Source organism: Lygodium microphyllum, chromosome 17 (genome assembly GCF_053477565.2).
Source record: "Lygodium microphyllum isolate KBCC chromosome 17, Lygodium_microphyllum_v1.1.10, whole genome shotgun sequence".
Taxonomy (NCBI): Eukaryota; Viridiplantae; Streptophyta; class Polypodiopsida; order Schizaeales; family Lygodiaceae; genus Lygodium; species Lygodium microphyllum.
In genome coordinates, this window is record NC_141151.1 from 142,997,812 (window position 1) to 143,069,900 (window position 72,089).

At 40.5% G+C, this 72,089-nt stretch overlaps 4 protein-coding genes and 1 pseudogene across 4 annotated transcripts; all 5 read left to right on the forward strand.

Moving 5' to 3' along the window:
* Positions 1–17,605: 17,605 nt before the first annotated feature.
* LOC148022429 (uncharacterized) lies at positions 17,606–18,244 on the forward strand. The gene is made up of 2 exons (XM_087696744.1): positions 17,606–17,791; positions 17,879–18,244. Exons 1-2 carry the CDS (start codon positions 17,606–17,608, stop codon positions 18,242–18,244), a joined length of 552 nt encoding a protein of 183 aa, XP_087552870.1.
* A 602-nt stretch (positions 18,245–18,846) lies between these two features.
* On the forward strand, positions 18,847–19,896 carry LOC148022430 (uncharacterized). Its single transcript, XM_087696865.1, has 4 exons — positions 18,847–19,072; positions 19,168–19,399; positions 19,480–19,592; positions 19,892–19,896. Exons 1-4 carry the CDS (start codon positions 18,847–18,849, stop codon positions 19,894–19,896), a joined length of 576 nt encoding a protein of 191 aa, XP_087552991.1.
* A 117-nt stretch (positions 19,897–20,013) lies between these two features.
* Positions 20,014–20,843, forward strand: LOC148022431 (uncharacterized; annotated as a pseudogene).
* A 21,370-nt stretch (positions 20,844–42,213) lies between these two features.
* Positions 42,214–42,756, forward strand: LOC148022432 (pentatricopeptide repeat-containing protein At4g16470-like). Its single transcript, XM_087696867.1, has one exon. It carries the CDS (start codon positions 42,214–42,216, stop codon positions 42,754–42,756), a length of 543 nt encoding a protein of 180 aa, XP_087552993.1.
* An 8,865-nt stretch (positions 42,757–51,621) lies between these two features.
* LOC148022433 (pentatricopeptide repeat-containing protein At4g18520, chloroplastic-like) lies at positions 51,622–52,644 on the forward strand. Its single transcript, XM_087696868.1, has 3 exons — positions 51,622–51,771; positions 52,168–52,306; positions 52,391–52,644. Exons 1-3 carry the CDS (start codon positions 51,622–51,624, stop codon positions 52,642–52,644), a joined length of 543 nt encoding a protein of 180 aa, XP_087552994.1.
* The last annotated feature ends 19,445 nt before the right edge of the window (positions 52,645–72,089 follow it).

Genomic DNA, 72,089 nt, shown 5'->3' on the forward strand with positions numbered 1-72,089 from the left:
GCACACATGATAGGAATATATAGAGGGGACCTGGGGCGCTATATATAGATAGACTATATATAGCTAACATGGTATTATGCGACGTGCCTTGAGGCAAGGCGGGAGCGGCTGTTTCACAGGTCCTTTTACGCCTCTGCAAAGGAATCATTGTCCTCGTGTCATGAGGCATAAAACATCTCTCCATTGCACAAAGCAAGCCATGAGGCATAAAACATTTTAACAATCTCTTGCTCTTCCACGATTTAAACCATGAGGCATAAAACATCTGAACAATCAGATGGTGTGGGTAGAGAAAGCCTTTTAATAGCTTGACAAGCAATATGCAACACCATAACTTATAACAAAAGATGAAAAACTATTACCTCAGCTTGAAAACAATTACCATGATCGAAAGTGGCACGACCCATCAACGAAATTGACAAAATATCATGTAACAGAGGTTTGCTAATGAGCAAAGAAATAAAACAATAAAGAAAACTTATCTTTGTGATGTTGTAGAACCTCACTCTGATACCATGTTGGAAACTACAAGGAAGGCAAGAGACGAAAGGAAGAGAGGAGAGAAGAGAGATATGAGACACCAGAAGTGGAACCCCAGAAGTGTGTCAACTGAGCACACATGATAGGAATATATAGAGGGGACCTCGGGCACTATATATAGATAGACTATATATAGCTAACATGTCCTCGCCTACATGGAGGCAAAGGAGAGGATCAAGGTTGGTGACTAAGTCAAGATGATTATGGCTTCAAGTCTAAGAATGCCATCATCCTTGCCCTCAAGGATATTCCTTTCTCCATCAACAAAAACTTGGCTGATTGTGTCCATCGCTACCCAATTGTTCATGCCATCTCCTGTCTCAAGTGCTAGCTTTTCTTCATTACTATCACTATCATATCCACAAATATTATCATAGCAATGATATCTTTATACCATGATAAGATTGTGTATCCTAATGATTTCTTGTACTATGCTCCAAATTGGTTCAATGCTTACTACCTTATGGACCTTGCGACCCTATGACACTATAGACCTAAGAGACTCCAACCAACAAAATAAATGGGGGGCGGTAGCTGCCCGGTCATTTGTGTGCACATAGATGATAGGGGGTTGCTACAGATTGTTGGAAATAAAAGGGGGGTGATAGCCCCCCATCATCTGCATGCATGCGGATGATGGGGGGGGGGGGGCGGGGGGCTAAATCCCCTATTTTATTTTGTTGGTTGGAGGCTCTTAGGTCCATAGAGTCACATGGTCACAATGCATGAGGACGATGGGGGGGCTACCAGCCCCCTTTTTTTCTATAGGTTAAGACTTTTAGGCCTATGAGAGGAATCATCTTCCCCTTGCATCATCATCAAACCTCATGCTATTTAAGTCAAAGACCTTGAATTGATTAATGCATAAATCCTTGCATCAACATCAAACCTTGCATTAGATGCCACATCCACTTCCCCTCTTATCAAGATTTACAACATTTCAATATTCTTATTGAGATCCAACAACACATGTAGACCCTAGGCCCTCTTGTTATTAATAAATTGGATGGTGTTATATCATTGTGAAGAGAGATGCGACTACTTCACTTTGTTATCTATCATATGATTCTCCCTTTGATGCTATGTTTTCCATCTATATCATGCAAGATAACAAAAATAATTAGTCACTTGATCTTTTATATACTTTAAGAATGTAGTCTATAGCATACAAAAATGGTATACTTTAAGAATGTACCCCACATAATTTGGAGCCATGAAGAAGAAACCGATGTGATTGCCCATCCTAGCAAGTGTTGTAGCTAGCTAGAATTAGGGTTTTCTAGCATGTGGGTGTGTAAGTCACCTCCACTCACATTGTTGGCTTGTTTGTTAGAGGAACATGTGCATTAAACAACTAAGATCTCCATGATAAATGGCATCGATTAATGCTATATAGTATACAAATTAGTGTCAAAATGTGTCCACTATCAAATGGGCAACCAACTAGAAGCTAGTTCTACCGCTAAAATGCCCCATGGTTTACACAGGAACATGCTATATCCTAGAGGTCACTGTTATGTAGTTGAGATATCTATCCTTTATAGCACATATTAGTTTTATGTAACACTCGACATGGATAGAAATTTGGGAGACATTCTATACCATTATTAGTGCCCCATGTTTGCAAAGGGCTCTACTAAATGCTAGAGATCATTGCTTTATAGATAATACATCAATGCTACATAGCAAAGGTCAACACTATACACTACAAGATATAGGCCTCATATCGACGTTCAAAGCCATAAAAATTTTCATAAATAAATTTTCTCCCATCATCGCTAAAAACTTTGATATTAGGGACACCATAGAACAATCATTATTATCATCGATAAAAAAAATCGCTATCTGTGTCACTATCAGTGTTGCATATGCAACGTTGATAGAGATACAAATAGCAATGCATATAGCGATGATTTGTGATGCTAACTGTGACCCTAATAGCGACGCGTGCAACAAATTTGCAGTGCTAATAGCGAACGTTATAGGGAAAAAAATTGTGGTAGGGCAGCACTATGTGCTTTATTTGGGCCATAAAAAAAAGAGTGACAGTAAAGTGTACAATGCTCGTCTCCATGAAGAAAAGGTGTACTTGAATCCATAAGATTGATACGTAAAATAAATACAAGATCGCATAATGAAAGCGACAGTACAATCATGGCAAGATAAAAAGGATGATAATAAGATAGTGCATAAAAAATCCCTACATAAGTCACATAACCAAAAAAGAAGAGGATGTGTGCTACACGAATCTAAGGGTGAGCTATAGATCCTCGCTATCCAAAGCCTCGTCCCATCACAAAGGAGCATCGAATGGACTTTGCAAGAAAAGAAACAACTACACATCAGTCCACCATACAACAATGCATTTTAATTAACATTAGTAACTTTGGATAAGAAAGATGAGTGATTTACTGGGTTGCCCGCATCCATACAATTGGTCGATCAATGTAGTGAGACCGTATATCGAGTCTCTAGGCCAATGGGATCGCGGTTTGTAATGGAGTGCTACAAAGAAAACAAAATACAACTCATAGAAACACGATTGTCAGTATAAGGGATATTGCAAAAAAATAAGCAAGCAGAACAAAAGAAAAAATTACAATGTCCTCCAGATAAGTCATCTGGCTGCCACTCCCAAGATGATGGACCCCTCTTGCTTCCAATTGTGCCGTCACCACCTCGTGTTGCTGTCTCCAATGTCTTAGAAAATCTGTAGCCTCCTCCTTGAGTCGGCACCAGCAACTTTCTCATATGAGCCATCGCCCTCCTTCCCTCATCATTCATGATGATGGCTCCTGTCCTATCATGTACAAGGTATCCATACCCATCTGGGGTATACCTAAGATGTGTGCTCTCCCACATGTGCCCATGCTCTTGAGCATATCCAAGAGACCATTGTACATCTCGTATACATAAAGGGGTAGTATCTCTTGGAGTAGCACCCATAGGGGTGCCACCTGCATACGACCGAGTAAAAGCTTCACTGACTCGAGTAGATGTCCCTGTTAGCCATTGGCTTCAAACTAGATTTACCCTTAGAATGGTGTATTACCTTAGTTATTACTATTTCCTATGTGAAGCAGCCTTTATATGTCTTATGAAGTTCACTGCCTCATATGCTTAGTGTATCTATGCATTCATATGGTTAGTTCTGAGTTTTTATGATTTCTGGGTGTGAGATTAGGTATTTGCTTCATGAAGTATTCTCTATTCTTTTATGTATTGTGCATAGAAAGGGAAGCAACACTTTGGCGATCCTGCCATTGCCTTCTTGGAACCTCTGTGTCAAAACATTATTCAAAATGATGAAGGTTAAGCCGAGATGTTCGAAGTTGCTGCATGAAGCAATAGTTTTCTGCCTGAAGCAGAAGTTTTCTGCATGAAGAAGAAGAACCAGAATCAAGATAAATCAACTCTTTTTATGTGGTTTTGTATTTCCAGATGGTGAACCATAGTTGAAATACTTTTCTTTGATGATATATATCTGAAAATCTAATTGCTTCTTGGGGCAGTGGTATATTGCTTCAAGCAGCATGATGTAGATTAAAGGTTTAACTTTGCATTTCTGCATATATGTCAAAGAATTACCCATACCAATCAAATGTTATTCTAACCCAAAGCAAATCCAGAGAATTACGGGAGTTATTAGCAGGACAACAGAGGGAGTTATTGCAGAATGATAGCCGGGAAGCAAGAGGAATCGACACCCTGGATGAGGAGGAGTTTCCATCTTTTGGAGAGGAGTTCCAGGACGTTGGTACCTCTGCTGGTACCGTTACTGTGTATGATTCCCTTGCGTCGTCCCCACCAACTCTCCCTCAAGCTCTCCTGATGAAGCAAAAGGAGTACCTAACTTGCAAGATTTTTCAACTCCTCCGAATCGTGCAGCACAGCGATTACATAATTTGGTGTTAGGAAGTGCAGTCCTGTTGAGCAAAAAAGTGGGTACTGCTAAGAAGTCTTTAACTTTTGATCCCTTGCCCCCATTAAAGAAGAAGAAGTTCCAAACTATGAATCCCAATCCACCACTTAACCCTAAGGTTAGGGCATCTAAATTCTCAAGGACAAAGAAAGAAGACCCGGATTGTCATGTCGCTCAGTTTGAGACAAGGTAGGTGGCCAATGGCTTCAACAATGTGTTTGGGGATCAAGTCAAATTACAGCAGTTTGCGACAACTTTCAAGGGTAAGGCTATGGATTGTTATAGTACTTATGATGTTGGATACTTTACCACATATGATGACCTTGAAACCGCTTTCTTAACTAGGTTTAGAAAGCATAAGTTAGCTACTGATGTGTTGAAAAGTTTGAAGCAGATCAAGCAGAAGATAATGTTAGTGCAGCATTATGCTCAGAAATTTAAAAATCTATTAAACAGGTTGAATCAGGAAGATAGATCTTCTATGGAGTTACAATACTCTTATTTTGTTAAGGATTTGGACAAAGCTATTGCAGCAGCAATTGCTAATGCAAAAATTGGAAACAATAATAGTATAGATCAGCTGGTTGAAGCAGCCCAGCGGTGTCAAAGAGTTTACTATTCATGATATAAATCACGGGATTCTTATGAACACAGAAGAGTTTCACTGGAAGCTATATGAGATATTTGAATACAAAATTCAGGCATTGTAAACCAATAACCACCTTAGTTATACAAGTTCTTTTGTATTTAGCATATAAATTTTCAGTTATACCATGTATATTTATGAAAAAAAAGTCTATGAGAACCTACAACTTGGATATCTAGAAGTAATTGACAGTCTGCAGGATAAATCACATTAATTCAGGTACAAAAATATGGTCAGAACCCAAGAGTGATGCCAAAAACTGTCAAAAGTCAACTAGGTCCACATGGGACCAGAAGTAACTGACTTAAGTGACCAGCAGGTGACCTAGGCTGGTCAAAAAGTGACCAGGGATTGAGCAGGGAGCAGCCCACGTTTTTCGGTGCAAAATGCGGGCTGCATTGTCTGAAGCAAACTGGAGAGAGTTGAAGCTATGGTGCATGAAATGGACCATGCAAATTGAAGATTAACATGCCCAACTACTGAAGATGTAAACATGGTGAGAGCTCCACTTCTCTGCCTCTTTGATCTGACAAAAATGCATGCTGAAACAGTCTATAAAAGAGGAAAATCTGAGAGAAGAGTATTCAGCGTGCTCTTATGCACGACTTCTTTCATCTTGTTTACCTTATTCTTGGTCCAATGAAGCCCGACTTGTACCCAAGTACTTGAGTGACTTTGGGGCAAGCAAAGGGTGAGGATATTGAAGACTTATGGACTGTTATGGGCTGTAATAACCAGCCATAAACAGGGCAGCCCACTGTTATGAACCATTTTTATGAGCAAACATGGGTTTTTTATGGTTGTAATGGAGGGAAATGACCTCTTTTCTTCAGGACATTGTTCATAGATGATCAAAAGTGCTTCTTCTTGAATTTATGCACTCATTTTGAACTTGATTACGGGCTGGAATTTTGTTTTTTGAATTTTCTTTGGCCCAAATCTTGGATGCATTTGAATCTATCAACAATATACTTGTTCCAAAGGGTTGAAATCCATCTATGTACATGAAATAAATGCCATTAGAGCTTGCATTTGACATTCATAAAATCCTAAACTCTTCTTTTGCACTAAAAGCCCCAGTGGTAGACCTTCAACTCTTAACGCGACGATAGTGGTGAACCCGACGTGAAGGTCCACTGTGCGAAATAAGAAGTCCAATGGGAGAATCATCAAGTTCAGGAGGAGATGCTTTGCAACAGTTGGTTCGTCTAATGCAAGAGAGCCAACAACAATAGCTGCAATTTCAGCAACAGTTGCAATTGCAACAACAACGGAGATAAGAAGAAGAGTGGATTGATGCTGCTGCCATTAAGGCCTTAGAAGCAGTTGGGCATGAGCTCAAGCAATTTAATGGGTAGAATGTGTCCTCTTTTATCCGCCTCTACACTGACAAGATGGTCTTCTTTGGAGTTCCTCAACATGCCTGGAGTCGTTACTTTGCCCGCCTGGCTGTGCATGGTCTCCAGGACCGAATTCATGGTCTTTCCCAAAAAGATGCTGGATGGACTGTGTTCAAGAAGGCTCTTCGAGAAGATTTTTTCCTTGAAGATTCTAGCCTTATGACAAAGAAAATCTTCACCGAATGGGTCGAAAGGCCCAATAAGGGTCTAACTGCTACTGCTCTTCATCAAGAGTTTGAAAGCAAATTTTCCCAACTAGATCTCGATGACCAACAAGGTATGGAAAGTCAAAAGATTGAATTATTTTTAAAAGCTGCAGATTCTTCTCTTCAAGAGGAATTGACTGACCGACTTGAAGACCCTGACTTTGAGTCAGGATTGAAGACTGCTTGGAGTGATGTCACTGAAGCAATTAATATGATTGCTCAAAGAGAGTGATTGCGCCTAAGATGGGGTTCAACCCCTGTAACAACTGATTCTATGAAGGAGCCTGTTCCAGTTTCTCGACCTCCTGTCTCTATGGCCGAGAAATCAAGAAATTCTGCTGCTCCTTCTCCAAAGAAGGATGTCATGGATGAGTTAATTAAAAGCATGTGGGATCTTCATCTTAATTTAACATAAATAAATTCTAAAGTAGAAAGGCTTGATGTTAAAGTAGAAGAAAGGGGACGTTCAACCGCCCAAAGACCTGCACGAGAAGGCTTCAAAAGACGCTGCATTTGGTGTGATAGCCTTCAGCATGACAAGAGGGAGTGCGGTGCATTCCGTGAAGTTAAAGCACAAAAATTAGTCTTTTGGAAGGATGGTAAAATTCATGCAACCAAAACCGGGCTTACTCTTGAGCCAAACTTTGGCAACGGTGGCATGAAGAAAAGATTGGAGGATTTGGCAACAAGAATGGCCTATGCAGCTGTTGATGCTGCAACTTATGGGTTGCAAATTGAGCCAACTAATGAAATTGTTAAAACATGTAAAATTAATACAAAATCTAAAGTGTGGACACAGGCCTTGGAACGCATGGAGCAAGGCAAGGCAACTAAGGATGATTTAAACACTGCCAGCCAATGTATTCGAGGAAGAACCGGATGGTCCGAGCCTGTGGATTCATTTTTAGCTTTTGCACGGTTATCTAAAATTAATAATAAAGAAGCCATGATAGAAGAAAAGAGAAGAAGATGTTGCCGGTCCTTCCTCTTCAGGACCAACTAAACGCATAACAAGAAGCAAACTAGACCAACAGAAGGCTACTGAAAATCCGCCACCACCAGAATTTGACATGGAGAAGCCCCTCAAGCAAAGAAAACGAAAGGAAAAAGAAAAAGAAAACATCCTAGTTACAAGTTGCATTCTGACATAGAGACCGCAACGGATCTTAAACAGATCCTAGAAGAAAGGATTCTTGGAAGCAGAATTGAATTTACATTAGGTGAAATTCTCGGTATTGCCAAACGAGGATTTCATGATGTAATAATTGATGTAATTAAACGAAAAAGACAATATGTTGGTGAGGAAAATGAAGAATCTGTACATGCTTTTTTGCAAGTACTTCATGTGTATTTGCAAGATGAAGAGAAGCTGAAAACCCAAGGGATTCGATTGGAGGAAATCAAAGAATTGATTGCAGCCATAGAAGCCAAAGAAGAAGACATTTATGAAGCAGAAGATGAAGAAGCCATAATGGTGGAAACTTCTCAATCTAAAGTGCAGCCCATGCATAAGAAAGAGACTCTTCTTCACAACATGCAAGAAGAAAGTAAAACTCACTTTATTCCAAGTAGTCACTATTCCTGTACCCATTGGGCAAGGGCGACTACTAAAACTGTTGTTAAAATCGGTGAGAAAGAAACTCCATGCATTGCCCTTATAGACCATGGTTCAAAAATTAATGTTATGTCAAGAAGTCTCTATGAGAATGGTGGATGGCCCATTGATGTGGACCCAAGGTGGCACATGAAGGCAGCCAATAACACTTCTAGCGATCTTTATGCAGCATGTCCTTATGTACAAGTTACTATTGGTAATGTAAAAGACGAATTTCATTTCTTTGTTCAAGATTCCTGCAGTTATCCAATCATTCTTGGACAACCATTTATTTCCGAGTCTCATTTAGAGAAAAAGGCTCTTGATGATGGTTCATCATATTCTCGGATAAGAAGCAAGGATGATGATAAAGCTATTCAATTCCTAACTGTATGTGTTAATCACCATCGGAATAGGGATCGATTAAGAGATCATCTTGTTTCTCCTAATGCCCGAGAATTTAAGGGTTTTCGGGTAGCGCTGCTATAAGTGGAGGCTATGGCAGTGCATCATGTCACAAAAAATTACCTCCACATATGAAGGAGGCAGGGCCAAAAGCTGATTTGCAGGTTTTTTCAGCCAATGGTGTGGGCTGTTATAAACAGTCTTCAGCCATGAACAGGGATGAAAGAAAGTATTTGAGTCATATGGAGCAAGAGCTGAAGCAAATTGATGTTTTACCTAAAGATAAAGAAATTTCAGGACTATTTTATGGGATGAATTATAATGATACAATGGCTGAAATTTATATAGCCATTCATGTAGAAAATCAAGGTGAAAATCAGTCCATACAGGTATGTACATTGGATATGTATGACATAATTCAAGAATTTGCAGATTATGAAGCTTTTGGACAGCCAAACAAGGATGAAGCAAGAGTAGAAACAAAGTATAAAACAGTTGATAAGAAGGTCAAGCCGATAGCTACTCCTCTACCACCTGAAAGCGAAGGACTGGCAGAAAGGGCTTCCAAACAACCAAGCCTTCGTGATCCTAAAGATATTGGTCACCAATTTACAGCAGAAAGTCTACAAAAGCTGAAAATTGGGGACAACTCTTTTCTCTTGCCAGCTGAAAACAAAATCTTCATGCAAATGTTAAAGAACCATGGTAAAGCTTTTTCATTTCAGCCACATGAAATTGGCTGTGTGGATCCAAGCATTATGGCACCAATGGTAATTTTTACAGTCCCACATGCCTTGGAATCTTAAACCAATTTTGGTTCCAAGGGCTCATTTGCCTAAATTATTGGAGCTTTTAAATGAAAAGATAAAAATGAAAATATTGGAGCCATCTTCAGCTCCATATTCCAACCGATGGTTTACCATAGCTAAGAAGAATGGATCTTTACGATTCATTCAAGATTTGCAACCCATCAATAAAGTCACTATAAGAAATGTTGGATCAGGACCAATTGTGGATGAGTTCACACAAAGTCAAATAGGGAGCTAGGTGCAAAAAATCCCATGGCTTCAGTTACAAAAAAATTTTGTACAACCACATCCTACAGTATTCTGAAAGCTAATCAGAGGATGATGAGGACCCTGTGCTCTCTCCATGATCAGAGGAGCTCGCATCGGTATATTCCGATGAGTGGTGCTCGCCTCCACCAGGAGCAGTGGCACGAACATCAGCAGTGGCGGCTGGATCATCAGGGGCAGGAGCATCAGCAGCTTGTGCCTGTTCAAGAAATATACCGTATGTAAGTATACATATATATGCAATTAAATAAACCGAAATCATTCATTTAGAGTTTTCAAGTACCTGTCGACCGTATGGTCTCATGGCCGCGTCAAACTGCGCATCCGTAATACGTCCCTCGTTTCTGAAGATGGCCCATGTGTCACGTCTGCTATTGCGGCGAGCATACCCAGTCTCGTGGGCTGTGGGCCTCCTCCCCATAACCCGTCGCTGTAACATAATCAAGATAGTTTGTAAGATCAAAACAATCATAGAATCAATGAATTTGGCAAACAATCAAATAAAGAGGCAAGTTACTTACGAACTTTGCCTCCCACGACTCGACGCCGCCAGATCCGAAATGCGACGATCCAATGGTCTCCATCTGGATCCGTCGTGCCTCCACATGCTGCCTGCTCTTCACGCCTCCCTCTGCGCGCTTCTTTGCTGTCAAGATTGTGGGAGAGAAGGAAGGAGTCTCGCTTGAAGCTTTCTTGCTTGCACAATGGGGGAAGACACACAAGGGTGGAGGCTGAAAACAGTTTTCCTCTTCTTAGTTGTGTAAGCCAAAAAAAGAACTCTAGTACAAAGAAATAGAAGAACCCTATATATGGGTCTCAAACCAAACTCAACTAACTAAGGTGGCATACTAACTGAGCCACGAACTAGAGTAGATAAGGATAGCTATCATGTAGCTATTATTCATGGGCGGTGTACCAACCGCGTCTGCAACTGACAAGTCGGTGACATAAATATACAACGGACACCCTGGCGTATCACGAGTGGAGCTCGATATCTCAACACTCCCCCTCGAGCTCAATCCCAATTCCTGCACACCAAGCAGGTCTCTGAACTTGCGCAGCTTCTCTACGCCCAATGCCTTCGTGAATATGTCAGCTACCTGATCCTCTGTGCTGACATAAACTAGATCAATAAGACCTAGTAAAACCCTCTCTCGCACATAGTGATAATGCACCTCAATGTGCTTTGTTCTAGCATGATAGACTGGGTTATTTGCCAAGTATATACTACTCATGTTGTCACAATAAATGACAACTGGCCCATCTGTAGACTGATGCATATCATAAAGTAGCTTATGCAACCAAGCTACCTCACATGCAGCCATTGCTGCACCCCTGTACTCAGCCTCTGTGCTCGACAAGGCAACTGTAGGCTGTTTCTTGCTGCTCCAAGTGACTGCAGCACTCCCAAAAGAGAATACATATCCACTGGTAGATCGTCTATCAGAAATACTACCAGCCCAATCAGCATCAGTGTATCCATGCAACTGTATCTGAACCCCAGTCTCATAAAATAGTCCATACTGCAATGTGGACTTCACATACCTAAGTATGCGTCTAGCTGCATCCAAATGTGGTTTCCTTGGAGCCTGCATAAACTGACTTACCAATCCAACAGCATAGCTCAAATCTGGCCTGGTAATAGTCATATAAATCAAACTTCCTACTATGCGTCTGTACATAGTAGGGTCTTCTAGAAGCTCACCTGCATCTGTGCTCAGCTTCACATTTTGCTCCAAAGGAACTGAAATAGGCTTACAGCCTGTCATCCCATATTTGGACAGCATGTCCAATCCATACTGCCTCTGCAAGAGCTGTATCCCACTTGGTGATCTAATCACCTCAATGCCCAAGAAATAACGCAGCTCTCCCAAATCCTTCATCTCAAACTTCTGCTTCAATAGCATTTTCACATGAAGGATATCTTCGTCACTGTCACCCGTCATAATCAAATCATCAACATAAATGACAAGTAGCATAATACCTTTCTCTGTTTTTCTCACATAAAGTGAGAAATCTGCCTTGGAAATCTGAAAGCCAATAGTGACAAGATACTGTCCTATCTTGTCAGACCATGCTCTAGGTGCTTGCTTCAAGCCATACAAGGCTTTCTTCAACCTGCAAACAAACTCAGGATGAACAGCATGCACATAACCTGGTGGCTGCTCCATATAGACCTCTTCTTGCAAATCACCATGCAAGAAGGCATTCTTTACATCCATCTGATGTAAAGACCATCCCTTTGATGCAGCCATAGCAATGACTGCTCTTACTGTTGCCATCCTTGCAACTGGACTGAATGTTTCTTCATAGTCAATGCCATATGTTTGTGCATACCCCTTGACTACTAATCTTGCCTTGTATCTGTTCACAGAACCATCTGCATTGTGCTTCACCTTATAAACCCACTTACAGCCAATTGCATTCTTACCTTTAGGCAAAGGTACTAACTCCCATGTAGCATTTGCTTCCAAGGCATCCATTTCTTCATCCATGGCTTTCTCCCATTTTTCTTTTCCCATGGCTTGCTCAAAAGATGTGGGTTCTGGTTCCTGTATCACTTTGACCATATATGCATAGTGAATGGCTGTAAATCCATCATATTTCAGCCTATCCACAGGATACCTAGCTCTTGTAGACCTGCGCAAAGTAGGTTCACTCCCAGGTGCTCTCAAAACATCCCTGGTCTTCCTTACTCCAGGTGTAACAATAGAAGGAATACCCAACTCATCATCAATGCTCTGTTCTGAGCCACTGGATTCACCATCCACATAGGAGTGACCTGCATTCACATCAAACATGGGCTGATCAACCTTCTCTTTTCCTTTTCGTGATACCTGCATACCACTATCTGCATTGCTTTGAGAAGATTCTCCTGATCTCAATCTGCCTGTCCATGGCGAAGAATGTGAACCACTGCTAGAGGACGCTCCAGGTCCACTAATATTTTGTGACTGCTGCTGTGAATTCTGTGTAGCATTACCATTTTGTGCATCTTCATCATCAATCACATTTACTGGTTTATACCAGCTACTCATCTCATCAAAAACAACATCTCTGCTCACTGTAAACTTACGAGTAGAAGGGTTATAGCATCTATACCCTTTTTGCTGCAGAGAGTAACCAATAAAGATGCACTTCTCAGCTTTTGGATCCAACTTGGATCTCAGCTCATCTGGCACATGTACATAGGCAATGCAACCAAAAATTTTCAAATGAGAAATATCTGGTTTCCTACCAGTATACCTCTCCTCTGGAGTCATTCCATGTATTGCTGCAGTGGGAGTCCTGTTCATTATGTAGACTGCTGTAGCAACTGCTTCAGCCCAATAAAAATCTGGCAAGTCTTTTTCATTGAGCATGGCACGAGATACCTCTCCAATATGCCTGTTTTTCCTTTCTGCAATTCCATTTTGTTGTGGGGTATAACTGCATGAATATTGCTGCTTTATGCCATGCTCCTGCAAGAACTTTGCAAACTCATTTGAGAGGTACTCTCCCCCTCCATCTGACCTTAGGCATTTTATCTGCAAGCCTGTTTCTTTTTCAACCATAGCTTTAAGAGTTTTGAAATGCCCAAAAACTTCACTTTTCTTTTTCATAAAATACACCCAAACTTTTCTGCTATAGTCATCAATAAAACTGACAAAATAATGACAGCCTCCAAGAGATGCAGCTTTAGTTGTCCACACATCAGAGTGAATTAATTCCAATGGCTTCTCACTCTCTTGAACATGTCTAGGAAATGGTTTCCTTGCCTGTTTTCCAAACTGACAGGCTTCACATACCTTATGCATTTCTGCAACCTTGAATTTGGGAAATCCTGCAACAATATTTTGGGCCTGCATTGATTTAAGTCGCTGTACATTAACATGACCAATGCGTTTATGCCAGATATCAATATCTGCAACTACACCGGTCCCATGTGCAAACATTGCTGCACTCAATTCAGACATGTCTGCATCCAATGTAAACATTCTGCCCTTCTTCTTTCCTTTTGCTATCAAGCGACCTTTATTTTTCATATCCTCAACAAAGCATCCATGAGGATTAAATCTGACCTGCAAGCCCTGTTCAACCATTTGACCAACTGAAACCAGATTCTTGGTGATATTCGGGACATGAAATACATCGGACAGGTATTTCTTTTTCCCACCCTACATAGACAAGGGAATTTTTCCAATCTGCACAATAGGATGTGCAGTATCATCACCAGTCTCCACAAATCCTGGTTTTTCCATTTTCCTTGCATCCTCCATCCATTCTGCATGACCTGTCATGTGGTTTGATGCACCTGAGTCAACATACCATACATCATTGCTTTCTTCTGCACTTGTCATAGAATTGTTCATGTGCTGCACCATGAACAAATGCTCATTTCTGTCATCACCCTGTCTACTAGAAGATGCATAATTCCCTTGTTGCAGTTTTCCATTCATGATGTCATTCTGCTTTTTATAGCAGTCTTTAGCCATATGTCCCATTTTACCACAATAGTAGCATTCAACATTACTGTTTGCATTTTGGCCTCTTTGCCATCCACCACGACCTCTTTGGCTCCCCCTGCCTCTAGAGTTACCACGTCCTCCTCCATAGGACTGGTTTTCTTGAGTTTGCTGCATATTCTGATTTCTACCACGGCCTCCAAATCGGCCTCCTCTACCTCTGCCTCTACCTCTTCCAGCATTTGAGTAGAAGACAGCTTCTTTTGAAGGTCCTCCTGAAGAAGATGCACCACCATTTCTCTGTTCCTCAGAAATTAGAAGAGCAATCAACTCCTCAAAATCAGGAAATCTTTCACGAACTGAAATGGATGTCCGAAACTGTGCATAATCCTTTCCTAGACCATTCAAGGTCACGGAAACTAAATCATCATCTTCCACTGGCGACCCAATGGAAGCAAGTGCATCTGCAATCTTCTTCACCTTCATGTGGTAGTCGTTGATGCTCATACTTTCTCTTTGCACATTATGCAACTCTTGCTTGAGCTGCATTTTCCTCGCTTGCGTATTTGTGCTATACATTTTTGACAAAGTATCCCATGCCTCCTTTGGCGTACTTGCATCCTGAATATGCACAATCATAGAGTCTGAAATACTGATAGACAGCCAATACATAACTTTCCTGGCTCTCTCATGCCATGTTTTAAATGCCTGCATTTGTTGTTGATTGGGAACATCAGGAAGTACTGGTTCTTCTTCATTTCCTGCAACAAATTCCCAATATCCTTTTCCCATAAGGAAATTCGTCATTCTAAACTTCCATGCCTGGAAGTTGTTCTTGTCAAGCTTTTCAGTGACAATCTGTGAAAGAGAATCAGACGCCATTACAGAATACTGCAAGAAATTCCGTCACTGCAAAAAACACAGCTTCACCCTCACAAGGGCAAATCTGCAAAACTGGCGAAAGTGGTATTTGACCACACAGTCACTTCCTAGTGACGATTTTGCATAAACAGGAACCAAGGATGATTCTGAAACTCCCAATGTCTCTGCGCACAAGCATACGATGCAATTTCTACAGTAACTTTTCACCGACCTGTAGAACAGTGGTCGCACAGCATAAAACTGAGCCTTTTCTTGAGTGCGTGCAGAAAACTTCTGTCTGCAAAACAGGCCCCGAAATGGCCTCAAATCAAAAAAACAAGGTCGCCGAGGGCTAAAGCCCATTCCCGCAGCATATACTGCCCTCTTGCTTCACCGCGAAGGGCGTCTCAACCTGAGACAATGCACTCCTGCAATTTCCGGCTGTGCTACCTGCAGAGATCTGCTCCCAAAACAGGAAATGAAAGCAACACTGCTCCTCTTACCAGACCACCGCGAGCTTGGCTTGCTTTCTTGAGCTCCTTACCACGAACAAGGCTCTGATACCATGTCAAGATTGTGGGAGAGAAGGAAGGAGTCTCGCTTGAAGCTTTCTTGCTTGCACAATGGGGGAAGACACACAAGGGTGGAGGCTGAAAACAGTTTTCCTCTTCTTAGTTGTGTAAGCCAAAAAAAGAACTCTAGTACAAAGAAATAGAAGAACCCTATATATGGGTCTCAAACCAAACTCAACTAACTAAGGTGGCATACTAACTGAGCTACGAACTAGAGTAGATAAGGATAGCTATCATGTAGCTATTATTCATGGGCGGTGTACCAACCGCGTCTGCAACTGACAAGTCGGTGACATAAATATACAACGGTCACCCTGGCGTATCACGAGTGGAGCTCGATATCTCAACATTTGCCTCCTTCCACTCGCGTTTGTGGGCAGTGGCAGGTTTCTCACAAGGATAGCCACCCGCAGCTACATTCACCCCATCATCGTACGCGAGTTTCTTAAGGTGAGATCTTTTATTACTTAAGATCTCCCTTATTCGCGTCCTTCCCCATACATCCGAGAATGTCGCTCGTGGGGGATTGGGGTACCGACTATGTACACTATCTAGGACCTCCCTAACTAACCGGCTCTCCTGATCTTTAAATTTTACAAAACAGTTTCTATACATGTTTGAAACTACCCCCCGCATATACTCCATCACCTCTTTCCCTCTCGCATCCATGACTACCCCGCCCCTATCCGTAACATCGTAGAAAATCTCTCCCTCCACCTCTCTCGCCTCCTCCGACTCCTCACTGTCTCCTCGTACATGCCTCCCTCCATGCCCTCTCTCACCGCGTGCCCTACTACCCCCCCCCACCAAAGCACCCGCCGCATAATCCTCCACTCCCGCTCTCCCTACTGCGGCGTCGGCTCTCATCTGTACTGCGGGAGTAGCCATGACTAGGGGTGGCTGCACGTGACTGTGACTGTGAGAGAGCACGTGATGGTGGCTGTGAGCCCTCACGTGACGGTACAGAGGAGGGTGTGAGAGAGTGTGTCCGTGCAGGGGTGTGTCTCCTCGGTGAGCGTGTATGCGCAGGGGTACGTCTCCCCGGACTCGCAGGCGTAGACGGCAGTGGAGAGGCTTGTGTACTTGGGGGCGCGGTGTGACCTGGGAGTCTAGGAGGAGGATGGGCATACATATACTCTGTCAGCTCCACTGGATTAGGATGGCGCCCAAAATGGTTTATCATCTCCATCATCCAAGTGGCGTATGCCAACGGATCGGAGGAAGAGCCTGGATCCATGAAGAATCTGCGAAGCGTCGAAATTCCGCCTCAATGAACCAAGCAAAACATGCATATAAAAAATAAACATATCTCCTACAATATATCTCCTCAATATATCTCCTACAATATATAACCTACAACATATATCTACCATTCTAGAAAATAAACATATCTCTTACAATATCTCTTACAATTCTATCCTCTGTCGCTTTCAAGTACACATAGCACGGGTGGAAAGAAAGAAAGCGACAGATTTGCCAAAACAAACAAACGACAACCAACCTCTTTGAAAAGTCTTTGAAAAGTGAGTTCGTTGATTCTTGCTTCTCTCTCCCTTTCTATGTTGTCTGCACCCTTTGCTTCTTTTGGGTAGTCCAAGAGGGAGAAGGCTGGTTGGAAGAGGCAGGTTCGGTTTTAAAAGAAGGGCTTTTGAAAGAAAGAAAGCGGGCGCAGAAAGAAGAAGTGTTTTGAAAGAGGGCGCGCTTTTAAAAGAAAGAAAGCGACGCGCGCGGCAGGTAAACGCGAAAAGCACGCGTGTAAAAGCGCGTGTAAAAGCGCAGCAGAACACATTGTAGACGCGCCTGTACACGCGACACAGAGACTGTTTATACTTTTTTTAAAAACTGATTATTCTTGTGTATCCATTGTTTTGTGCATAGGATGTGTATGATTTCACTAAAAACTGATCCTACTTCTGTATTGGTTATTTTGGACATAGCATGTCATCATCCTCTTCAAGCAGTTCTGGTGAGGATGAGACAATGCGTCATCGTGATCGCGACGTGTGGCTGGCACAAAGGATCAAGTGTACGTGTAATCGATGTCAAGGGTGCATTGTACGAGCGCGTCGAATTACATTGAATCACATCTCGATGTATGGAGAATGGATTCAAACAGGTTTAGATGTGAGAAGATGTGAATTGAAAGTATTAAAATAACTCATGGTGTGCAAATTAATGGAGCGCGTTGTAATATATATACTGTGATTGAAGCAGGATGCAGTACCACACCCTAACATGGTGCCATACGCACGGCGAGAGCATGCAAAGCGTCGACGAGATGATGCTGGAGCTTCAGGATCTCTTGTCGGAGATGAGTGGGAAAGGGATGACAATAGCCCTGCACCCCACGAAGTTGTGGAAGAGGAAGTGTTTGATGACATGGTACGGAATCTTTTTAGGGATGATCGCAAAGGTGTGGACGACAATGATATGGAACAAGAGCATCTCTACAACGCTTCATCGACACCGGTTTTTGAAGGGTGCACATTCTCTATTTTACGTGCTTCACTTGAACTGCTCAATATACAAACAGTTTATGGATGGAGCAATGCAAGTCTTGACGCATTATTGAAGTGAGCATTGTAACTTGCAAATTTGAGTTAGTGGTTTTTGGTTTACAGTATAGGGTTTAGGGTTATGGGCTAATTGATGATATTGGATGCAGGCTATTATCAAACATGCTTCCAAAGGGGAATAGACTACCCACCTCAAGAGACAAAGCGAGGCGCTATGTGACATCTCTTGGAGGATTGGATTATGATCGCATACATGCATGCATCAATGATTGCATTCTCTTTCGTGGGACGCATAAGGAGGCTCGACAGTGTCCCACTTGTGGTGAAGCAAGGTATAGAACAGATGTGAAGAGTTTTGATGTACCTCGTAAAGTCTTGCGACACTTTCCTATAATTCCTCGCATCAAACACATGTTCAAGTGCAAATCCATAGCAGAGCTCATGTCATGGCATTCCTCGCATCGATCGGATGATGGCATGTGGAGAATTCCTGCAGACACTCCTGCTTGGAAGCATATTGAAGATGAGTGGCCCAGCTTTAAAACAGAGCCCAGAAACTTGAGACTTGGCCTAGGTATGGATGGAGTGAATCCGTTTGGTTTCAAGAGCACCGCATACAGCGTGTGGCTGGTTGTGTTGGTGAATTACAACCTTCCACCATCAATGGCGATCAAGAAGGGACATCTTATGTTATCCCTTCTGATTCCAGGGAAACATAAAGTCAAGCATATGGATGTTTATCTTGAACCGTTGATTGATGAGTTGGAGGAACTATGGAGAGGTGTTGCGGTAGTGGACATTAGTAGGCCTCCCTCCTCTCGACACTTCGACTTAAAAGCAGTGTTGATGTGGACAATGCATGACTTTCTAGGATACATCGATTGTTCTGGTAAGAATTCTAACTACCTCCCGACTCTAATACTACTAGCTATATCAATTATAACTATTGACTTTATTATTCTAACTTTTTTTTTATTTTAACAGGTTTGAGGACATCGGGTAAACATGCATGTCCTATATGTGGCCCTTCATTGGTACATGAGTATGCTGATGGTTTGTGTAAGACCATATTCGATAATCATCATCGATTTCTCCCATCAGATCACCCTAAATATGCTCCTAGTAAGAGGAACATTCATCCACAGACACTTCGTGCAAAAGATTGGAAGCGTATTTGGGAGTCTTCAAATGTTCTTCCTCCAGATGGCATGAACAGGTACATCCATTGTTTCCAATCTTGTTTTGTGTAGTCTCTAAAGTTGGAATAAAGATGACAGTCTGCAATCCCTTGTGTAGGTACTCCATTTTTTTCCGGCTACCATATTGGACCCATCTCAAGATCAACCATCTTCTTGATCCCATGCACATCTTCAAGAATGTGGGATCTAGTATTTGGGAACATGTTATTGGTAAAAGAGACAATGTTAGCGTACGGGAGGACTTGCAGGTCGCAGGACGTATGCGTCAAGCTTGGCCACGAGAGGAGGGTGGGCACGTTCGTCTTCCGCCTGCTCCCTGGATTATATCAAAGAAGGAGGAGAAGTAGGTAAAGCAAGCCATCACCACTTTGCGTACTCCCACTGGATGCATGAGATCGTTGAAGGGAGCGTTTACAACCACTAAGAAAAGAGGGGTTGAGCAACTACATGGGTTGAAGTCCCACGATTGGCACAAGATGCTCCAAGTAAGTGTTTTCCAATTATTGTAGGTTGAAATTAAATTTTGTAATGCCCTAATTCAAATATATTTGTGCTCTTATGTGCGCAGTTCATACTACCTACTAGCATCGACCATTGTGCAGACAGGAGTTTGAAAAGATGTATTTATAAGATGGGCGAGCTTGTGAGGTATGTAAATCCCATGTAAGATCACCCTTCATTATACCTTGCAAAATGAATGTGCATGAGGTATAACGTACTGTGCATTTATTTTTCAGATATGTTAGTTCCAAAGCAATTGATCCAGCCACATTGGATGATGCGCGTGTTATGGCAGTGGAGGTGGTTTGTATGGTAGAGGAGACTTTTCCGCGAACCATTCTCACAAGTCAACTACATCTCATTGTGCATTTAGTGGATGAAATTGCTTTATGTGGCACTGTGCATGCCCGTTGGATGTTCTTCCTATAGCGCTTCATGAAGACCTTAAAAGACTTTGTGAGGCAAAGTGCAAGGCCCGAAGGAAGCATGGCTGAGGGTTGGTTGATACAAGAGTCTCTTGTATATATATCAGAATTTCTTGATCAGGTGGATAGCTCTTTGCCGCGACTATGGAGCAATGAAGAGGACTTGAGGATGACGTCTATTGTGCCTCAAGGAAAAGGACAGAGCAAAGTAATTGAGAGAACATTGATTGATGATCTTAATTTCACTTGCATCCTTAATAGTGATGTGATGAGCAGATGGGTTACAAGATACGAGGATGCAAAGACAAAAAGGCAAGCAGACAGAGCTCTCTTTCGGAGGCAACATGGCTCTCGTAAGGCGTACCCTAAGCATCTAGCAACACTTCCGAATGATATTCATGTTGATTGGTTGCATGAGGAAATGGAGAGAGCAGAGAGAGATGAGGGGCTGCATATCATGGCGGAAGAATGGGAGTATGCACGAGGATGCATGTTAAAGGTACATAGAACAAATGTAAATTTGCATTCTTTGTAAGTGATTGGCTTTTCATATTTATTCACATTAATTGCTTACATAGATATTGCTTATATTTTGGTCCAGTGCACTATGTTCAATGCTATATGGTGTGAAGGCAAGCATTTTCGAACACAAAGAATAGATGAAAAGAGGAATACACAAGATTGCGGTGTCATTAGTAGCTTTGAGGGAGCCAATGGAAAAATTGATGATTATTGTGGCACAATCCAAGACATATACAAACTTGACTTTCGCCGCTTCTTTGTGTATGTTTTGGATGTCAAATGGCAAATGAACGTGGTGGAAAAAGGGCCTAACGCAACGATAAAACGCCATGCAAGTGGCTATGTAACTATTGACTCTACAAAGTTTTGGCAAACAAAGAAAGATAGGCTCGTATTGCCACAACAATGTGAGCAGGTATGCATTTTTTTACAAATGTGTTTCATGTACATATATATCTAAGCTCGCGCACCCCTTGACTTTTGATATGCTAATTAATTAATGAATTATGTGTATTTGAGCAGGTTATCTATCTGCCAATGGTGCATGACAGTAAATGGTGGTATGTCATCCCTATTGCACCACGTTCCAAAGTAATGTATAATACATTCACTGATATGGAGCATATGGAGGATGTGGCAAGCCGCAAAGAAGATGATGTCGAACATGCCAATGTAGATGATCATGATAATGAGGATGAGCGTGCCATTTCTCACGATCATGAGGATGACCCTTCCATTGAGGATGATGGTGATGATGATGAGAATGATCAAGGCATCGGTACCATTATCAATGGGCAAAATAGCGATAGTAGAATAAATTTAATCGTAGCCTTACAAATTGATCAAATGGATATTGATGTTGATCGTTTGGCAAGGATGGATCTTATTGAAGATGAGATCAAACCCTAACCAATCCATCACTGTATTGTTCCAAATTCATGACATTTCTATTGTATACTTTGTCTTTCAATAACCATATGAAGATATATTTTTCAATATATTACGTTGTTGTAAGTGCATGTAGTGGGATTTTGTAATGGTTTGTAAACACTGCAATGCACAATGACATTTTTAAAACTTAATGGTTTTCTGTTTTGAAAAGAAATGGATTTCTGTAGTTAGGCTCTGTGTCGCGTGTAACAGAGTGTGTATTATGACAGTTTTTACGCGCAAATACACGCGCCCTCACATGCAATTATACACGCGCTGTTACATGCATGTATACACGCGCCCGATATTGCTGTGAGTATAAACGACCATACACGCGCCCGTAACTTTTCGCGTGTAATGGACGCGTGTATGGCGGCATTGTGTTGTAGTGTGTGACCTATCATTGGAAAGCGCTTGAAAAATGGAATCTATTGAGCTATAGAGTGCTCAATTTGGAGTCATAGTGTTCAAGTTATGAAAAATCCAAAGATTTGACCACATGTCCCAAACTTATGGAAAATTCCCATATTCTCCAATAAAGTGTTTAAGCAAAAGATTAATTGGGAAGATCAAGAAAAGGCTAGGGAAGTGGCTTCCAATGAAGTTATGAAGTTGCAGAAAAAACAAACTTCAAAACAGCTTAAAGTTGCAAAATTGCCTTATGAAGTTCAAGACAATCAGCTGCTTCATGAGGAAAATCAGAAGGATATGCTTGTGTCAGGAATGCAGTTCAATGAACAGTCACAAAGTTTGAAGCCTTATGAGGCATTGCATGGTTCTCATGAGTTGTTTGCTGCACTAACCAAATCTTCATTATAGTTGACTTTGGAACAAATCCTTGATTTAATTTCAGGGTTTAAAGAAAAGCTTTTAGCTAGGATTATGTCGAATCAGGATGAAGTGTTTAGGCATTATGCTATGGATCAAGAACAGACCTCAGATTGTCAAGTGGTGATTCCCACAAAGATGGAGGTGGTAGACTATAAGGTTCCGACTATTCAAGTTGCCTATTTGGGTAGCAATTTTGATGATGTTCTTCTAGATGGAGGTTCTGGAGTTAATATTTTGCCTGAAGAGATGTATTTGGTGTTGAGAGAGAGAGAGAATACAAGAGAGATACACAAGACATGCTCCCAAAGAATGATTCATATTGATGTAGAGTTAGTATATATAGGTGAGACCCAAGTCAAGTAAGAGATGATATATATAGTTGTAACATCCCCACTCAAACAAAGGTCTCTGGCTGCAAGTGAAAAAACCCTTGGGGAGAACAAGGGAAAAACCCAAGCCCCTACACATACCTACGATACAAAAATGATTTACTATAAAGTTTTCTTGAATACAATGATACATGCCTCAATCAGTGAGACAAGAACTTGGAACAATACCAAGTGCATGTCTTAATGAGCTAAAACGAGCTTCACTAAGAGCTTTTGTGAAAATGTTTGCAACCATTTGATCACTGGGACAATGCTCCACCATAATGGAACCTTTCTTGACTTCATGTCGAACATAATGATAATGAATAGCAATATGCTTTGATTTACTATGTTGTATATAGTCTTTGGTAAGACTAATAGCACTTTGGATCTGATACACAGTCTTTGCTTAGTGCATTTCCTTACTTGCTTTGTGATTCTACTAATTCTGATGATCATAAACCTCCTTCACCTCCAAAGAAGATTGATGAAAATTTGGAGATCTATGTCGATCTTCCTATTGAGATAGAGCATGGATTCTATTCTATTGAATATGATGTCTTTGATGATGCTATGTCTGTCCAAGAGGATCCAATATCATATATGGAAGCTATCAATTCGTCTCAAAGGGATCAATGGCAAGAAGCTATTCAAGCTGAGTACGATTCTTTAATCTCCAAAGGTACATGGATTCTTACTAAACTCCCCCTAAATCGTGTTCCTATCAAATGTAAATGGGTTTATAAAACCAAGACCAAAGTTGATGGCTTGTTTGATAAGTTCAAAGCACGACTTGTTGCAAAAGGTTACTCACAGGTTGCAGGAGTAGATTATCAAGAAACATTTTCTCCCGTTGTGCGCTCCACAACTGTTCGTATGATTTTGGCTTTTGCAACACTATTTGATCTAGAAATTCACCAAATGGATGTTAAAACAGCTTTTCTCAATGGAGATCTTGAAGAAGAAATCTATATGGAGCAACCTGAAGGTTTTATGATTGCAGGAAAGGAGCATCTTGTATGTCAGCTTCATCGTGCATTATATGGATTGAAGCAAGCCTCTCGTGCTTGGTATATTAAGATTGATCAGTTCCTCACATCTAAAGGTTTTGTTGCATGTTTTGCTGACCCAAATCTTTACATCAAAAGGGAGGACAAATATTTTATTATTCTTGCTCTATATGCTGATGATACTATTCTTGTGTCAAATAATATTGCTTTTTTGGATGCTATGAAGAAGCTTTTATCGACTGCATTTGAAATGGTGGATGTTGGTGAGATACATTCTTGTTTGGGTATTCAAGTTCAACGACATCGACAACAAGGCATTCTTCTTCTTCGCCAGACAAAGTTTATTAATGATATTGTTAAGAAGTTTGGGTTGACAAATGCGCACTTTGCCAACACTCCCATTCTTTCAAGCTCTACCAAGGGTACATCTACAACACGCAATGAAGAATCAGCCATTCATCAACCTTTTGCTAATCTTGTTGGTTCTCTTCAATTTATTGGTTTAAACACAAGACCAGATATTTTATTTGCAGCTAATTTTTCGGGACAATATCTTTCTTCCCCTTCCACTATTCAAACCTGGAGGATCCCGAGTGTCCTTGGGCACATGAATATAAGCAATGCAGCCAAATGTGCGAAAGTGAGAGACTGAAGGTGTCTTCCCTGTCCAAATTGTTATAGGAATTTTACGCAGGTGCAGTAGTTGGAAGATGATTTTGAATAAAAATAGCTGTTAGAAGTGCTTCAGTCCAAAACTTTCAAGACAAACCAGAGTGTATAAGCATGCAACGTATAGCATTAAGAATCGTGCGATTTTTGCGCTCAGCAACACCATTTTTTTGAGGAGAATAAGGAACTGTAAACTCATGATGAATACCTTGATCCTTACAGAAGTCATCAAATAGATTGGATACATATTCACCGCCATTATCACTGCGAAGCGTCTTTATAGAGAATCCAGTTTGAAGCTCCATACTTATCTTGTATTATTTAAATATAGGTAAAGCCTCAGAATTATGTTGAAGAAGATAGACATGTGTGTACCGTGAGAAATCATCAATGAAAGTTATAAAATATCGATATTGAGACTTTGAGGCAGGAAAAGGACCGCAAATATCGGTATGAACCAAATCCAAGAGAGCACAGGAATGTGATGAAGTAGAAGTGTGGAAAGGCGAACGATGGTGTTTTCCAAGTGCATAATACTCACATATTCCCATACGTGGATGAGATTTAAGATCCATACCTTGCACAAGACCATGACGATGAAGATCAAGAATTTTGGCAAAATCGGAGTGTGCAAATCGTTGATGCCATAATTTGCAATCTGCATCTCCAGGGGCAGTAACAACATTTGCAACTGTATCGTTCAATGATAGCTCAAATAGATTGCCATGTCGAGGAGCCACTGCTATAGTATGCCCATCTTTCTCTATACGACATTGATTATGATCAAAGCCAACAAACAAACCAAGATCAACTAGACGAGCAACAGAAAGAAGAACTCCTCTTAATATTCTAGTGGATGAAACTGTCCCTAGATATAAATCACCCACTCCTTTGACTTGACAAGTCGTATCATCCGCAAGGTAAACAAACTTCTTGACAGGAAGAGAATGATAATTGTGAAGCCACTACGATTGGTATGTCATGTTTCCAGTGGCACCTGAATCAACGATGAATAGAGAACCATCATGAACATGAAGTACCTTTTCTGAAGAGATATCATAATGGACGAAATTTAGCTCCTGATGAGTATGATCATCATCAGTTATAGTTTTTTGAACAATATAAGCTCGAGAACATTCTTCATCATATCTGCGTTTATAACAATGGCGAGATGGATGATCTGTATGTGCACAATAATCACAAGGAGGAAAACTTTTGGACGAGCGAGGTTGCTTTGTAGTAACTCCATGCTCCTCATCATATTGACGTGCCCAGAATCAAAAGCCACATGACCTTTCTTATCACAATAAGAACAATTTTTGTTAGGATAAGCAAGACCAGAAGATCTACTACCTGGATTAGGGCGTCCACCCTGCTGAAAACGTGAAGCAGGACGCTTGCGAGAAACAAAAGCAGCATCAAAATCCCTTTGTTCGCGAGTGACCAAAACAGCATCAGATTTTTCCAAATGATGCTCATGACGTTGAGAATATTCAATAAGAGATATACATGCTTTGTCAAAGTGGATATCATCCTTGTTAGACAAAATAGTGATGATATTGTCATATAAAGGATCTTTGATGGTATGAAGAAGTTGAGTAACAATCTGATTTTTAGCAACAGGAGCGCCGGCAGCACCAAGCTGATTGATAATGTCTTTAAAAGCCTCGATATGAGAGTGCATAGAAGTACCAACCTTATATTGAAGATTCTTCAAACAAGTTTGGAGATATAAAATTTTGGTGACCGATTTCTTCTCAAACGTTGAGATAAGATACTCCCAAATAGCATGAGAGGTTTCCAGATGAAAGACATCCAACATAAGTGAGTCAGGAAGTGCAGACAATACATAATGACGAGCTGCTTTGTCACGACGAATCCAATCAGTATGATCAATTTTCCATTGTTCAAATAATGGACCATCAGTAATCACAAAATTGTTATTCATCACATCAATAGGTTGAACTGGGCAAGACAGGTCGCCCAAAACAATATCAAATAATTCGTCACCTTCAAGAATTAGCATCATCTTTGCTTTCCACCCAGGAAAGCCTTGTCCTTGGAAGAAGGGAACCGAACGTTGGCCAGACGGATATCCGTTAACAATTACGCAATTGGCCATGCCTGTATGTCGAGAGAAAACAAATAAGATGAGATCGCAGAATCTGCAAACCATGATCAAGACGAGCGTAGTTGAGATGCATGACAATCAAAATAGGCATATGCACGTAAGAATGACGAAAAGTATTGAGTGACTAAAAATAAAGCCTGAAATAGAGAGGCGTAACGTGCAAGACGAGATGACACATATAAGAAAAGTGCTATTTCGGTCGAGCAAAGAATGTGAACGATAATAAAACATCGCTAAAAATAGCAAGATGTTTACTTGTCGTAATCAACATCATTAACGAAGACGAGCGATTAATAAACTATAATTGGGGATTAACGAACGGTAATTAGAAATACAATTTTAAATAAAGAATCGTAGATTCAAGCAAAATTGCTGTCTTGATTCCTGAACTGTCATAACTTTTGATCCAGAACTCCGATTGACAAGCGGTTTTGTTTTTAAAGACAAAATTAACAAATACTTCTAATTTGAACAAGTTCATGTATCAAATCATCACTTGTGCAAAGAATTCAATCAAGTATAAACAATGAAACAACTTATCTTCCTTGTTGTTGCTACGCATCCATAGCTCTGATACCATGTTGAGAGAGAGAGAGAGTACGAGAGAGATACACAAGACATGATCCCAAAGAATGATTCATATTGATGTAGAGTTAGTATATATAGGTGAGACCCAAGTCAAGTAAGAGATGATATATATAGTTGTAACATTTGGCACATAAGTTTCAGGTTAAAATGGCAGATCAAAGAAAATTGAGAATATTAAAGAATCAGCTTATTTGGATAGCCAGACTGAAGTTCAAGGTTAGTTTTGTTGTTCTTCATATGGAAGGTTTAGGGGATTTATATAATATGCTGTTGGGAAGACCGTGGATTAGACTAGCCAAGTTGAAGCAGGATTGGGGCTCAGATACAATGACTATTCCTCATGGAAGTAAGGAGGTCAAGTTGTCCACAAGTAATCAGGCAATTTTGGAACGTAAGTACCATCCGTTAGTTGCTCAGACAATTAATGTTGCACCTGAGATTGAGGATGATGAGGAGGAACTTTTTATGCAAGCTAACCCCATAGTTGTGCCAGTTTTTGAAGTGGATGTTCAAAATTTTTTGGCTCACTATAGGGTATTTCCAAAGGTATTATCATCAGAAGTGGTTTCATCTTCAGAGTAGAACAGTTACCCCATGCATCAGCAGAGTAATTTGATGCAGCAAACTGTTTGCCCCATGAAGCAGGACAGTGACTTCATGGAGCAGAGTAGTGATTTCATGCAGCAGAATAGTAATTTGGTGGTGGAAAGTAATGTTACTTTTGAGGGAAGTAAAAACGCTGATTTGGGAACACTTAAAGACCAAAAGAAGCCTTCTTTGGATGCAGAGGAGGATTTAGACAAAGTAAGTCAGCAAGCTATTATAGATGCAAAGCTGAAATATGAGCATACCATGCACAAGTCAGCTAGAGTCTTTGAGGATGATGTCCAAGAAGTGTATTTGAAAGCTAAAATAGGCTCTAAGCCGATAAAGGTGAGTATTTTCATTGAGGAAGACTTCAAACAGCAATTAATTAAGTTGTGTAAGGACTTTCAGGATATTTTTGCTTGGGAATATACAAATATGAAGGGCTTTGATCCAAAGGTGTGTCAGCATAGAATTAATTTAAAGGCAGATGCAAAGCCGATTATGCAGAAATAGTATCGTATGAATCCTAATTATTCTAAATAGGTGAAGGAAGAGATTGACAAACTTATTTGAGTGGGTTTTATCCACCCTGTTAATGAAGTGACTTGGTTCTCACCAATTGTGGTGGTGCCTAAAAAGAATGGCAAAATATGGGTTTGTATAGATTATAGAAAGTTGAATGCAGCAACTATTACTAACCCATTCCCTCTTCCATTCACGGATTCTTTACTGGATGATGTGGTGGGCCGTGAGATTTATAGTTTTTTGGATGGTTTCTCTAACTACAATCAGATTCGCATGCATCCGAAAGATATGGATAAGAAAACTTTCATAACCGAATGGGGTGCCTTTGTGAGTACTGTCATGAATTTTGGTTTGAAGAATGGACCCCCAGAATTTGAGGGTGCAACTCATAAAACCTTTGATCCTTATCTTACATCTTTTATGAGGGTCTTCATAGATGATTTTTGTGTATTTGGTAAGAAAGTGGATAATTTGCAGCATCTTAGACTTTGTTTTGAAAGATGCCATCAATTTGGCATGTCCCTTAACCCTTTCAAATCTGTTTTTGTTGCTAAAAGAGGAGTTCTATTGGGGCATATCATTTCAGAAAAGGGTATGGCTATTGATTTAAGGAAGATTTAAGCAGTTTAGAAGGTTGTAGTACCTACAACAGTTCAAGAAGTGATGCGCTTTGTGGGGCAGGTCAAATGGCACAGTAGGTATTTGAGGTATTTAGCTCATATTTGCGCTCCACTAACATTGCTAACCAAGAAAGGTGTTCAATTTCTGTGGAGTCATGACCAGGATAAAGCTTTTGCTATATTGAAAAAGATGCTCGTTGTAGCACCAGTTTTGCAACCGCCACAATGGGATATTCCGTTTCGTGTATTTGTGGATGTATATGATATTGCAGTAGGTTCAGTCTTGATGTAGGAAAGGGTTGTTGGTTGGTTCAGACCTGTCTATTATGCAAGTAGACGGCTTACAACAGCTGAGAAGAATTATACTGTTACTGAATGGGAAGCTTTGGGGATGATCTTTGCATTGCAAAAATTTAGACATTACTTGTTGGGGAACCAAGTTATTCTTCATGTGGATCATCAGACTTTGTTGTATCTTATTAACAAGCCGCAGCTTACAGGAAGATTGGCAAGGTGGATGTTATTATTGCAAGAGTTTGATTACAAAATAATACGTACACCAGGTAAAGAGCATGCATTGGCTGATTTTCTGAGTAGAATTGAGTCGGTGGACCCTGTATTGGGGGTGAAGATGTCTCAACATCCATGGGCATGAATGCATCGATCATTGCCTCCATCTCAGGCTCCAAGATTGTAGAAAATTCTGGGTGGCTGCATGTCTCCTCTGGTATAGATGGTATAGATTGGTAGTATCTTCCAAGTGGTAGATTGGCTTAGGTACCCCATCCATTGCATGCCCACGAACTCTTCTAACTGGCCGCAAATGGTGCACTCCTACTTGGGATGAGACGTCACCTCCCTGTAAAAAATTTTACAACTACATCCAATGTTTTTGTATATGATATTCAATTAGTTTTCGAATACAATGCATGATTGATATACACTTTTCTTACCGTTTGTTCAAAATCTAAGATCACATGATCAATGATCTCTGATTGAAACTCGTGGAAGCATCGTACGTGTTCCATAGACAATTGACATTTTTGTTTAATTGCCAACTTACATTGAGAGCAAGGACATGGGACATGTTAATTAAGATACGCCTTGCAAACTTGAACATCATGACCTTCATCGTTTTCCATTTGGTCTACATTATGACAAATAATTTGGTTTTGTTATCATTCTTTTTTCTTTCTTAAATTTTTTGAGAAGGGATTTCTTCTCTTGTAACTCAACAAAATTAATATATATAAAGTATCCACGTGCCTACAGATGGGCCTACAATATGTAAAGTCTAATATGTTGTGTATGAGGACAAGGGACTAGCTACCCTATGTTGGAGTGTTTCTTGTCCCACCGTGGTATTGCACTGGACCACTACTACTACAGGTACTCACCTTCTCAAACACACCAACAAAGGTGCACCTTTAACAAAACCTCTCTCTCTCTCTCCCCCTACTGCTACTGCTACTGCTACTGCTGCTATTGCTGCTGCTGCTGCTACTGCCGCTACTACTGCCACTACAACACTTGGTTCAAGGAGAATGGGAAGCGAGAGGGATGCAAATCTCAACCTCTCTGCCAAAAGGCATAGTCCCATTCCGTTCCCCTAAAACAACGTAAATCGGTTAAGACATAACTCTAAGTCATCGCTTTCATTATTCGTTTACTTTGATGATCATCCCGCTGTTCTTCAAGATTTTGAGAAAAGTTCCTGGCTAACCGGGACCACCCAATCGTAGGACAGACCCATGGCCCATCCTCCGCACTCTCCTCGGTTTGTTTTAGTTATGTAATTATCTAACAGATTAGTTTGACATGTAACAATCAGCTTCTTTAATTAAATCCATTAAGCACTGGTTCCTTCACGTAATCTTATCATGTGACATAGAAAAACAATATCAAACAAGTTCTTTATTAACATATCATCATTTTTATCTTTGAAATACAAGGAGTTCCGCCCATAGGCTTGTCCAAGTTTCCGCCCCTAAAGTAGTATGTGGGCCTCGAGATCCAATCCCGAGTCACGTTAGCCTCTTGTGCAGGACCCGGAAGAAAAGGGATTTACAGCCAGAGCCCCCCCTGGCACCCAAGCGTCCTCCTACTCCAAGTAGAGCTCAACGGAGAGACCTCTCACGGCGGGTTTGGTCCATGTTCCCGGCACGGTCAACAACCCCCTTGGTTAGGGTCAGGCAGGCTGTTGGGGTTAACTGAAATTGCCTCTTCCTTCAGGCTTTCAACCTGAAGCGTAGATATTCATTTAATTTGTAATTCATAAATCAAATAGTGCTCTAGATTCTCTAGCAAGCACAAACACTTTCATTAACCGATCTTCTTGTTGGCAAACTGCTAAGGAATGATTCTTTCCTTTCGAATGCATCAGCACTCGTTCCAAGGTGTCTTGCAACTTGGCAAGATCCCTTATATTCCGGGTTAGGGTGTACCTTATTAACCCAACTTGGTCAACCCTAAAGCTCATTGGATACTTTAGTTTTCGATTTTTAACTTTCCTTATTTAGAAGGATATCAAAGAATATATCCTTTTGCAAGATAACTTGCGTAAGGATCCGCCATCCTTGTTGAGGGTATTTACCCTTTCTTCTTGTGAATCAATCACAAGACTATATGACTTCGTACTTGCTGCGCAATTCCTGCGATGAAATAATCCGTTTTAGTTTCTTTAAGCTAACGTTTGTCGGACCTAGGGTCTCTTTTTAAGAACCTCAGGGACAACCCCTAGTTCTTTTACATTTACAAATTTATTGACCCTACAATTAGGGAGGATAGTCAGGTGTTTAAGGTATAAACGTTTCTTGGCCTTTAAAACATTCCCAAGGCATACTTTGCAGCATAGGTATTTCTAAGTTTACCTTAATTCGGTTATCTTTTAGAAGGTAATATTGAGATCACCTCGACACGATTTGTTATCATTGTGACAATTGATTTTTCAGTCCTAAACTTTAATGCTTTGAGGTTAGGTAAATTCAATTAATCTTCATTTTTCATTGCAAATGAAACTCATGCCAAATAACAATCTTTTCCTTGCTAAGATATGCAATTAGTAATGATAATTTCCTAGAATTCGAGCAACGTAAGAAACCTTTCATGAATTTCATCTTCTATGATGATTCGTTGCAAAAAGGAATAGGGGCTAATGGTGCAAGATGCAGTTTTTATACCTTCAAGATTTAGCTGAAATATACTACTACAGTAGGCAGATAATCTTGCTCGTAATTCATTTCAAAGCATGATGTTATTTGAAAGAAACTATGTTTATTATATTATCATTTTTTTGCATGTTTAATTAAACTAAACTCCTTCATCGTAAATAACTAGGAAAAAATATATCTTATCCCAACAATTCATATTGCATGATTAAATTAAAACCGATATAAAACCAAGAAGGAAAAACCTGGTTTTGGGGTGAGATATCCACATGGATACCGGGAGATGACCCTCCCGCAGCTACTCCTTGGACTTTCTTAGGCGGCATCGCAGTTCGAACGTGAAGGCAGTTTTTACTCTTTCTTTCGGATTTCCACCATCCCTCTTTCGAGGCAAGGAGTCGTTCAAAAGGTTGACCACGAGAAGGGATAATAAGACCTCTAAAATCTTAGCTTCTTCGGAGAGGGAAAGGTTTATAAAGCTTAAGAGAAAAAGGGTCTATAGGATATAATCACGGTGAAAAAGGTTATGTGTGAGTGTGGCTTCACAAACATCTATGAAAGCCCTTGGGAGATCTTTGGGCACTGGAGTGAAAGGACTTAGGGGTTTTTCAAACCCAAAGGAAAAATTTGAAAAATAACACAAGGGTTTATAGTATGGGGGGAAAAGGCATGTAAGTAAAAAAGGGACACAGGGTTTAGAAAGGGCTTAGGGGTGTATTTAAAAACAAAGAAATATGAGGGGTAAAACATGGGGTTTCAAACACAAGATGGGACTTATGGATTTAGGCACGGGGATTAAGGGTTTTTGAGGTCAAGGGGATTGGGCTAAGGTGGCTTTTGAGGGATGCTAGGGGGGAAAAGGTTTTAATTTCTAGAGTAAGGTGAACTTTAAGGGACTTGAGTGGAACTCCATGGGAAAGAGGGATTAAATGTACCACGGGAAGGGCTTAAATGTACCCCGGAAAGGGGGTTAAATGTACCATGGGAAGGGGGGCTTGGGAGGAGGCCCTTAGAAGTTACAAGAAGCTTCTAAAGCTTCTAGCTATTGTCGTGGCAAGGAGATGAGCTAGGATGACGACGGCCAGCATGGCCAGGCGGCCGTGATTTCCAACGGAGCTGGCGGCGGCTCTGTGTACCAGAGGCAGCTCTGGGTATCAGTGGCGACAGCCAACGTACGGTCCCCTCTCACCCCTCCACTCATGACATGGCCTGCGATGATCGTTTCTTTCCCCTCCCTGCGTGGTTGCCTCCAACCAGCTCACAAACCTCCAGCTTTTCTCCACGACCTCTCCCTTCTCACCCCTCTAAGGGGGGCATTTATAGGAAGGGATAAGGCCTCCCCTTCCCCCCACGTGGTGCCCGCATGTAGTCCCTCCCCTCCACCTCTTCACTCTCCCATTTTAGCACCATCCCCTTCCCTCAGCCACGCTTCGGCTAGGGGAAGGTAATAAAAAATTTTGCATTAAATCCAATATTTATCCCTTATCCTCCTCCCAAGAGGAGGTTCTCATGAGAAATACGCGGTTTCGTTAAGCTATGTCTCGTTTGGGCTTAGTGGAGAGTGTATTAGATTAACCCGTCCCAACCCACAATGTAACATTGTCACTTCCCCGAGACTTCACATGGCCTTTATAATATTTTTAACAAAAAATATTACACTTCCTCTCCCTCTCTCATTTCCTCTCTTTCTCTCTTAGGACACATCATTTTTAACAAAAACAAGCAAAAGAAAATGAGAAAAAAAAAACAAACTAAGAGGGAGCAATGCACTCACCGCAAAGGTTCGAGGATGGATTCGGTGGCTCCTCTTTGCCATGGTGGCTCCTCTTCGCGATGGCGGCTCCTCTTTACCCTTCGTACACTTCCTCCTCTTCTTCGCAAAAATGACAACGATGGTGTTAAGAATATCCCTTCTCCCTCTTTCTCTCTTTCTCTCCCTCGCCCTCTCAAACGCACGATGCAATTCACTCTCTCTTTTGCCCCCTCTTTTGCTCTTATGTGCAAAATGCCACACTCGGGTTTCGGACTTATTTTTTTTGTCTAATTATCATCGCTATTTGCGTCGCATTTGTGACGCAAATAGCAATGCCACTAATATGCATCGAAAATGGTTGTCGCTATTCTTCTATATCCTTGTAGTGTATAGTACAAAGTCTATTTATGATATACTAAAAATAGATCTTATGATGTATTATATATTAGCAAGACTTGACTAATATCCCATTTAGGCATAGGGTGTTATGAATTCTTACTCTAGTATCTTATCCATTTGTGTGTTGAGAAGCTCTTAGGATAACACTTCAATCAACCTTAATTTGGGCCTCCAGATCACAAGCTACATCAAAGTTATGTGTAAAGTTGTATGGACACTTTCTTTCCTTTTGAATGGCCACTTGATAGCTCAGCATATAGGCAAGCATGATGGATTGCATCACTTACAACACTTGCCATTTGAAAAATGATACTCCTACAACAAAAGTAATTATCGGAATTAGTATAGCTATATTGAAGCTTTGATAGAAGATTTTTGCATGATGCACAAATGATATAGATGGTTTAGAAGTCACATTAATTTTCTTAGTTAATTCATTATATTGATATTCTCATTTTTAGGCACTCAATATTGCATGCTTCTACTAAGTTCTATATGACTATGGTGAGTGCTAGACTAGTTTTTTTGTTTTTGAGATTTGTTTTTTTTCTTAAAACTTACATGCTTCTATCTCATATAGATATGCATCATGCATTGACTAAGTTTTCTTTTTCATATTTGCTATTGAAAAGCAGACAATATTTTAAAAGAAAAAGTATGTTTTTCTTAAGGATAATGCAAGGCTATGATTTGAATACTAGCTGCCTAAATCTGGAATAGATGTTGATTTTTTGCAAGGTTACAAAGCTTTACTCATTTTGAGCTACTAGTATCTAGACATAAAATTCTAATATTATATGCTTTTATAATTTATTAATTTAAGCCATGTGCACTAGTATCATCTATGATTTTTATAAATTTGCAAGGTCTTTAGTTTAATAATAATATTAATATTTGAGTCACTTGATGTTCTATATTTAACATAATATGTTATCCTCTTAGCCTTGATTAAGAATAAATGTATGATTCGAGTCATACTTTATATGGGTTTGTGCCTTGACACTTTTTTGTTTATTTGGCAAGATGTGTCATTACGTGACTTTGTCCATTTTTCTTTAAAATCCATGTGTTTTCATTAAAATTTTATTTTTGTAATGTTTTTGTTTTTAAATCATCAACATATTATTATAAGCTCATTGCGAGCAAGTAAGGATAGTAATTTGTTTATTTTATAAAATTGTAGTATGTTCACTAAGTGGTTGGTTAGTTGAGAATGTGATAGTTAAAGTAATCATGGTGTTGTTCTTCTAGAGTTCATGGTTGAGCATATCAAGGCTTCCACTATAAATACGAATTCTAACAATGTTCCATAACCATCTAGGCTTCAAATATCTAACACACACATTGCACTTGCTACACAAACCAACAAGGATATGATTTATGTGGTTCCTCTCCAAAATTTGCAAGACATAGTAGGCAATAAATATATGGAGCTTTATATCTTACCCCTTGCCTAATATTGCACTCTCCTTTGTACTAATCTTGCCTTTGATTATGGGCTTGTTGAGTTAGTTAAATGCTGTTTTAATTGTTAGTTATGAAGGTAAGAAGTTGATGGAACTATCTAGCTAGACTCTTGAGTCCACACAGACACATCCGATTGAGTCATCAAAAAAATGAAATAGTGCATTGACCTCATCCTTTGTGGTTGAGTCATCAATTGCGTGTTGTCGTGCCGCTACACACACACTGTGTAAAAAAATCTAGAGTGTGGCTTTCTTAGTGATTTAGAGAGCCAATGCCATTTTAGACATTAGTGTTAGTGTCCATGGATCAAAAATATTAGATTTTTGGACAAGCTTTAGCCACTTTTTGATATTTTAGATATTATCTCTTGTAAAAATCCAAATTAGGATAACATGTAAAAGAAAGCATGTAACTTTCATCTATTTTGAGAATATTTTATGTAAAAAGAAAGATTAGCAAAATCGTGTGACGCGCAATCAATGTTTTCAAGTAGTGAATAGTACTCCGAAGTGGGAGATGAAGAAGGAGTGATGTGGCCTGGTGTGCTAGTATTTTACCCCCCTTTTTGAGCCAATGGAGGCATCAGATTGGTGATCTGAGCAACATAGCGGAAGGTATTAATTTATACACGTTTTTTTCTATTAGCATTTTATCTTCTCATAATGCAAGAATAAACTGACAGCCTTTATCTCTATTAGTATTCATCTACATTTTCTAATTCTTTTTTGGAGTATTCTTCTACATCTTCAATTTATTCGAACCCCTTCTCGTCCATCTACTCCTCTCCCTGAATCTACCTTCACCCTATTGTCTCTTACCCTTGTAATGGACTCTTGACACCAAACGCACCGACGCCCTATTAGGGGAAGTTTACGCTATCATAAGAGGTGAATTCTGAAAGATATTTGGACTGATATATTTAAACATATTCAAGAATTAGCTACAACATTGTTCTTTTAATTCATTTCTTACTCTATAGAAGACATCTTATCAAAATATGCAAGTATTATGTGCCCCTATGGTAGGGCAATATTTGTAGATCATTCATAGATGTTTTGAGTTGAATTAAGAGTTTTTTCTCTTATTTCTTGGCTGTGGTAACTTATCCTTACCAAGAACTGAATTTGAAGCTCTCTTGAAGTAAGTCTCTTTGCCCTACAAGCCTTGTAATTGACTCATAAGCTTGTGTCCCTCTTACAAGCTACGTTGAATGTGTACATGCAAAGTTGATTCATGCTATGGCATCATGTATGAATGATGGGATGAAAAGTTGTTTATGATACATGATAGCATATTGTACTTTTTTTAAAAAATTACTCTTATAATCAAGAAAACAAGCTTCATTTGAGGTAGAACTTATGAGATAATAATCTTGTGATCTTTGCTAAGAACATGTAGTTGGAAGCTCTATTAACATCTTCAAGAACTTGGCTTGAAACCTTCAACCCTTCTCTTATCTCTACCATCTCTGAAGTCCAAGCTCTTGAACCCCCATACATTCTTCTCTCTCAAACCCTTGTGATTGACCGTGAAGTACCTCTTGAACCTTCAAGCATTCACTGTAATCTACTTATCTCTTGAAGACACATCTCCATCTATCTTGTCCAATTTTCTTGCCAAACCCCTATGGTGACCTTCAACCCTACGCGCTGCGATATTGGTGAACTTGACATGAAGGTCCATGTAAGAGAACTCAAAGATGGGGGATTCCTCAGGAGACACTGTACAACAGTTGGTGCGCATACTGCAACAAACTCAGCAACAACAAATCCAAATGTTACAATAACAACAACAAAGGAAATATGAAGAGAAGATTGATTCCACAACTATCAAGGCCCTAGAGAAAGTTGGGCAGGAATTAAAATAATTTAATAGTCAAAATTTCTCAGTTTTCATTCGCTTGTATGTTGAGAAAATGCTCTTCTTTGGTGTACCGCAACATGCATGGAGTTGCTATTTTGCCATACTAGCCAAGCATGGTCTTCAAGAAAGAATCCATGGTCTTTTTCAGCAAAATGCGGATTGGGCTACATTAAAAAAAAGCCATATGCGAATAATTCTTCTTAGAAGACTTTGGCCTAATAACGAAGAAAAGTTTCACTGATTGGGTTGAGAAACCCAACAATGGTTTAGCTACAACCGCTTTATACCACGAGTTTGAAAGTAAATTTGGACAACTTGATGTTGAAGACCAACAAAGTATGGAAGGTCAAAAGATTGAATTATTGGTTAAGGCTACAGATCCCATTCTACAAGAGAAGCTTGTTGATCACCTAGAAGATGCTACCTCTGAACCAGGAGTCAAGATTGCATGGACAGATGTTGCTGATGCAGTTAACATGATTTCTAAAAGAGAGAGGATGCGACTAATATTGGGCTCTACTTCAACTTCAACAACTCCATTGATGGAGCTTGTTCCACCTTCAAAATCGCCTATTCCTTTGACTAATCAACAAACTCTTTCTTCTTCTATTCCTTATAAACATGATATCATGGATGAACTCATTAAAAGCATGCATGACCTTCATCTGAATCTTATAGAAATTAGTTCCAAGGTGGAGAAGTTGGATGTCAAAGTTAAAGAACGAGAACGATCATCAACTCAAAGACCCATGAGAGAAGGCTTTAAGAGGTAATGTTTTCAAGCAGTGAACAACACTCCAAAGTGGGAGATAAAGGAGTGATCTTGCAAAATTCTGGCCATGTGTGTTGGTATTTTACCCCCCCTTTTTGAGCCAATGGAAGCATCAAATTGGCAATCTGAGTAGCATAGAGGAAGGTATTATTTTATACACGTTTTTGTCTACAAGAGTTTTATCTTATCATAATGCACAAATAAACCGACAGGCTTCATCCCTGTTAGTATTTTTATACATTTTCTATTTATTTATGTGAGTATTCTTCTACGTCTTCTGTTTCTCCAAACCACTTCTCTTCCGTGGGCTGATATCTTCAGACATATTCAAAGAATCAGCTACAGTAGTGTTCTTTTAATTCATTTCTTACTCTATAGAAGACATCTTGTCAAAATATGCAAGTATTATTCACCCCTATGGTAGGACAATGTTTGTAGATCATTCATAGATGCTTTGAGTTGAATTAAGAGGAGTTTTTTCTCTTATTTCTTGACAGTGGTAACTTATCCTTATCACCAACTTAATTTGAAGCTCTCTTGAAGCAAGTCTCTTTGCCCTACAAGCATTGTAATTGACTCATAAGCTTTTGTCCCTAACAATCTACATTGAATGTAATCTTGCAAAGTATATTCATGCTATGGCATCATGTATGAATGATGGGATGCAAAGTTGTTTATGATACAAGACATCATATTGCAGTTGATTTTTTTATTTCTCTTACAGTCAAGAAAACATGTTTGATTTGAGTTAGAACTTATGAGATAATACTCTTTTGATCTTTGCTAAGAACATGTAGTTGGAAGCTCTATTAACATCTTCAAGAACTTGGCTTAAATCCTTCAACCCTTCTCTTATCTCTACCATCTCCGGGGTCTAAGCTCTTAAATCCCCATTCTTATCTCAAACCCTTATGATTAACTGTGAAGTACCTCTTGAACATTTAAACATTACATGTAATCTACTTATCTCATGAAGACACGTCTCCATCTATCTTGTCCAGTTTTCTTGCCAAACCCTTGTGGTGACCTTCAACCCTACGCGCTATGACATTGGTGAACCCAATGTGAAATTCGGTGTAAGAGAACTCAAAGATGGGGGATTCTTTAGGAGATACTCTACAACAATTGGTGCACATACTGCGGTAGACTCAGCAACAACAAATCCAAATGTTACAACAACAACAACAAAGGCAAGACGAAGAGAAGATTGATTCCACAACTATCAAGGCCCTAGAAGAGGTTGGGCGGGAATTAAAACAATTTAATTGTCAAAATGTCTTTGTTTTTATTCGCTTGTATGTTGAGAAAATGCTCTTCTTTGGTGTACCGCAACATGCATGGAGTCGCTATTTTGCCAGACTAGCCAAGCATGGTCTTCAAGAAAGAATCCATGGTCTTTTTCAGCAAAATGCGGATTGGGCTGCATTCAAAAAAGCCCTATGCAAAGAATTCTTCTTAGAAGACTCTAGCCTAATGAGATGAAGAAAAGTTTCACTAATTGTGTTGAGAAACCCAACAAAGGTTTAGCTGCAACCGCTTTATACCATGAGTTTGAAAGTAAATTAGACAACTTGCCAACAAAGTGTGGAAGGTCAGAAGATTGAATTATTCCTTAAGGCTACACATCCCATTCTACAAGAGAAGCTTTCTAATCACCTAGAAGATGCAACCTCCGAATCAAGAGTCAAGATTGCATGTACAGATGTTACTGATGCAGTTTACATGATTGTTCGAAGAGAGCAGATGCGACTAAGATTGGGATATACTTCAACTTCAACAACTCCATTGATAGAGCTTGTTCCACCTTCAAAATCCCCTATTCCTTTGACTAATCAACCAACACTTTCATCTTCACTTTCTTCTAAAAATGATGTCATGGATAAACTCATTAAAAGCATATGTGACCTTCATTTGAATTTTATAAGAATTAGTTCCAAGGTGGAGAAGCTGGATGTCAAAGTTGAAGAACGAGGATGATCATCAACTCAAAGACCCATGAGAGAAGGCTACAAGAGACTCTATATTTGGTGTGATAACCAACAACATGACAAGAGGGAGTGTTTTTTAAGCATAAAAGCTCATCTTTTGGAAAGACAGAAAATTTCATGTAGTTGAAACTGGTCTTCCACTAGAGCAAAATTTTGGCAATGGTGGAATGCAAAAAAAGTGAAATTTTGGCAATGGTGGAATGAAGAAAAGATTAGAAGATTTAGCTATAAAGAATGCCTACGCATCAATTAATGCAACTACCTATGGGCTGCAAATTGAATAAACTAAATCAAATTTGAAATCATGTAAAGCTAATGTGCAATCTAAAATATGGGTGCATGCACTAGATCAAATGGAACATGGTAAAGCAGCCAAAGAAGACTTGGCTAATGCCAACGCCAGTCAGTGCATTCGAGGAATAACTAGTTGAAAAGAACCGATAGATTCCTTTTCTGCCTTTACGCATTTGGCTGATGTTAATCATAAAGAAGTGTTGATTGAACAAAAGAGAAGAAGAGAAGATGAACCAGGCCTTCCTCTTCTGGCCCTTTGAAACGAGTAACTAGAAGAACGCTTGAGCAACCAAAGCTTGATGAAAATATAACCCCAGATCAAGAGATGGAAGTTGTACCACAAACAAAGAAGACCAAAGAAAAGAAGAAAGGCAAGTAGCCAGGCTACAAATTGTAGATAGAATCTACAATCGATCGTGAAAAAGTCTTAGAAGACCGGTGTCGTATTATTGCGCATCCGAGGTGTGAAATCCACCAAAAAGTTGTGTGTGTGACATTTGTTACATTGTACATATTTAGTTGTTGTGTTTACATTTTTGTTCTGCGTGGGCAGTATAAGGAGAGAAGGCTCTCCATTAGTATGATATTATGCAGCATGAGGGCCCTGTGCCAAACAATTTCTAAAAGCTTGTAATAGTATTGGGGCCGTAAGGCATGGTAGAATGATACCTCATCAGATAATCAAGACAGAATCCGATTTTTATGTAGAAGTAGGAAATGCACTCATTGATATGTACTCCAAACATGGAGAACCTGCTGAAGCATATGAACTGTTCAATGAGCTGGCAAATTCAGATGTAGGGTCATGGGGTGCAATCATTGCTGGTGTTTTTCTACAAGGTCATGATCTAGCCAGTATTGAACTTTATGGATGGATGGAACACGAAGGTGTGTTTCCCAATAGGGTTGTCTTTTTGTCCTTCTAAAAGCTTGTGGCACTATGGGGGCTCTAGAAATACGTCAAGATGTCCATGCTAACATAACTAAAAGAGGTTTGGAAATGGAGCTGCATGTAGGTAGCACACTAGTGGACATGTATGGCAAAGGTGGCTTGCTTCCAGAAGCACAAAATGTATTCAATGGATTGCACGTTTGAGATGCAATCTCATGGAAGGCAATGATTACTGGATACTCCAAATATGGGCTCAGTGAGGAAGTGCTCAACTGTTTCAAGGAGATGCAAGAAGAAGGCCTATCCTTGGATGCTGGCACATTTTTGTGCAGTTTGAAATCTTGTGCCAGTATAGTCTCCATTCCAATAGGCCAACAGTTACACACTGAATCAACAAAATGGGGATTAGAAAGGGAGCTTTGTGTGGGCAGCACAGTGGTGTGTATGTACTCAAAGTGTGGGTTTCTTGCAGATGCTCGCCTAGTGTTTGACCAATTACCAGTGCAAGATGCAGTCTCATAGAAAGCAATGATTGCTGGATATGCTGAATTTGGGTTTAACAAGGAACTTCTACGTTGCCTCCATCAAATGCAGCTACAAGGCAAAGCTACTGATGTTGTGACATATTTGTTCACTTTGAAAGCTTGCGGTGATGTAGGAGACTTAGAGACAGGCCAGGAACTACATGCTGAAATCACCAAAAAGGGGCTGGAGAGAGTCTTTCATGTGGGCAGTACGTTGGTGGATATGTACAGCAAAGCTAGCTTGCTTACAGAAGCTCATAAGGTGTTTGAAGCCCTTCCAGATCAAAACACAGTTTCTTTGAATGCACTAGTAGCAGGCTATGCTGAACATTGGTTTGGAGAGGAAGTGGTGAACTGTGTGAAGAAGATGCAACTAGAAGGAGTTTCTCCAGATGCTGTCACATTTGTTCTCTCCTTGAAAGTGTGTGGTGTGATGGGATCTGTAGAAAGAGGCGGAGAAGTACATGCTAATATTAATAAATCGGGTTTAGAAGGGGATCTGTTTGTGGGCACGATTGGTGATGGTATGTATCTACTGCTTTTCTGAGGGGGTCGCTTTTCTAGAGGGAAAAAAGGGGCTCGAAATAAAAAAAGAAGGACCTGCTTTGTATGGAGGCCTGGGGAGAAAACGCAAAAAAGGCTGAAGATGCAAGCTTGGGGGAGAGAAAGGAATCAGAGTGTCATCGTAATGATAGAGGAGCAAGAGCTTATGGAACATCTTCCAGGTCGTGATTTTCCAACTGGTGGCAAAAGTCTTGGCTCTCTTGGTATTATTGAGGCAAACAGAAGTGGTAAAGGTAAACTGACAATACAGGGACAAAGCTTGCAAGGTCCGAACCAAGTGATAGTGTTGACAGTGAACAGGGAAGCGAGGTCTTTAATCCTTATGCTATAAACAATTTCAAAATAATAGATGCTCTAAGGCAGAAGTGAAAAGAGGCCAATCGTGAGTTTGCAAGGTGATCAAGACAATGTAAACAAGCAAGAGGGATTTGGGGTCTGTTGGTGACTAGAGGTGTATCTTGGCACATTTTCTCTGCTCAAGTCTTGCGGTTTTTGGTGGAAAGCATTTGGCATCCCATATTTCTGAAAACATTGTTGCATATTGTGGTGACTTTGTTTTTCTTGCTTTTTCAGTCCATTCACTATTTTCTGGAGCAGATGGGTAGTCTGCTATTCTTTTTTTCCTTCTTCTCGGAGTCCATCTATATTGAGATGCATTACTGACGTAACGTTATTTACAAAGGAATGTGTTAAAAATAGACCAGATCAGAACAAATCATCACTTATAGGATGGAAGTCCCCAGAACTTGGAAATTTGGCTGTTTGAGGGAGTCTATTCGATGAATTATTACAACAAAAAGCTGAAAAAGCAAGTTAGCTTCGTCAGGGGTTTGGTGAATTTCATACAGATTCCTACAACTGTCATGACATAGGTTTGGTGGTTTCATCTCACAGAAATCAATGAGAGCCATACTTTCTTAACAGTTGTCAAGTGTTCAAGATTGCTATGCAGGTCGACTCATTAGTTGGAGGAAGAACTGGGGTAAATCATCCTAGGGGGGGGAAGAATTTGATCGGTGCATTTTACCAGCCTCAAGCTATTCTTGTAGATACAAATAGACTGGGCACTCTTCCTGACCAAGAACTTGCTTCAGGGATTGCAGAAATGATCAAATATGAGCTAATCAGAGATGCTCCATTCTTTGAATGGTAGGAGAAAAACATGGAAGCATTGCTAGCAAGGCACATCAAAGGAAAAAGGAAGTTCTTAATGTGACAAATTCAACTGTTGCACCTTTATACTTGGACAAGGTTACTGCTGCTGTTAAACATGGAGATGCCCATTTTATGGTTGAGCATGTCATCCTACCTGATGGGGAGCAGTATAAAGATATGGACACTTTGATGAAAGTGTTTGATAAAGCCATAGAAACACGTATGGACAGAAGAGAAATGAAAAATAGAGCGTGAGAGAGTCTGTTATTGATAATAAGGAAGAACCACATGGAGAGAGAGTGAGAAGACCACTGCATCCCTTCGTGAGAGAGAGAGAAAGAGAGAGGAAGAATTTGTTGACTGTGTTCTAAGATTGCCTTGTGGCTATTGCCTTGTGGCTACCAAAATTATGTGATTCAGAGTTTGTCTTTGATGTAGCTAGTGTTGCGTACATTCAAGTTTGAATGCCGCATTTCAAGAAGCTCGGGGCTTGAACCAGTTGATGATGAGACCAATCTCTGACATTGGGTCATCTCACACTTGCATTGGTACAAACATTTGATATTTTTAGGTCTGTTTGCCACATTCAAGAGACCAAAGGCATGAAAAAGTTGATTATAGGGCCATTATTTGAAATTGAGCTTTCAAATTGAATCGTGATCTTGCTTGATTGATCTTCTATCTTGGAATTTCTCAAGAATCTCTGTGGTCGCGACTTTGCTTTCGAAAACCCTTCGACATATTTGGTGAAACAAATGTGAAAGTGTCACATAAATTTCAGGATGGGAGATACTTCAGCATCCATTTCAGCCTCTTCTACGATTCCTGCTTTGTCCTCTACTTCAGCTACATCATTAAGTGCTGCTTCAAGTACTTCAACGGATGATTTAAAGCAGATTTTGTAGAATATATCTATGTATATACAGCTTCAAAATCAGCAGACGCAATTGTATATGCAGTAGTAGCAGCAGTTGCATCAACAACAGTTGTCTCAGCAAAGGCAACTATATTCGGAGCAGGAGAATGCAATCGGCTTATTTGAAGATGTATGAGATCAAGATGGGATTTTTTGGAGTACTAGCAGGACTTATGAGTAAGTATTTCCTTCATCTTATCACACCCGCCTTTAGAGAAAAAGTGACTGATCTTTTTCTTCAAAATTTGCATTGGCAAGATTTTAAGAAGGCTCTGAAAGAAGAGTATTTCCTTGAGGACTTTGGGATGGCTACACGACAGTCATTCTGAGAGTGGGTCTACATGCCAAACAAAGGTCTAGCTGCTTCAAAGTTGATACGAGAATTTGAAGAGAGGTATAGTCAGCTTGATGCCATTGAACAAAGAGCATTGGATATTGAGAAAGTTGAGCTTTTCTTGCAAGCTGCAGATCCTGCTCTTTAGGAAGAATTAGGAGAGCTTCTTGAGGATCGCACGAAGCCTATGGGTCTTAAAACGGATTGGCAAGATGCCCAGGATGCAGTCTCAACTTTGACCAAGAGGAGGATATGGAAGACCCCCCTACAGAATGGATCTATGACACTGACGCCATCTTTTGCTCCTATGCCTGCTTCTATCCCTGTTATTTCTTCTCTTCCTTAGCCAGTCTCTTGGCCTATGCCAGTGCCTACTATTTCTACTCCTCCCGTTCCTCCTGTTCCAAGACCGATGCCAGCTCCTTCTGCTCCAAAACCATCTGCTTCGTTGGTGCCTTCCTCTCTTGATGACATAATCAAAGGCATAACGGATTTGATATTGGAGTCTGTTAAAGCAGAATTGGTGGGAAAATTGAAAGAGCAGTTTGCTTCGATCATGCCTGTTATTGCTTCTGGTGCTCCTACTTCACCTAGGAGTGATCGAAGATGTATTTGGTGTGATAGTACGAACCATCAGCATTGCAGGGATTGTGAATCTTTTCAGGATGAAAGGAGGAATAATTTGGTGTTTTTGGGACAAGATGGTAAGATCTGGTTGACTGAAATAGGAGCTCCACTTGCTACCAATTTTGGGAAAGGTGGAATGAAGAAATTAGTGGATGACATGGCTGCGCGTACTTCTTATGTGGTAGCTAGAGGAGATGCTTCTGCATATGGAGTCCAGATTGAGAAAGGATCAGAGAATCAGTCAGCATTATGGACTTATGCTATGGAGACAGCAAACAAGGGAAAATTTCAACAGACTGTTTTGACTAGTGCAGGTTCTAGCATCAGATCTGAGACAGGTTGGGATTCGCCTGTTGACAAGTACACTATTTATGCCTACTTGGCTAAGTCTTAGGGAGCAGATGTACTTGTTGAGGAGAAGCGTAAGAGGGATGAAGAAAATCCAAATGCAGCTAAAAAGACTAGAATGGGTGAGTTTGTTACTCCACCTACTGCAGGACCGTCTTTGAGGCCAGGGCTAGAACGACAAATGGAAGATGCTCAAAAGAAAGAAAAGAGGCAAGAGCCTAGAGAGAGAAAGAAACCGGGGTTTAGATTGATGTCTGATATTGAGACATCTACGGACATGAAGAAAATCTTTAATGGCAAGATACTTGGCAGTGAGGTGACTTTTACTATTTTTGAGGTTTTGGGCATCTCGAAAAGAGAGTTTCAAGATCAGTTCCAAGAAGTCCTGAAGAGGAAAAGACATGCATTGCCTACTACTGATACATAGGGAGTTATGGTTGAGAATGCTTCTGTTTTTCCACAGATAGAGAAGAGGGTTTAGCTTATGCATTATGCTGAAACTGATGAGCCTATCTTGATACTGCGTAGTCACTTTTCGCGGAGTCATTGGGCTAGGGCAACTACAGAAACGATGGTAAAAATTGGAGAGAAACAGGTGCCTTATGTTGCTTTGGTGGATCATGGTTCAGAGATTAATCTCATAGTTCGTGGAGTTTATGAAAGTAATAGATGGCCTATGGATTTAGAGCATGGGTGGCATATGAGAGCCGCCAACAACATTGCAAATGATTTGTATGCTGCATGTCCGAGTGTCAGGGTTTCTATTGGAGATGTAGAGGAGGATTTCCATTTCTTTGTGCAAGATTCATGCTCTTATCCTATAATTCTTGGACAGCCATTCATCATAGAGATGCGCATGGAAACAAAAGTAATGGATGATGGGTCTGCTTATGCACAAATTCGCAGTAAAGATGGTATGAGAGCAGTTCAATTTATGACTGTGTGTGTGAACCATGTTAGAAACAGGGATACTCTTAGAGATGCACCTTTACCCACTATGAGGGATTCAATTTTTCATTAGGTACCGCTGTTTTGCAAGACGACAGTGGTACAAAGCAGAGGAGATTGGAGTTCTCACCTCCTGGCAGCAGTGTTTTCTCCTCTAGTTTTGTTGGAATTTCAGTAAACAGTTCGATGAGTTATCAGAAGACTTCTAAGTTGCCTAGAGCTGCCAGGCAATACATATGCAGGAAGGAGAAAAATTTGAAAAATGCATGTATTTTAGAGGATGATGAGCATATAGATGGGATGTATGATAGTATGATTTGTGCAGATACAATGACAGAGATGGAAAATATGCTGAAAACTGATATGCAGAGTTGTCACAGTGTATTAGTGCAATCCTTGGACATGTTTCATGAAATTGCAGATTTTGTGTCACAGATAGAGTTAGAGGCTGAGGTGACTCAGCAAAAAGTGTTGAGTGCTGAAGAAATTCAGCAAACAAAGTTTCTAGCTGATTATGATCAGCTTATAGAGACACAGAGGGCTGAAAACGTTCAGCCAACAAAGTTTACTGTTGAAATATTTCAGCATCCAGAGTTTAGGGCTATTCCTATGCAGTCCATAGAGCAAAGGGCTGAGGATATTCAGCCACTAGAGTATAGAATTATTGATTTACAGCAAGATTTGAGTAATGCAGAGGATCAAAATGAAGCCAGGGTTGACACAAAATACAAGACTGTGGATAAGAAGGTGAAGCCAAATAGCTGTACCGCTTCCACCTAACAGTGATCAGCAAATAGAGAGGGTTGCCAAACATCCAATTTTGAGGAATCCAGAGCATATAGGCCATAAATTTTCAGTAGAGACTTTTGCTTAATTAAAAATTTGAAATGGTGATGTGTTTCTACCCACCACAGAGAAGCAATGCTTTCAGGAGATGCTTGAGCGACATGGAAAGGGATTTACTTTTTTTCTGCATGAGATTGGATGTGTGAATCCGGATATTGTTGCTCCTATGGTGATCTTTACTATTCCTCATATTCCATGGAACCTCTGACCTATTCCAGTGCCTAAGGCACACCTTCCAAAGCTAATTGACTTGTTGAATGAGAAAATCAGGATGGGAATCCTAGAGCCATCATCTGCACCATACTCAAATAGGTGATTTACGGTTCCAAAGAAGAATGGTACTCTCCGATTTATATAGGACATGCAGCCAGTAAACAGAGTTACTATCACGAATGTTGGTATAGGTCCAGTTGTGGACGAGTTTGCAAAAGCATTTGCTGGATGTGCCATCTATTCTTTAGGTGATTTGTATTCGGGATATGATCAGTTTCAGCTGGCTTTGGAAAGCAGGGACATAACCACTATGAGAACTGCTATTGGTCTTGTCAGGATGTGTACCTTGCCTCAAGGTGCCACTAATTCTATTGCGCATATGATGAATGCCATGCATAAGGTCCTTCCTGATTACATACCTCAGCTTACCATGCCTTTCTTGGATGATGTGCCCATTAAAGGGTGTGCATAAGAAGAGAAGAATGAGAGTCTAAATGAGCAGGGATGCAGATATTTTGTGGCTGATCATATTTTAGCTTGTGAAAAGATTTTGGCCAGGCTAGAAGAAGTGAACTTGACACTATCAGGGAAAAAATGTGTTTTTGGAGTAAATGAGGTTGTCATTGTTGGACATATGTGTGGGTATTATGGCAGGAAACCCTCATCTGAGAAGGTGGATGCTATAGGAAAGATTATGGAGTATTGTTCTACCACTTCAGAGGTACAGAGATTCATTGGAGCTTGTGTGTTTTATATGATTTGGATACCCCATTTTGCACATATAGCAGATTGCTTATATTAGTTGCTTCGAAAGGGGCAGAAATTTTATTGGGATGAGAGCCACACTAAAGCCATGTGGAAATTGAAGAAGTTATTGCAGATTGCTCCTACTCTCAGGAAATCGGATTATAATTGCTGAAGGCCTATTGTATTGACAGTTGACACTAGTCCAATTGGCATAGGTTGGGATGTGGGTCAAGATGATGCAGATGGAAACAGGTATGCTATTCGATTTGGGGCGAAAGTCCTAAATGAGAGACTGAGGAGATATTTGCAGATCAAGAGGGAATTACTGGGAATTGTTACAGCTCTCAAATGTGACAAGGAGTACTTTATTGGAGCATCAGTTGTGGTAGAGACAGATTGCTTGCCATTAATAGGTATGACTATGAGTTGCTCTACTCCGGATATAGCTATGTTGAGATAAATCGCATACATCAAGTCATTAAATCCAGAATTTAGACACATAGCAGGGAAGGATAATCCAGTGGCAGATATGCTATCTAGAGCCATATATGATGATGATGAGACACTACTTGTAGAAGAAGATGATGCAGAAATTTCAGCCGCTATGGTTGATCATGTTTGCCATGTCTATGATATTGTGGCTTTCATAGAAGAACTCTATGTTGGAGATTGGTTGCAGATTGGCAAGTACCTTAGTACATTAAGCAAAAGAGATGATTGGAGAGATGAAGAGTTCAAGAAGATCAGAAGAAAAGCCTATGGTTATTTTCTCAAGGACGGATTTCTTTGGAAGCACCCGAAGAAAAGAGGTGGATTACCCTTGCGGGTTGTCTGCGATAAAGAGACATAGTTACAGGTGATGAGGGAGTTTCATGAGAGTCCTTGGGCTGGTCATAGAGGAGTATGGGCTACTTATGAGAAAATCAAGGAGAAATATTGGTGGAAAGGCATGTATAGAGATGTTTCTCACTTTGTAGAGACTTGCATAGACTGCCAGATGTATTCGGTAGTGCGTCATCAAGATGAGCTTTATCCGACCTATCCGCTATGCATTCATTATAAGTGGGTAGTTGACTTGGTTACTATGCCTATGGGTCTATGGCAGATGAGATATATTGTTTTGGCTAGAGAGGATCTTACCAATCATGTTGAGGGTAGACCTTTGAGAACGAAGACCACTAGTGCAGTGTGTAAGTTCTTATTGGAAGAAATTTTCTGTAGGTATGGCTGTGTGGGTAAGATCACTGCAGATCACGGTGAACTGGATGCAGATGAAGCTAGGGAGTTTTTCTCTCAACTAGGAATCAAGTTGGCTCTAACCACAACATACAATCCAGAGGGAAATGGGAAGAGTGAAAGAGGGCATCCGCCGATAGTGAAAGCATTAGCCAAAGCATGCAGAGGACAGATTGGAGAATGGCCGACACTTCTACCATTTTCTTTGTGGGCTGATCATACGACTCACGGTGTTACCACAGGATATATGCCCGCAGAGTTGATGTATGGTCAGAAACCGGTTATGCCGACTGAGACTTGTGCTTTGACTTGGTCAGTTTTACCTTGGCAGGAGGATTTGACAAGAGAGGAGCTCTTAGCTCTTCAGATCCGGCAGTTGGAGAGAAGACGAGAGGATATTCAGCTAGCTATTTAGAGGTTGAAGGTTGCTAGAATTAGAAATAAGGACAGGTTTGACAGCAGGCATTGCTTGCGTCCTAGAGCAATAAAAGAGGGAGACTAGGTATTAGTCTTTGATAGCAGGCTTGAAAATCAGCATACTACACTTTGGAAGATGGTGAAAAGATGGTTTGGACAGACATGTCTTTGATAATGCAACATATAAGCTGATAGAGTTGGAAGATGGTTTGGACCGTACATAGTTCCCGTACATAGTTTGACATGTCTTTGATAATGCAACATATGATCTGACAGAATTGGATGGGACAGTGCTTAGAGTGCCTATTGCAGGAAAAAGAATCAAGATTTTCAAGAAAAGAGATGATGAGGATTATGCATTGGAAGATTTTGCAAGAGAAGAGTAACGAGAAGAAACTCCAATAGAAGAGATAGATGATATGACAGATAATCTTGCTGATATACCGAAAATACACAATGAAGAGATTGATCTATTCATGGATCTTGACGATAATGATCATAGGTAGTTGGCCCATCCGGATGATGCGTAGGATTAGAGGGGGTGGATGTCGTACTGCTGCGCATCCGAGGTGTGAAATCCACCAAAAAGTTGTGTATGACATCTGTTACTTTGTACAAATTTAGTTGTTGTGTTTACATTTTTGTTCTGCATGGGCAGTATAGGGAGAGAAGGCTCTCCATTAGTATGATATTATGCAGCATGAGGGCCCTGTGCCAAACAAGTTCATATTGACATGTGTTCTAAAAGCTTGTAATAGCTTTGGGGCCGTAAGGCATGGTAGAATGATACCTAATCAGATAATCAGGACAAAATCCGATTTTGATGTAGAAGTAGGAAATGCAGTCATTGATATGTACTCCAAACATGGAGAACCTGCTGAAGCATATGAAGTGTTCAATGAGCTAGCAAATTAAGATGTAGGATCATGGGGTGCAATGATTGCTGATGTTTTTCTACAAGGTCATGATCTAGCGAGTATTGAACTTTATGGATGGATGGAACAGGAAGGTGCGTTTTCCAACAGGGTTGTCTTTTTGTCCGTTTGAAAGCTTGTGGGGCTATGGGGGCTCTAGAAGCAGGTCAAGATGTCCATGCTGACATAACTAAAAGAGGTTTGGAAATGGAGCTGCATGTAGGCAGTACACTAGTGGACATGTATGGCAAAGGTGGCTTGCTTCTAGAAGCACAAAACGTATTCAATGGATTGCAAGTTTGAGATGCAATCTCATGGAAGGAAATGATTGCTAGATACTCAAAATATGGGCTCTGTGAGGAAGTGCTCAACTGTTTCAGGGAGATGCAAGAAGAAGGCCTATCCTTGGATGCTTGCACATTTTTGTGCAGTTTGAAATCTTGTGCCAGTATAGTCTCCATTCCAACAGGCCAACAGTTACACACTGAATCAACAAAATGGGGACTAGAAAGGGAGCTTTGTGTGGGAAGCACAATGGTGTGTATGTATTCAAAGTGTGGGTTGCTTGCAGATGCTCACCTAGTGTTTGACCAATTACCAGTGCAAGATGCAGTCTCATAGAAAGCAATGATTGCTGGATATGCTGAATTTGGGTTTAACAAAGAACTTCTATGCTGTCTCCATCAAATGTAGCTACAAGGCAAAGCTACTGATGCTGTGACATATTTGTTCACTTTGAAAGCTTGCGGTGATGTAGGAGACTTAGAGACAGGCCAGGAACTACATACTGAAATCACCAAAAAGGGGCTGGAGAGAGTCTTTCATGTGGGCAGTACGCTGGTGGCTATGTAGAGCAAAGTTGGCTTGCTTACAAAAGCTCATAAGGTGTTTGAAGCCCTTCCAGATTGAAACACAGTTTCTTTGAATGCACTAGTAGCAGGCTATGCTGAACATGGGTTTGGAGAGGAAGTGGTGAACTGTGTGAAGAAGATGCAACTAGAAGGAGTTTCTCCAGATGCTGTCACATTTGTTCTCTCCTTGAAAGTGTGTGGTGTGACGGGAGCTGTAGAAAGAGGCGGAGAAGTACATGCTAATATTAATCAATCAGGTTTAGAAGGGGATCTGTTTGTGGGCACGATTGGTGATGGTATGTATCTACTGCTTTTCTGAGGGGGCCACTTTTCTGGAGGGGAAAAAGGGGCTCGAAATAAAAAAAGAAGGACTTGCTTTGTATGGAGGCCTGGGGAGAAAACGCAAAAAAGTCTGAAGACGCAAGCTTGGGGGAGAGAAAGGAATCGGAGTGTCATCGTAATGACAGAGGAGCAAGAACTTATGGAACATCTTCCAGGTCATGATTTTCCAACTGGTGGCAAAAGTCTTGGCTCACTTGGTATTATTGAGGCATACAGAAGTGGTAAAGGTAAACTAACAATACAGGGAAAAAGCTTGCAAGGTCCGAACCAAGTGACAGTGTTGACAGTGAACAGGGAAGCGAGGTTGTTAATCCTTATACTGTAAACAATTTCAAAATAATAGATGCTCTAAGGCAGAAGCGAAAAGAGGCCAATCGTGAGTCTGCAAGGTGATCAAGACAACGTAAACAAGAAAGAGGGATTTGGGGGCCTGCTGGTGGCTGGATGTGTATCTTGGCACATTTTCTCTGCTCAAGTCTTGTGGTTTTTGGTGGAAAGCATTTGGCATCCCGTATTTCTGAAAAAACTATTGCATATTGTGGTGACTTTGTTTTTCTTGTTTTTTCAGTCCATTCACTATTTTCTGGAGCAGATGGGTAGTCTGCTATTCTTTTTTTCCTTCTTCTCGGAGTGCATCTATATTGAGATGCATTACTGACGTAATGTTATTTACGAAGGAATGTGTTAAAAATAGACCAGATAAGAACAAATCATCACTTATAGGATGGAAGTCCCCAGAACTTGGAAATTTGGCTGTTTGAGGGAGTCTGTCCGATGCATTATTACAACAAAAAGCTGAAAAAGCAAGTCAGCTTTGTCAAGGGTTTGGTGAATTTCATACAAATTCCTACAACTGTCATGACATAGGTTTGGTGGTTTCATCTCACAGAAATCAATGAGAGCCATACTTTCTTAACAGTTGTCAAGTGTTCGAGATTGCTATGCAGGTCGACTCGTTAGTTGGAGGAAGAACTGGGGTAAATCATCCTAGGGGGGGGAAGAACTTGCTTCAAGGATTGCAGAAATTATCAAATATGAGCTGATCAGAGATGCTCCATTCTTTGAATGGCAGGAGAAAAACATGGAAGCATTTCTAGCAAGGCACATCAAAGGAAAAAGAAAGTTCTTAATGTGACCATGGAGATGCCCATTTTATGGTTGAGCATGTCATCCTACCTAATGGGGAGTAGTATAAAGATATGGACACTTTGATGAAAGTGTTTGATAAAGCCATAAAAACGCGTATGGACAGAAGAGAAATGAAAAACAAAGCGTGAGAGAGTCTCTTATTGATAAGGAAGAACCACATGGAGAGAGAGTGAGAAGACCGTTGCGTCCCTTCGTGAGAGAGAGAGAAAGAGAGAGGAAGACTTTGTTGATTGTGTTCTAAGATTGCCTTATGGCTACCAGAATTATGTGATTCAGAGTTTGTCTTTGATGTAGCTAGTGTTACATAAATTCAAGTTTGAATGCCGCATTTCAAGAAGCTCGAGGCCTGAACCAATTGATGATGAGATCAATCTCTAACATTGGGTCATCTCACACTTGCATTGGTACAAACATTTGATATTTTCAAGTCTGTTTTCCACATTCAAGAGACCAAAGGCATGAACAAGTTGATTATAGGGCCATTATTTGAAATTGAGCTTTCAAATTGAATCATGATCTTGCTTGATTGATCTTCTATCTTGGAATTTCTCAAGGACCTTTGTGGTCGCGACTTTGCTTTCGAAAACCCTTCGACAACGGATTCTGGGAAACAAAATTGAATTCACCTTAGGTGAAATCCTTGGAATTGCCAAACGTGAATTCCATGATGTAATTATTAATGTAATCAAAAGGAAAGGACAATATGTTGGTGATGAAGCTGAAGAAAAAGTGCATGCTTTTTTGCAAGTTCTTCAAGTTTTTGTGCAGGATGAAGAGAAGATGACTTCATAAGGAATTAATCTTGAAACACTTAAAAAATTAATTGCAACAATTGAAGCTGAAGATAAAGAAAGCATGAATGCAAAAATTAAAGAAGTGAAAGCTGAAAATGTAATGGTCAATCGGTACAAACTAATTGGGCAGCCCACCTCTAAAAAAAAATGCCATCTACAGTACGTGCATGAGGAGGAAGAGGCTGGGTTCATTCCAAGCAGTCACTACTTCCATACGCATTGGGCAAGAGTAACAACGGAGACAGTATTAATATTCCCACCCGTGAATATTGACGTCCCGCACACGACGTAAACCTTGTGCAAAGGTTATCTCTTGCATTGAAATTATTGGCAGTGTAATGTGTGACCCGCACGCGAGAATGGGGTCCTCCGCATTGGTAAATCAAAACCGAAAGTTCAAAACCGCAAGTCTCACAAAAACACCCTCTTGGGAGGGGCAATTTGAATAATTCAAGGCAAATTTTTTTAATTTCCCCTCCCCTCAGCCGATGCATGGCAGGGGGAGAGGAAGTGGGAGAAGAAGGCGTAGTCGTGGAGTGCATGGGGAGAAGGAGGAAGGCATGAAAACTCCACGTGTGTGGAGTTCTCCCCCCCCCTCAATGGCTATATAACCTCCCCCTTAGGCAGTGGGGGGAGGGAGGAACGAAGGGGGAGAAAGGAGAGGCTTTGCCATGCCGTGCTACAGCCGTCGTCACCAACGCCATGCAGTCCGCCTACAGCGCCAGGCTGCCGCCCATATCCCCTGCCAACATCGTCATCAATCCTCTCTTCTCCAATCATTACATTCCTCCTCCCACGTAATTCTGTTGAAGCAAAAGCTTCTAAGGTTGGGCTCCCATAAGCCCCGTTTCCACGAGCCTTCCCGGTTTCTTAAAATTGTGTTTTGTGAAGGAATTTCCTGTGCAAGAGGGAGTAGGCAGATCTTGAGGGTGAGTTGCGAAGCTTGGAGTGAGTTTGGAGATCGTGTAAAAGCAAGAACAAATCACGGAGTTCAAGTCATCAACGATGGCTCCAAAGCCAAAGTCGCAAGGCGCACGCGCGGAAGTTTTGAACCCAAATTTACACGTGGACATCACTGCAAGTCCTCATAACCAGGTTCTTGGAAGTTAAATTCGGCGTTGGGCATGCTTAAAATTCATAGGAAAGTTATGAATATGAATTACTTATTCATCTTACGAGCTTAGTCACATGTTTCCCTTTTCATGCATTTCGAAAGTGACAAGCCTAAACGCATATTGCATAGGTTAAAAGGATGAAAAAATTGTTTAATTCACCCTTGCCTCCCTTACAACAAAGAACAAGCGTATATTGCATTTAGGTAATAACTTCCTTGTGATTCGCATGAGGAAAAATCATTAACATCTGTTAGATGTTGTCCAAAGAATTGCATAGCATGGAAATGAAACCATGGACTTGCATGTTGCATGCAAAGATGCTTGTAAAATGGATTAAGTCATCAATAGTCTTATAATATTCGTCATGCATGAACTTCATTTATCGAAGTTATATCTAGGAAAGCTTGCTTGTCACATATTTGTCATGCATGAACTGCATTCAACGAAGTTGCATCTAGGAAAGGTTGCATGTCATATCAAAGCCTGAAATTCGATTGCATTAAATGAAATGTAGTAGGCAAAACTCTTGATGTAAATCTATGTAGAATTTATGCAAGTTATTTCCCAAGTTGTCAAACATTTTGATTTTAGGAAGGGAAAGAAATTAGTTATTACAAATCTTATAATTGCATAGAAGTAATGAATCGCATATTTACACATATTGTGATGTCTTGCAACTATTTACACCTTTAGAACAAGTTGGCATATTTAAGAAAAGAACGCTTCTTGTCGCGAGACAAGTAGACCGATTTGGCTAGATTACTTGTAAGGGTATAACCCTCAAGGGATTCGTATGAGCATAACTAGTTAGTACAACGAACACCCCAGTGCTAGCTAGGGTTTAGCACGTTAGAAATTCTGCCTAGTATCGCACTTGGACGCCAAGTCGAGACCTTCAAACCCAAAGGTCCTACCCACATTCACAGAATGTTTGGGTTAATTGGACGCCCATACAATAACGATCTAGGGTTTTTACCCTAAGGACCGAATGACCTAATACTAAAATTCCTAGGACCGTGGCCCAATATAATTAGGAATGGGTTGGGTAAGAAGACACCTTAAACCTTGCTACTCGGCTGGAGGTAATTCCGTGACCAGAAAACGCCATTCAATGGGTGAAGTGATCCCGTGGAATAGATGCAACACATGTGCAAAAAGTTGCAACATCGCATAGACTTGTGATTTGTCCACAAGAGAGTTTTGTCATTTCTTGAAATGAGATTGGCAAGTTATGGCGCAAATTTAACTTACAAGAGGATGAGTAATCATCCTGTTACATCACCTTTCTTGGGGAATAATTGCCAAGAAAAAGGAGAGTTAGGTATTTGCCTGGAAGCAAATGACCAATCAATAAATTGAAGCGACATGGTCGCCAGGATTTACTATTAATAAAACCTAACGCATTGGTTAAGTTGGGTTAACAGGGTATGGCCCTAACCCAAGGATTAAAGGGTGAACAAACAAACCCTTGGGGATATTTCCAAGCCGCAATTTGATCCCAGATCGAATGTTGGATGCGTTCGGAGAGAAAGATTCGCTTTTTAACAGTTGGCCAAACAAACGACCACTGAATTTGATTGTGCTTGTAATAGTTTAGAAAGCACTGTTTGCATTGTTTGCTCAAGGAACTAAAGGATGAAAAGATATCTAATGCTTCAGGTTGAAGGCCTGAAGGGAGAGGCAGCTTCAGTTACCCCCGACTGCCTGCCTGACCCTAACCAAGGGGGTTGTTGACCGCGCCGGGAACGTGGACCGAACCCGCTGCGAGAGGTCTTTCCGTTGAGCTCTACTTGGAGCAGGAGGACGCTTGGGTGCCAGGGGGGGCTCTGGCCGTAAATCCCTCGCCTTCCGGGTCCTGCACAAGAGGCTAACGTGACTCGGGATTGGATCTCGAGGCCCGCATACTAGTCTACGGGCAGAAGCTTGGAATAGTGATCCCTGGTGGATTACTGGATAGCCGTCGGGCGGATTATGAACAAGCCTACGGGCGGAACTCCTTGTATTTCAAAGATAAAAGGATAAAAGGATAATAAAGAAGTTGTTTGACATTGTTTTCTTTATGTCCTGTGATAAGATTACGTGAAGGAACCAGTGCTTAACAGGGCTAATCAAAGAAGTTGTTTGTTATATGTCAAATTAATGTGGTAGGTAATTACATAACTAAAACAAACCGAGGAAAGTGCGGAGGATGGACCATGGGTCCGTCCTATGGATGGGTGGTCCCGGTTAGCCGGGAACTTTTCTCAAAATCTTCGACGAACAGAGGGATGATCATCATCGCCGAAACAAATAACGAGAACGATGACTTAGAATTACCTATTACCCGATTCACGCTGTTTTAGGGGAACGGAATGGGACTATGCCTTATGGCAGAGAGGTCGAGCCTTGCATCCCTCTCGTTTCCCATTCTCCTTGAACCAAGTGCAGCATGAATCCGCTTCGGACCTGGCGTTTCTGCGTAAAGTAGTTCGCTCGGGTCTGACACTAGTTGCTGCTAGTTAACGACCAAATAGGAAAAACCTTAATCCCGGTCGATCCTAGGTGGGAAACGGCCAGGACACTTCCGCTACGTGGCAGACGCGGGGAGACCTAGATTGCAAAACCCGTAACATTCCATGGGAGTGCCGGGCGGAGTTTTCTAGACATCCTTTCCGATGGACTGCCAAGGCGTGTCCTGGATGATCCTAGTGGACACGTTACAGTTGGTATCAGAGCTAACCAACAAAGGATTTGTTTTTAGAAAATTCTACGAAGTAAAGAAAATGCTACTGTCCCAAACATTTCCTTACTTCAATGCTGTCTTGCAGAATTATGAAGCATGGAACAAGTTCTTAGTGTTCCGAGTCATGTTTATGACCGCGATGCATTCCACGGATTATTGACAAAGGGTTGAGATGATGAACATCCTAGACCGCATTTACAATCCATCGCCTGTGTACGTGGAACGGAGATGGATGGGTGTTACAGGGATCTATTACATAACTGCCTATCAACCTGCGTACCTTCAAATTAACTTGAAGAGAATCAAGTGGATGGAGGATTTGAAGATCGTAAAGCTGTTCGTCTTTGTTGAGGCTCATGCAAACGCGACCCTACAGGTCAGAGGTCGAAGGGTTAACCAGAATAAGTATGTGTACGGGGAAGTGATTCAAAGAATCCTTGCCGACCGAATCAAGGTTTTGGGGCGTCATGAGAAGAATGGATATCGAAGGAAGAGGTACCCTAATCTTCCAATGAACTATCGATTCCTGAAAATCGATGACCCCAATCCGTACTACTACTCAGTTCCTGTAGCTGAATGCAATAATATCTTATTCTCCTCAAATTAATGTATCAACTTGTTCCATCGCCCCAAGAAATAATTATACCTCGAAAGGGCTATGTTGATATGAATGGAATAAAACTTTTTTTTTCCGATTGTCTTGACTATGAATATTGATAAAGAAGTAAAGTGATTTGGTCACTTGGCTGAAGGAATACGTGGATGTAGCTTCTGAAGAGTTAACAGAACTCTCGCTTCAAAGTGAAGTAGATCATGAGATCAAGCTAGTAATAGGAGCTGTGCCAATTGCGAAGAGACCCTATAGAATGTCTATATCGGAAGCAATTGAGTTGAAGAAACAACTCAAGCAACTACTAGATTAGGGCTGCATCCGTCCTAGCAGTTCACCATGGGAAGCACCAATACTGATCCAGAAAAAGAAAGATGGAACACTTCGGCTATGTATTGATCACAGTGGGTTGAATCAATCAACAGTCAAGAACACATATCATATTCTTAGAATAGATGAGCTTCTTGATAGTCTTCAGGGTGCCAAAATCTTCTCCAATATTATCTTAGGTCTGGTTACTAGCAGATAAGAATCAAGGAAGAAGATATCCCAAAGACGACCTTCAACACTAGATATGGACACTTGAGTTCTAGTTATGTCATTAGGGCTTACGAAGGTGCCTGACACATTCAATAGGTTAATGCAGGATATTTTTAGACCATATCTTGATAACTTCGTGCTCGCCTTCTCTGATGACACTCTATTCCAAACAGGAGGGAGATCATCAATCCCAACTTCGGATTTTCCTTGAGACAAGGAGGTCACACAAGTTGTATGCTAAGATGACGAAATTATGCATTCCTCAAACATTAGATTGGTTATCTGGGATTCATCATATCGGTAGAAGGAATCTCAGTGGAGCCAGCCTAAGTTAGAAATGTTCTAGGATGGCCAAATACCAACAACTGTCAAAGAAATACTCAACTTTCTTGGACTAACAAGATGGTATGGGGTCTTCATCAAAAACTATGCTTTGATTGCAGCACCTTTGATAGAATTATTGAAGAAGCAAACGTCCATTGCATGGTCAACTGCCGAATAAACTAGCTTTGATAGGTTGAAGCAAATTTTGGTATCAGCACCGATCCTAAAACTTCTAGACCACAATAAGGAGTTCGAGGTAGTAACTGATGCCAGCATTCTTGCCTTGGGGTGTGTACTCATGCAGGAAGGTCATCCCGTAGCATATTCTTCAAGGAAATTGAAGAGTCATGAAAAGAATTATGCCACGCATGATCTGGAGTTATTAGCTGTCATCCATGCTCTAAAGCTTTGGAGACACTACCTGTTGGGTAACAAGTTTACTCTAGTAACAGATCATAAGAGTCTCAAATGGATTTTTACCCAGAACGAGCTCAACATGAGGCAACGTCGATGGATCGAAGTATTGGAGGAGTATGATTTTGAAATCAAGTATCGACCAGGGAAAGAGAATGTAGTTGCCGATGCACTCAGTCGCAAGGCATTCCTAAACTCCCTAATCTTGCAGAATCCATCAACGGCCAGATCTCTGGCTACAAAGGTATCTATGCCAAGCAACCCTATACTCGAACTAGCTAGAGAGGAGGCATGCCATGATTTGGCCTACCAAACCATGATAAAAGAAATAGCTACCAAAGAGCAGAATCTGAAGTCACAAGCTAAGTATCGGGAATTTTCCATTGATAATGGACTTGTCTATTACAGAACAAGGTTATGTATACCAACAAGCCAGTCACTTAAGCAAAAGATATTATGGGAAGCTCATGATTCCCCTTTCGCAGGACATCCTGGCTATGCAAAAACTCTTAATGCAATTAGGAAGAGCTATCATTGGGAGAGGCTCAAAGGTGACGTTCTCAAATATGTCACTGAATGTTTGTCTTGCCAACGTATCAAAGCTGAACATGTCATGATGCCAGGGAAATTGCAACCACTTGACATTCCCCAAATGAAATGGGAATTCATCAGTATGGATTTTGTGGTGGGCTTACCCCAAGTCCAAGGAGGATACAACTCCATTATGGTTGTAGTTGACATGCTTACCAAGGTTGCACACCTGATTCCAGTAAAGACAAACTATAAAGCCTCCGACATTGCAAGAGTGTTTATCAAAGAAATATTCAAGCTACATGGGCTACCTAGAAGGATCGTTAGCGATCGAGACTCTCTCTTCACTTCACACTTCTGGAGAGCTATCTTTGAAGCTATTGGAACTCAACTCTGTTTTAGCACTGCCTACCATCCCCAAACAGATGGCCAAACAGAGCGAGTAAATCAAATCATTGAGGATATGCTTAGGGCTTACTGCTGTCGAGAGCTGAAGAGATGGATTCAGTACTTGCCGTTAGTAGAATTTGCCTACAATGCTTCTTACCAGCAGAGCATTCAAATGACCCCTTTTCAGGCATTGTATGGTCATGATTGTCGAAGTCCCCTAAATTTTTCTGATCCTACCCTAAGGGTGGAAGCTTCAAGACAAATGTTGGAGGACATGGATGACCAAATAAGGTCAATAAGACAAGACATACAAGCAGCCAAAGATAGACAAAAGGCATATGCGGATTTGAAACGCCAAGAGAGGGTCTTCGGAGAAGGAGACATGGTTTTCATTCGTGTACGCCCAAAAAGGAGTTCTCTATCTCTAGGTGAATGCAAGAAGCTAAGTCCAAGGTATTGTGGTCCGTATAAAATCCTCAAATGCCTGGGACCCAATGCTTATAAATTGCAACTTCCAGATAACCTAAAAGTTCACAATGTATTCCATATTAGTCTCTTAAAAAAATATGTACCCAACCCAAATCATGTACTTGATGACCAACAAGTTGTAATGCCTAGTCAAGGAGTCCTTGAACTAAGACCGGAAAAGATTTTAGATGTCAGGGAGAGACAATTGAGATCTAGAACCTTGAAAGAATGCCTCGTCCAGTGGAAAGATTATCCCGAAGAGGATGCTACCTGGATGGATGAAAACTCTCTCAATCTTCAATATCCCCAGTTTATCTCGAGATGAGGACATCTCGATTCTTCTAAGGGGGAGAGAATGTAATATTCCCACCCGTGAATATTGACGTCCCGCACACGACATAAACCTTGTGCAAAGGTTATCTCTTGCATTGAAATTATTGGCAGTGTAATGTGTGACCCGCACGCGAGAATGGGGTCCTCCGCATTGGTAAATCAAAACCGAAAGTTCAAAACCGCAAGTCTCACAAAAACACCCTCTTAGGAGGGGCAATTTGAATAATTCAAGGCAAATTTTTTTAATTTCCCCTCCCCTCAGCCGATGCATGGCAGGGGGAGAGGAAGTGGGAGAAGAAGGCGTAGTCATGGAGTGCATGGGGAGAAGGAGGAAGGCATGAAAACTCCACGTGTGTGGAGTTCTCCCCCCCCCCCCCCCCCCCAATGGCTATATAACCTCCCCCTTAGGCAGTGGGGGGAGGGAGGAACGAAGGGGGAGAAAGGAGAGGCTTTGCCATGCCGTGCTACAGCCGTCGTCACCAACGCCATGCAGTCCGCCTACAGCGCCAGGCTGCCGCCCATATCCCCTGCCAACATCGTCATCAATCCTCTCTTCTCCAATCATTACATTCCTCCTCCCACGTAATTCTGTTGAAGCAAAAGCTTCTTAGAAGCTTCTTGAGAAGCTTCTAAGGTTGGGCTCCCATAAGCCCCGTTTGCACGAGCCTTCCCGGTTTCTTAAAATTGTGTTTTGTGAAGGAATTTCCTGTGCAAGAGGGAGTAGGCAGATCTTGAGGGTGAGTTGCGAAGCTTGGAGTGAGTTTGGAGATCGTGTAAAAGCAAGAACAAATCACGGAGTTCAAGTCATCAACGATGGCTCCAAAGCCAAAGTCGCAAGGCGCACGCGCGGAAGTTTTGAACCCAAATTTACACGTGGACATCACTGCAAGTCCTCATAACCAGGTTCTTGGAAGTTAAATTCGGCGTTGGGCATGCTTAAAATTCATAGGAAAGTTATGAATATGAATTACTTATTCATCTTACGAGCTTAGTCACATGTTTCCCTTTTCATGCATTTCGAAAGTGACAACCCTAAACGCATATTGCATAGGTTAAAAGGATGAAAAATTTGTTTAATTCACCCTTGCCTCCCTTACAACAAAGAACAAGCGTATATTGCATTTAGGTAATAACTTCCTTGTGATTCGCATGAGGAAAAATCATTAACATCTGTTAGATGTTGTCCAAAGAATTGCATAGCATGGAAATGAAACCATGGACTTGCATGTTGCATGCAAAGATGCTTGTAAAATGGATTAAGTCATCGATAGTCTTATAATATTCGTCATGCATGAACTTCATTCATCGAAGTTATATCTAGGAAAGCTTGCTTGTCACATATTTGTCATGCATGAACTGCATTCAACGAAGTTGCATCTAGGAAAGGTTGCATGTCATATCAAAGCCTGAAATTCGATTGCATTAAATGAAATGTAGTAGGCAAAACTCTTGATGTAAATCTATGTAGAATTTATGCAAGTTATTTCCCAAGTTGTCAAACATTTTGATTTTAGGAAGGGAAAGAAATTAGTTATTACAAATCTTATAATTGCATAGAAGTAATAAATCGCATATTTACACATATTGTGATGTCTTGCAACTAATTACACCTTTAGAACAAGTTAGCATATTTAAGAAAAGAACGCTTCTTGTCGCGAGACAAGTAGACCGATTTGGCTAGATTACTTGTAAGGGTATAACCCTCAAGGGATTCGTATGAGCATAACTAGTTAGTACAACGAACACCCCAGTGCTAGCTAGGGTTTAGCACGTTAGAAATTCTGCCTAGTATCGCACTTGGACGCCAAGTCGAGACCTTTAAACCCAAAGGTCCTACCCACATTCACAGAATGTTTGGGTTAATTGGACGCCCATACAATAACGATCTAGGGTTTTTACCCTAAGGACCGAATGACCTAATACTAAAATTCCTAGGACCGTGGCCCAATATAATTAGGAATGGGTTGGGTAAGAAGACACCTTAAACCCTGCTACTCGGCTGGAGGTAATTCCGTGACCAGAAAACGCCATTCAATGGGTGAAGTGATCCCGTGGAATAGATGCAACACATGTGCAAAAAGTTGCAACATCGCATAGACTTGTGATTTGTCCACAAGAGAGTTTTGTCATTTCTTGAAATGAGATTGGCAAGTTATGGCGCAAATTTAACTTACAAGAGGATGAGTAATCATCCTGTTACATCACCTTTCTTGGGGAATAATTGCCAAGAAAAAGGAGAGTTAGGTATTTGCCTGGAAGCAAATGACCAATCAATAAATTGAAGCGACATGGTCGCCAGGATTTACTATTAATAAAACCTAACGCATTGGTTAAGTTGGGTTAACAGGGTATGGCCCTAACCCAAGGATTAAAGGGTGAACAAACAAACCCTTGGGGATCTTGCCAAGCTGCAATTTGATCCCAGATCGAATGTTGGATGCGTTCGGAGAGAAAGATTCGCTTTTTAACAGTTGGCCAAAGAAACGACCTCTGAATTTGATTGTGCTTGTAATAGTTTAGAAAGCACTGTTTGCATTGTTTGCTCAAGGAACTAAAGGATGAAAAGATATCTAATGCTTCAGGTTGAAGGCCTGAAGGGAGAGGCAGCTTCAGTTACCCCCAACTGCCTGCCTGACCCTAACCAAGGGGGTTGTTGACCGCGCCGGGAACGTGGACCGAACCCGCCGCGAGAGGTCTTTCCGTTGAGCTCTACTTGGAGCAGGAGGACGCTTGGGTGCCAGGGGGGGCTCTGGCCGTAAATCCCTCGCCTTTCGGGTCCTGCACAAGAGGCTAACGTGACTCAGGATTGGATCTCGAGGCCCGCATACTAGTCTACGGGCAGAAGCTTGGAATAGTGATCCCTGGTGGATTACTGGATAGCCTTCGGGCGGATTATGAACAAGCCTACGGGCGGAACTCCTTGTATTTCAAAGATAAAAGGATAAAAGGATAATAAAGAAGTTGTTTGACATTGTTTTCTTTATGTCCTGTGATAAGATTACGTGAAGGAACCAGTGCTTAACAGGGCTAATCAAAGAAGCTGTTTGTTATATGTCAAATTAATGTGGTAGGTAATTACATAACTAAAACAAACCGAGGAAAGTGCGGAGGATGGACCATGGGTGCGTCCTATGGATGGGTGGTCTCGGTTAGCCGGGAACTTTTCTCAAAATCTTCGACGAACAGAGGGATGATCATCATCGCCGAAACAAATAACGAGAACGATGACTTAGAATTACCTATTACCCGATTCACGCTGTTTTAGGGGAACGAAATGGGACTATGCCTTATGGCAGAGAGGTCGAGCCTTGCATCCCTCTCGTTTCCCATTCTCCTTGAACCAAGTGCAGCATGAATCCTCTTCGGACCTGGCGTTTCTGCGTAAAGTAGTTCGCTCGGGTCTGACGCTAGTAGCTGTTAGTTAACGACCAAATAGGAAAAACCTTAATCCCGGTCGATCCTAGGTGGGAAACGGCCAGGACACTTCCGCTACGTGGCAGAGGCGGGGAGACCTAGATTGCAAAACCCGTAACATTCCATGGGAGTGCCGGGCGGAGTTTTCTAGACATCCTTTCTGATGGACTGCCAAGGCGTGTCCTGGATGATCCTAATGGACACGTTACAACAGTTGTCAAAATTGGAGAAAAAGAAACACCATGTATTGCACTCTTAAACCATGGCTCGAAGATAAATGTCATGTCAAGCAGTTCTATGAAAGTGGCAGATGGCCCATAGATGTTGTTCCACGTTGGCGAATGAGAATTGCAAACAACTCTTCTGGAGAGTTACATGTTGCATGTCCTAATGTGCAGGTAACTATTGGATACATGAGAGACAATTTTCACTTTTTTGCTCAAGACTCTTGTAGTTACCCTATCATTCTTGGGCAGCCTTACATTTCTGAAGCCCACTTGGAAACAAAAGCTCTTGATTATGGTTCTTCCTATGCTCGAATCCAAAGCAAGGATAATGAACAAGTTGTTTCATTTCTTACTATGTGTGTTAACCATCATCAAAATAGAGATTGACTACGTGATTATCCTGTCTCCTAATGCCCAAGAATTTAAGGGTTTTCTGGCTGCACTACTGTAAAAGGAGGCTATGGCAGTGCATCATGTAAAACGTTTGAACCTCCTTATGCTATAGAAAATGTGTCTCTAGCAAATCGTATGTATGTACATCCAATAGTATGGGTTGTTATAAGTCTCTTCCAGCCATGACTAAAGCTGAAAGAAAATATTTATGTCACGTAAAAAAGGAACTGAAAACTTATAACATGATGGCTAAAAATGAAGATATTTCGAAAAAAAAAATTGGACTAATTACTAGTGACACATTGGCTAAAATGTATGCAGCTACTCATACAAAATATTAGGCTAAGACTCACTCCATAGAAGTATGTACATTGGATTTTTATGAAAAAGTTCAAGAATTTATTGAGCAGGAAGACATTGGTTTACTCAACAAGATTGAAGTGCAAATGGAGATAAAAAAACAAGATAGTGGATAAGAAAATCAAGCCTGTGGCAGTTCCACTGCCTCCTGCAAGTGAAGGGCTGGCTAATAGGGAAGCAAATCAGCCAAGTCTTTGTGATCCTTCTAACATTGGTCACAAGTTCACATTTGAAAGTATAAAAGAGCTCAAAATAGCTTTAAAATTTTTCCTTTCGCTGAGACTGAAAGACACTCTTTTATGCAAATGCTAATGAAACATGAAAAATAATTTGCATTTCAATCAAATGAAATAGGCTGTGTGGATCCAAATATTGTGGCTCCTATGGTCATTTTTATGGTCCCACATGTGCCTTGGAATCTCAAGCCCATTTCTGTTCCAAGGGCACATTTGCCTAAATTACTGGAACTTCTAAATGAAAATATCAGAATGAAGATTTTAGAACCTTCTTCATCAACTTACTCAAATCGATGGTTTATCGTACCCAAGAAAAATGGATCTTTATGACTCATCCAAGATCTACAGCCTGTTAATCGTGTCACAATCTGAAATATTGGTTCGGGTCCAATTGTTGATGAGTTTGTTGAAGCTTTTACAGGTAGAGCAATTTATTCTATGGGCGACCTATATTTAGGATATGACCAATTTCTACTTTCGTTAGAAAGCTGAGACATGACCACAATGAAGACACCTCTTGGATTGGTCTGCATGTGCACTCTACCATAAGGTGCAACAAAGTCCATAGCCCATATGATGAATGCCATGCACAAAGTCTTAAGGGACTTTATTCCACATCTTACTCTTCCACTTCTTGATGATATACCTATCAAGGGATGTCAAGTCAATGAAAAGAATGAGGAACTTGACAAAGATGGCTGCAGGACATTTGTAGTTAACCATATTCATGATTATGACAGGATTTTGACAAGACTAGAAGAGACACATCTTACCTTTCTAGAGCTAAGTTGATTTTTGGAGTAGAAGAAGTCCTAGTGGTTAGATATTTGTGTGGCCCCTACTACGGACGTAAACCTTCACCAATCAAGATAGATACCATCAGCAGAATACAAGAAAAATGCACAAATATCTTAGAGGTGAGAAGATTTCTTGGTGCATGTGTATTCTATCTCGTATGGATACCACATTTTACTCATGTGGCAAAAAATCTTTATAAATTATTAAGAAAAGGCCAAAGATTCTCTTGGGGAAAAGAGCATACTCTCACTGTGCGCAAATTAAAGAAGTTGATAATTTCAACCCCCACTCTCAAAAGGGCTAATTATTCAAATGGTCAACCCATCATCCTTACTATGGATACAAGTCCCATTGGGATAGGATGGGCTGTTGGCCAAGAAGACCTTGAAGGTAATAGGTATGCAATTTGTTTTGGAGCAAAGGTTCTCAATGAGCGTCAAAGAAGGTATGCACAAGTAAAAACAGAATTTTGGGGAGTTGTAACAGCATTAAAGTGTGATTGTGAATTCTTTATAGGTGCTTCCATAGTGGTAGAAACTGATTTTCTTCCACTCTTGGGCATTATTGCCAACTTCTCTACACCCAACATTGCTATGCTAAGATGGATTGCATATATTAAATCTCTCAACCCCGAATTAAAGCATATTGTAGGAAATGTGAATCCAGTTGCTCACATGCTATCATGTGCAAGATATGACAATGAAGAAGAGCTTACGGAAGAAGATGAAGCTGAATAATCTATACTTGCTGAATTTTATTCCATGGCTGCTGAAAGTACATTTTTAATTGCTCCATATACAAACCCAAAGCCGAATCTTGCAAGTGAAGCTAATCTTTTTAATGGTATAGCATTAAGTATAGTAAGAACAGGAAAAGGTACTGCTGTAAATCAACATACAGCAACAAAGATCAAAGATTTATCTATGGAAGAAGGGTGGTCAACTAGTAGTCAGCATGCTCATTGCATTAAGTTCTAGTTCATTTCCTTGAAGAAGATTATGAAGAAGATTGGCTGAAGATTAGCCAATATTTGAGCACAATGAAGAAGGAGGAGTCTTGGACTGATGAAGAGTTCAAGCACATTAAGAGGAAAGCTTATGGCTTTTTTCTTAAAGAAGGGCATCTATGGAAGCACGCAAAGAAGAAGAAAGGAGTGCCTATCCGAGTTTTAGGTAACAAAAGATTGCAACAAAAGGTAATGAAGGAACTTCATGAAAGCCTATGGGCTGGCAATAAAGGCATATGGGGAACCTTTAGTAAAGTCAAAGAAAAATATTGGTGCCAAAACATGTATCGAGACATAGCACATTTTGTTAAACATGTTATGTGTGTCAAATGTATTTTATGGTCAAGCATTGAGATGGGTTACAACTGACTTATCCCTTGTCTATACATTATAGATGGGTTATTGATCTTATAACCATGCCAGAGGATCTAACCAATCAAGTTGAAGGCAAAGCCTTAACAACCAAGACCACTCAAGCTGTTTGTCATTTTTTGCTTGAAGAAGTTTTTTGTAGATATGGTTGTGTGGGTAAAGTAACTGCAAATAGAGGAGAGTTGGATGCTGATGAGGCACAAAACTTCTTTGCTCAATTGGGTATTAAGTTGGTTTAACATAAGCCTGCAACCCTGAAGGCAATGGGAAAAGTGAGAGAGAGCATCAGCCTATTCTAAAAGCTCTAGGAAAGTCTTGTAGAGGAAAGATCAAAGAATGGCATAAAATTCTACCTTTTGCATTATGGGCTAATTGGACTACTCACAGTACAGTGACTGGCTATAAGCTAGCGGAACTTATGCATGGAAAATAACCAATTATGCCAATTGAAGAATCTATTCTCACATGGAGTCTTCTACCTTGGGAGGAAGGCATCAGTAGATAAGAGTTGCTGACTTTGTGCATATGGCGGCTAGAAAGAAGGCTTGAAGTTGTTCAAGTAGCTATTGAGAAGCTAAAGATAGCAAGACTAAAGAACAAAAGAAGATTTGATAAGTGACATCGACTTTGTGCAAGAGCAATTCAAGAAAATGACTAGGTGCTTGTCTATGACAGCAGCCTAGACAATCAATACAGTGCTTCTAGGAAGATGGTAAAGCGTTGGTTTGGCCCGTATCTAGTAAAGGTCATTCATGACAATGCCACATATTCATTGGCTGAATTGGATGGAATAAGCATCAAGATACCCATAACTAGAAAAAGAATCAAGCTCTTCAAATGAAGAGAAATTTCAACATATGAGTTAGAAAACTTTGATATAATTCAAGAGCATGAAGACATAGAGGAAGAAGAAGAGGCAGAAGATGAAGACATTGACATGGGAGAAGATACTTCTTCTAACACTGCAAATCCGTAAGACTTTGGCATATGCCAGAGGATGTGCAGGTTAGGAGGGGGTGGATGTCGTGTCGCTACACACACACCGTGTAAAAAAATCTAGAGTGTGGCTTTCTTATTGATTTAGAGAGCCAATGCCATTTTAGACACTAGTGTTAGTGTCCATGGATAAAAAATATTAGATTTTTGGACAAGGTTTAGCCAGCTTTTGATATATTAGATATTATCTCTTGTAAAAATCCATAAAACTAGAAAACTTCTAGATTAGGATAACATGTAAAAGAAAGCATGTAGCTTTCAGCTATTTTGAGAGGATTTTATGTAAAAAGAAAGATGAAGAAGGAGGGATCTGGCCAGGTGTGCTCGTATTGTACCCCCCTTTCGGAGCCAATGGAGGCATCAAATTGGCGATCTGAGTAGCATATAGGAAGGTATTATTTTATACATGTTTTTGTCTATTAGAGTTTTATCTTCTCATAATGCAGGAAATAAACTAATAGGCTTCATCTCTGTTAGTATTTTTTCTACATTTTCTAATTCTTTTTTAGACTATTCTTCTACATCTTCAATTTGTAAGGTCACACGGTTGATATTTGTTGGCTTTTCCACGAGTCTACTAGTGGATGCATTGGGTATAGAGTTAGCATGTGAGTTACGTCATGTGTCATATGGTAGGTGTACATTATGTGTTGCATGTCCCTTTTTGAAGTTCACAAATCATCATGTTCTAATATGTATATAGAGAGTACGTATGTGCCAAATTGAAATGTCTTTACAAAGAATTTTGTGATGGGCACCATGGATCTAGCATATCAGTAATGGATAGATGAGGGATTCTTGGTTACTATGTGCTTTTAATAGACCATCTGTTGGAGAGTTCATTGTAGATGCCACTGTTAAGTGAGTGGTGATTGAGAAAAGCCTCACTTAGAACCCGAAAATGAGATATTAAGGAGTGCCAATTAGGGTATTGACTTTGTCAATATTCAACAAAAATGGAAATTTTCAATGTCTCTCGAACACAACACAACCAACACAGGAACACAAACAAACTCCTATGCCTCTTGTAGCTCTACAAAAGCATCAAAGAAACATAAAGTAGAGCAAAAATCGGCATCAAAACATGTGAGAGAAGAATTTAAACACCAGAGAAATGATGAGAGTGGAATTTAAACACCGGAGAAATGTTGGACAAGTTGTGCCAAATGATGCAAATTTAAGGCAGAATTTAAAGATCCACAGAAACAGAAGATGTGGATCTGACAATTTTAAGTGGTCGTGGAAGATGGGGATTCAAATTACTTCAATAGATGGACCTTTGTAGTGGTTGTGGATTTTTCATAAAATTTTCGGGTGCCAGATTGAAGTAGGACAAGCTCCAGGTAGTAAAGACAGACACGTAGAATTTTTCTGAAGTGAAATTGAGCATTGGATATGGGAGGAACTGAAGGCTGGACACTTGGGGGCCTCAAGTTAAGAAAATATTTGAAAAGGAATAGCCTTTAGGCCTTGGGGGGGAGGGGGGGGCATTTTTTCCACAGTGTGATGCAGCAAACAAGCGCTATGGCGATTCTTGATTGAGGGAGGGTTGGAGCTTGAAAGAAATCCATCAATCTAAGACATAAATCGACTTCTCCAATATTTCACTCTGATTCATCAGTCTCTTATCAGAAAATAGTGAGCTCTAAAGAAAATGCAAAGATTAGTCTTTGTCTCTCCTCCAAGAGACCATTCATGTGGGAAATAGAAAGAGAAAAACGGGATTAAGAATGCTTGTATGGCATGCATCAGATTGATACAATATTGAGAGAATGTTGAGTGATATCCAGCACTGTGTGGAGATCAATGGCAAGTCTGATGGCAATTCATGCATTCAATTTTTGTAACCTGCAACATGCAATTTAGCAATATGTCCATTTATGAAGAAAATTTACTTGTTTTTTATATTTTATGGTCCGAATGAAGTGCATATGGTATAAAAATTTGTATGAGATTTTTTTGACATGCCTTTGAGGGATGTGAGTGATAATAAGAAAAATTAGTAGTTAAATGTGGTCGTTATTAATAATTTAAAGCTCGATATGTGGTATTTTAGTAAAAAAAAAAGGGGTCTTTTCGTTTAGGTGGAAAAATTGTGTTCTTATGGGATGAAATGAAAGATAGTGTTAAAGCTCAGTAATCTCAATTAGGTTCAATCATAAAACAAGAAAATAATATTAATTATTAATAAATAAATAAAGACAAATAAACGTACATAAGATATTATTTT

Bases quoted from the DNA above. Each gene is read 5' to 3' on its own strand.
- LOC148022433 (XM_087696868.1), top strand. From the start codon at position 51,622: ATGGGGGCTCTAGAAGCAGGTCAAGATGTCCATGCTGACATAACTAAA. The intron at 51,772-52,167 runs GTTTGAGATGCA...CATCAAATGTAG, and splicing joins ACGTATTCAATGGATTGCAA to CTACAAGGCAAAGCTACTGA. The intron at 52,307-52,390 runs GTACGCTGGTGG...ATTGAAACACAG, and splicing joins GAGAGTCTTTCATGTGGGCA to TTTCTTTGAATGCACTAGTA.
- LOC148022429 (XM_087696744.1), top strand. From the start codon at position 17,606: ATGTCATCATCCTCTTCAAGCAGTTCTGGTGAGGATGAGACAATGCGT. The intron at 17,792-17,878 runs GTGAGAAGATGT...CTGTGATTGAAG, and splicing joins GGATTCAAACAGGTTTAGAT to CAGGATGCAGTACCACACCC.
- LOC148022432 (XM_087696867.1), top strand. From the start codon at position 42,214: ATGATTGCTGGATATGCTGAATTTGGGTTTAACAAGGAACTTCTACGT.
- LOC148022430 (XM_087696865.1), top strand. From the start codon at position 18,847: ATGGCGATCAAGAAGGGACATCTTATGTTATCCCTTCTGATTCCAGGG. The intron at 19,073-19,167 runs GTAAGAATTCTA...TTATTTTAACAG, and splicing joins AGGATACATCGATTGTTCTG to GTTTGAGGACATCGGGTAAA. The intron at 19,400-19,479 runs GTACATCCATTG...TCCCTTGTGTAG, and splicing joins CCTCCAGATGGCATGAACAG to GTACTCCATTTTTTTCCGGC.